At 41.1% G+C, this 72,089-nt stretch overlaps 3 protein-coding genes across 4 annotated transcripts in view; 2 read left to right on the plus strand and 1 right to left on the minus strand.

Annotated features, from left to right (window-relative positions):
- Positions 1-19,282: 19,282 nt before the first annotated feature.
- Positions 19,283-55,647, plus strand: LOC128264512 (chondroadherin). The gene is given in 5 exon segments (XM_053000026.1): positions 19,283-20,327; positions 38,905-39,630; positions 45,569-46,061; positions 46,064-46,751; positions 53,247-55,647. Coding segments are annotated over 3 exon segments (1,275 nt in total). The 5' UTR covers positions 19,283-20,327; positions 38,905-39,507; the 3' UTR covers positions 46,723-46,751; positions 53,247-55,647.
- LOC128264526 (uncharacterized) lies at positions 22,072-23,037 on the minus strand. Of its 2 annotated transcripts, none has more exons than XM_053000046.1 (2): positions 22,819-23,037; positions 22,072-22,764 (listed from the first exon to the last, which is right to left on the minus strand). In XM_053000046.1, exons 1-2 carry the CDS (start codon positions 22,928-22,930, stop codon positions 22,304-22,306), a joined length of 573 nt encoding a protein of 190 aa, XP_052856006.1. In that variant the 5' UTR covers positions 22,931-23,037; the 3' UTR covers positions 22,072-22,303. The 2 variants fall into 2 exon arrangements, with proteins under 2 accessions (XP_052856006.1, XP_052856007.1); XM_053000047.1 differs by having other exon boundaries at positions 22,072-22,757; positions 22,819-22,887.
- Positions 55,648-70,890: 15,243 nt separating the features above from the next.
- The window catches only part of LOC128264514 (ovalbumin-related protein X-like), a 1,555-nt gene continuing 356 nt past the window's right edge, over positions 70,891-72,089 (plus strand). Inside the window, exons 1-2 of the mRNA XM_053000028.1 lie at positions 70,891-71,058; positions 71,119-72,089. The exon at positions 71,119-72,089 is cut by the window's right edge and continues 55 nt beyond it. Of these exons, the coding sequence (XP_052855988.1) occupies positions 71,043-71,058; positions 71,119-72,089 (987 nt within the window). The 5' untranslated portion in view covers positions 70,891-71,042. The remainder of the gene's footprint in view (positions 71,059-71,118) is intronic.

A 72,089-nucleotide genomic window follows, 5' to 3' on the forward strand; every position in this document is an offset into this window, starting at 1 on the left:
TATCCCGGTGAACTTGGAGTGCGCTTAGGTGCCAGAGGTGGTAAGCGAAAGCGTTTAGCCAGTCGCAGTCGCCATCGCCATCGCCTTCGACCCGTTCCACCGACTTTTATCATCCGGCGACCCAATCGCTGGAAGGCGCCAAGGTGACAATCGCCAGCGCCCCAGAGGGTCCAGACGTAGCTGAACTGAACCAAACTGAACTTAACTGAACTGAACTGCTGTGGCTGGCAGCTGGGTGGACCTATTTAACAGAATATGACCATCCACACTTTATTAGTAACGGTTGTATTAATGTAACCAATAATGAATTGAAAGGGAAAACACAAACTTCATAAAACCAAATGAAATCAAGTTATACGATCATATTATAACTTACTTACTTAAAAATTAAATGCCTATATCTAATACTAAGATGATGACATTAATTTTATGAATTCGATACAGACGAATTCATGAAATAATATATGCAGAGATACCAGACGTGTAAAATTTAGCCCCTACTTAGTTTACATGTCTGGCTACTCTGCTAGTGTTATTATTATTTCAGCTGATTATTAGAACTTTAATCATCGCCAAAGCGATCATGAAAACTTATTAGCAATAATGGTAGGTGAACAGAAAACAATAAATGACCCTTTCAATTATTTACTTTTGCGACCTGTGTTGCCACCATGTTTTTAGAGTGGAATCAAATTATATAGATTTCAAAGGACAGAGCATGCTGCATTCTCTTTCTTGCAGAAAATTAATTATTATAGATACCCCCTAGCGATTAAGCAATTTCTTAGTATTTTTAAAATTTTGTATTGTTCCGAATCATAGATAATACAAATTTATGTAAATAAATAAATATGTTTAAGGATTACTCAGTATATATTATTTAAATGTATTAAAAGTGTTATTTGCCTAAGTTTTTAATGATATGAAAGTACAAACCTTTTCCTACCCAATCCGATTTCTGCTTATACATATATAAAAAACGTCCACAACTAAGGTCCACCCTATCGGCCAGACTTGTGAGTTGCGGCCACTCCGCTTTCGCCTTTCACACCTGTTCGTGCGGAGGTGGCAATTTAAAGGCTATCGCCAGCAGCCTTGACGATCTCATGCCCGACTGAGCAGCAGTTCAGAGTTCGCTTCGGTTCGATTCGACTCGACTCGACTCAACTCGATTCGATTCGATTCGGTTGGGCTGGGATGGGCTGGGATGGGCTGGGATGGGTTCATCATTGTCCGCGCCGTCATCGTCATCGTAGGCAGCTAAGTATGGTAGACTGCCGGGTGATGGACGATGTGTCCTGCTGCAAGGGATCTTCGGATTTTGGATTTCGGATTTCGGATTTCGGTTTTTGATCTCGGATCTGATCCAGGTGACCACAGCGCCGGTGACTTTGCTGGCATCAGCAGTTGTCTCAGCTGCGGTCTGCCCTGTTCCGAATCTCGTCCGGCAGTTAAACATTTATGTCTGCCAAACAAACAGAATGGTCTGGTCAGTGCGAGGACGTGGGAGAGGCCGGCGGGCTGGGAAAACAAATGTTTGGACGAGGGGAAAGCCTAAAACGAGCATCCGCAGGCAACACTAAAGTCCACACGTGCAGCAGATGCTCCCTAACTTCCCCTCTCACCAACCAAGCAAAACTTAGAACACTGATAAAACTAAATTTCATTCAAAATATTATAATTATAATTTCGTTATAAAAAGAAGAAATATGTATCAATTTTTCATATTTAAAAAAAATGAAAGGAATGGACACGGTTTGAATATTGTTTAACTCTAAAAAAAAGTGATCAGTTGTGCTTCAAAAGTAATCAAATAAGGCCCATAGAATGTAGCCAAGTCCTTAAGGCGTTTATGCAATTAAAAAACGGTCTCAAAAAAAAAAAAAAAAAAATTAGGTAATACAATAGAATTTTTAGATATAGACTGACCATATTGCATGTATGATGTATGTAAATATAAATTAATATATACATTTATTATGTATATTGTGAAATATATTTTTGTTTTTATTATAAGATTTTTATTTTTTATTGTAAAATGATTTGAATAAAGTACTATGTATTTTTATTATAGTTAATATATAGCTTTTATGTATAAATGGTTTTATATTTTAAAAGAAAACGAACAAATTCATACTAAGAAGTGTTTTTTTTACTTGTGTACAGTCGTCGGGATAAAGAAGAGCTCGGTTCGGAAGGTGAATCTAAAGTTGGAGGAGATGAGAACCTGAACCTGAACGAGAACGACAACGACGACATTTACTGTTTACCTTGATTATTTCATCAAAGTTTGAAAATATTTACATTGGCATTCCGAGCTTGGAACGTGATGTAGATATTTATACATGCCGTAGCCGTTTCGTTTCCGTTGACGTTACCGTTGTCGTTGGCATTGTCATTGCCTTTGGTTTTGCCCTTGCCTTTGCCTTTGCTTTTGCCCCTGCCGTAGTTCCAGCCGAGTAGTCGGTAACTGGGACTGTGGCTAAAGCCATAGCTATAGCCCCAACCAACCAGCAAACCAACTCCAGAGATTCCCCTCAGCTTCTTTGCATTGTTTGTCTCTGGTGCTGGTACTTTTTTGGGCAAAAACGGATGGGAGCGGGCAGAATGCCAGAACAATAAGTTTATTTTGATACACAAAATTAATACGTTGTTGGCATGAACTCATGCATCCACTCCTGCCAGCATCCCACCTTGTCAGTCAGTCAGTCAGTCAGTCAGTCAGTCAGTCAGTCAGTCAGTCTGTGCTCCAGCCAACTTCGACACTTGCCACTTGTAAACGACATTTTATTAGTAAAGTTTATTTAAATTCGTTAAAGATGTGTGTCTGGGTATTTGTGGCATTTGTGTGTGCTACCGTTTTTGAGGACTTGGAGCCCTTGGAGTCGCAACGTGGCTGCCGCATTCGTATTCAAAAGATCAACATATTGCGTTACGTGGTGTATTTTGAATTCAAAATTGACTTTCGAGCACTTACTATACGGGCGCCACAACAGTCAGCATCCAGCCACGGAACTGGGGAGCTGACTCGACGACCTCCTTATCGCAATGCCGAAATCCCCAAGGGTGGCACTGATTTGCCGGGGGACGGTTCGCAGCACTGGGTCGGCAAACTATGACCCACTGAGATCACGGATAGGCACTGAGCAGCCGCTCGATTGAATTGTTTCTGTGTAATCGCTTTCAGTAAGTGAATTTAAGTCCCTTCACCCCCCTTTTCCACCCTCTTAAATAGCTCGAGGGGCATGGACTGTGCGGTGGTGACTTAATTGAAGCTTTAGGATGTAATCACGTCGCTAAGGTGCTTGGTGTTTCTTGTTCGTTGGGGCAAAACCATTTGATTCAGTGCTGCTCTACTGGCAGTCGAGCTTTGAAAATGATTGGCTTCTAAAACGCATTGATTTCGCCTGAAAATTGCAAACATCAACAGCTGAAACTCAGATTTTAGAATAATCGCTTGCACCCCGTTAATGCGTAAGAACAAAATAGTTTTTGTATGTATTCTTATAAGTAGATTTTGATTTAAGCAAGTATTGTAAATATAAGTATGACATTAATTTCTAAAATGTATTTTCCCATGCAGCGTAACTAAAAGGGTGCATAAAAAAAACCTTTCATTTTATTAAGGCAAATTATGTTGATTGAGAAACAACACACCAGTCATACACCTTTTAGTTGCGTGCAAAAATCCAAACGTTCTTAAAATTCTAGATTATTTTTTATACCCTTGCAGAGAGTATTATAATTTAAGTCAGAAGATTGCAACGCAGTGAATAATAATTTGGCAGTTCAGATTTACGTTTTTAATTTTTTTTAAATCGGAAAACGATATTATATAGCTGCCATAGGAACTATCAAATAATTGAGCTGCAAAACATCATAGCTTCAATGTTTTCAAACATGTACGCAAGTCTATCAAAATTTTAATGTTTTCAAGAATATTTAATTTTTGCAATAGCTGCAAGGGTATATGAACTTCGGCTTGCCGAAGTTTGCTTCCTTTCTTGTTTGTTTTTGATTTACTATTATTTACGGTATTATTATTATAATCTGCTTTTGAACTTTCAATATGGTTCGAATATTGTGACTAGTGATTAATAGGAATTTCCTTAAAAATTGTTATTAATCTGAAATTTTCGTAAGAAACACTTGGTTTTTTGCGATCTTAAACTCAAGGCCAAGAACTAAAGGTCAGAAACTCAAGATTAACTACTCGAGATTAAGAATCTAAGATTAAGAACTTTTGAGTTCTGGATCCAGTTATAGACGTCAGCATCCGGATCTTGAGCTATTCAAAAATATATAATATAAATATATATATATATATAATAAATGTTTAAAAGCATTGAAGCTTTGTCGAATATTCGAAGAATTTTTCAATCGTTTCTAATGCAGCTTAATAATACAGAAGATATTTTTTAAAAATTAAAACCCCAATTCTGAATTGGAAAACAACCAAATATTATGTTTTAAGGGGAAAACTACTTAAAAACTACTTTCCGCAAGTAGCATCCTTTCAAAGTTTATCCGATTTAAATGACGCTTGGATTTTCGTTTCAAACCATGCCAGCAACTGCAGCAAGTTTCTTTCCTAGACTAAACCTTAAATTTATATTCAACAAGAAAGAAAAACACCAAAGGTATAATTTTTTGTATTTATTTTTATGATTGTTCCTATGGGAGCTATATGCTATAGTCGTCCGATTTGGATGAAATTTAAATCGTAATTCTGAAATAATTAACCATTACTATGTGTCGAAGAACTAAAAAAAAATTAAAAAACAGAAAAGTTATAATTTTTTTTCATTTATTTTCCGATTGTTCCTATGGGAGCTATATGCTATAGTCGTCCGATCCGGCTCGTTCCGACTTATATGCTACCTGCAATAGACAGACAACTTTTGGGAAAGTTTCATGCAGATAGCTTTAAAACTGATGGACTAGTTTGCGTAGAAACGGACGGACAGACGGACGGACAGACGGACGGACAGACGGACAGACGGACATGGCTAGATCGACTCTCCTAGTGATGCTGATCAAGAATATATATACTTTATAGGGTCGGAGATGTCTCCTTCACTGAGTTGCAAACTTCTGACTGAAATTATAATACCCTCTACAAGGGTATAAAAATTTATATTTAAAGAGCAATCGGTATAAAAAATACTTAAAAAAATAAGATTCCCTTTTTGGATCATTTGTGTTGCTTTCGTATACAAATTAAATACACAATTTGGTTGATTTGGGAAGATTTAGGAAGAGCTTAAGTATAGCGAAACTTTTATTTCCTGTAAGTTCAGAAATGTTTTGTACTGCATATTAAAATTGAAGCCTTTTATTCTGCGCAAATAAGCCAGCTCAGAAATTCAAAAATAACTGATATCAATAAATCGGTATGAATTTAGTAATCAATTTTATAGGCTTGGCTTGCTAGTTTCAACACTTACAGTGGTAATATCAAAAACATTCTACCCTGCAAACGGTTTACCGGAGTACCTACGATGGTAGGTCATCAATATCCATTCTTTTCGGAGGAGCAGCCCCAGTCACTGCGTTGCTGTGATCCAAATTGCTCAGCCTCAACCCGCTTCTGGCCAACAAATAAATGCTGGCAACTGAAAAATCAGAAAAAAAACATTTGATTCGTGCTCAAAGCGTTTTTCTGACAGCTGCCTCTGCTTTTGCCTTTGCCTGTGCCTGTGCCTCAGTCCCCAGTCCTCAGCCTTCAGCCTTCAGGCTTCAGTGCGGCTTCGTGGGCGATCTGTTGGGAATAGTTTTCGAGTCTGGCAAATCTGAAAGTGGAAACTCAAAGCCGGAGCTGGAACTGAAGCTGATGCTGATGCTGATGCTGATGCTGAAGCTGATGCTCGAAAAGAAGCCGCAGCCAAAGGAGGAAAGAAACTGGGCAAGGAATAAATACATAACTGAATGTGACACGTTCGGCGCAAAGTACGGCAGAAGCCAAACAAAAAACAATACGACAAAGTGTCATAAAAGTTGTATACAAAACTTGAGAAGTAGCCGCAACGGCAGCAGCAACAATTACCCCACTGTGAGGGGGCCAAACAGAACAGAATGCGAATCAAGTAGAGATGCGGGGATAAGGGGGGTACTGGTGGACTGGGGGCCACTAAGCACTTAGAAAATGACATAGGCAACTGCAATTGTTGCAACTTGTTGTGCAAAAATAATAAGGAAGTGAACTTAAAATGATTACACGATAAAGTTTTACCCTGCAATTTGCCATCGAGGCGGAACAAAGGCAGCGGCAAGAAGGCACAAAGATTTACATCCTCAATCTGCAGTTGTTGAACTTTGCACATGGACGGCACCACCATCCTCCGCCATACCCCCGACTACCCCCTACATCCTCATTCACCATCAATTTCGACTAGGGACAGCCGACACGCTTTCATTTGTATTCAATATGATTTTGGCAGGCCATAAAAAAACGTTTAACATCGGAGGCGGAGGTTGGTATGGAATTGGATGGGAATGGGGATGGGGATGGGGATGGGGATGGGGATGGGGATGGGGATGGGGATGGGGATGGGGATGGGGATGGGACTAGGTTGCTGTTCACGGAGCAATGAATTGTGCGGCCAAAGTGAGTCAAGTGCTGGTGCCGAGATTTTCATTTCATATATTGCCCACAGCAGCTGCTGGGCCATAATCATCACCATAACGTATACGACCGAGGGCCCTGGGTGTTTCAGTTTCCCAGCCCAGCCCTCACGAATATGGCCGTCCATCTGGTGGGGCCATCTAGCATGGTCAAAGTTTATGGTAAATGCCAACCCTTTAACGCTTATTTCGGCTAACTTCTGCCTCGCTTTGGGTGATCTATGCCCTTCAGTGAGTGCTGAATATTTATACGGATTACGCCTCAATACAATTGGTGCAGATATTCACAGTCATATGAAAACCTGTTAAATTCAAATGGACGTTTTCGTGAGAGTGTCAACCAAACTTAAATTAAATGGGAAGGAAAAAATATTTTTATTGCTTAAAATATTTAAAAAACAAGAAAGGAAGCAAACTTCGGTAAGCCGAAGTTCATATACCCTTGCAGCTATTTCAAAAACTTAATACTCTTGAAAACGTTAAAATTATGATTACTTGCGTGTATGATTAAAAACATTGACGCTATAATGATTTGCAGCTTAATTATTTGAAAGTTCCTATGGCAGCTATACGATTATTCCTATGGGAGCTATATGCTATAGTCGTCCGATTTTGATGAAATTTAAAGCGTAATTCTGAAATAATTAACCATTACTATATGTTGAAGAACTAAACTAATTTATTTTTCCGATTGTTCCTATGGGAGCTATATGCTATAGTCATCCGATCCGGGAAAGACAACTTTTGGGAAAGTTTCATGCAGATAGCCTTAAAACTGAGAGACTAGTTTGCGTAGAAACGGACGGACAGACGGACGGACAAGGCTAGATCGACTCTCCTAGTGAAGCTGATCAAGAATATATATATACTTTATAGGGTCAAAGATGTCTCCTTCACTGCGTTGCAAATTGCTGACTGAAATTATAATACCCTCTGCAAGGGTTACGCCAATGCGCAATGGGCAAATTTCTTTTTGTAATTGCACATAGTAAGGAAAGTTGTGAAGGCCGGCACATTGAGTAAGCGTGCTGGGCACAATTTGCTATAAACCAACAATTTTTCGTCTCTTACTTGAGAACCATTTTGGAAAAAATGCTGCTTACAAAAGATTATTGTAATTGCATTATCTAACGATTGTTTTATAACTACTACTGATTAATGTACACATTAAGTGACGAAACCTAAACTTCAACAAGACTCCATCGAAAAGTAGCCTATTTTGATGAGCCTAGCATTTGCTAGCTATGACATTAAAAGCTATTGTTTGACAAAACCAAAGTTGGATATCTTTTAATATAAAAGGCTTGACTTATTTGCAGCAGTTGATAAGCTCAGAGGTGTAGAGGCATTGAGTTAATTTGGCAAATGGTTTGCCCCAGCAGTCAGCTTGGATTGCTACTAAATTATGGATCTGATCCAGGCTTAATTTCCGCCTTCTAAATTTTGCGCCCCAATCAGTATTATAAAGTCAAGTGCGAGCCTGCCGCATGTTATCCGGCTGCGATTGTACAAACGCAAATGAATGGTGTGGGTGTGGGTGTGGATGCGCAAGGGTAAGAGGGTATGAGGGTATGAGGGTATGGCGAAAGTGCTGGGGAGTGGCCTTGTGTTTGTGCATCATTTGATTAACGTAATCGAATGACACGCCATATGTCAGTCATCCAGAGAGGCAGTCACCCAGAGACAGTCGACTCATCCACGTCCTTGTGCCATTCAGCGGGAGCAGCCTGCCGGCGGCGAGTTAAACGAAGTAAGTCGGTAAAAAGTCACCAAGGCGTACATGTGAAAGTCACTTGGGCTGGGCACTCGCATGTCTCTGTTTGATAAACAATTGACACTTATACGGCAGGGCGGATCTGGGGGCGCACACAACACATGTAGCAAAATCAATTTTCACCTTTTCACTTGATCAATTTCTTAACGGCAATGAAAACTTTTCTGCGAAGTAAGCTGAGCGCACGGCTGCGGAATGTCAAGCAGGCCAGGCATGCCAGGATGCCAGGATGCCAGGATGCCAGGACTTCAGGGCTTGAGGACCACACAACTACGGCAGGGTAAGTGTGAGCCGAACTGGAGGTGGGGAGCCAGGCAGGCACAGATAGCATCATTTGCATTTCCACGCACACCCACCCACCCACACACCCACCCATCCACACGCACGTTAACAGTTAGTTAGGCTGCGGAAGTGTGGCCGTGGGTATGGGTATGCCCAAGCACAGTGGGCGGAATTTGGCAGAAATCGGAGACTGAAATATATTTTCTTGAGTTACCAAACGATAATTCCTTACATTCCTTACATTTCTTACATCCATAACTTTTTCTAATTACATCAAATAATATTGTTTGGTTTAACGATAATAGTTTAGATGCACTTTTATTGAGTATTTTAAACGAATACGCATTGGAAATATTTGAAAACGGTTCAAGTGGTCTCATAATGCCAAGACGCTCATTAGGTGGACATCGAACATAGCTACTAATCGAGACATCTGTATTTTTGATTTTTTGTCTAATGAATACAATCGTCCCTTTTACAATAAATTATTTTGCATAGTTTATTCAAAAAGTTCTCGTTACAAAATTTAAAAACTCCTAATCTGGGTTAAATTTTACCAATAAAAATAATTTTCAATTAAGCGAAGGAAAACAAAAAAAATAATAAAATAAAAGGAGTAACTGTTAAATTTCTTAATTTCAATTTTAAGATTGTAAAGGATATCGGTTTTGAAAAAAAAACTAGTACCAGTCTGGCAGAGTTTTTATTGCGTTTTGCAATCAAACCAGTTCATTGTTAAAGAAAAAGAACCGCTGGTTTTTATAAATGACGGAAAGCCTTTTTAAAAAAAAAATAAACATAAACATAAGCTTAAACCCACGGATCCTGATGTGTAATAAAAATAAAATTTGTATTGAATAATCTCCCCACCATTTGTGAATATGTCAGCGACCACTGTGCATTGCAGCTTTCTCACTTTTCGTTTCGTTGCGTCCCATTAAAAATTATGTTGAAAAGAAAAGCAGACGGAATCGGAGGCGGAGGCGAAGGGTTGAGCAGCAGAAGTAACACACGGACATGGTCACGGATGTGGCTGATTCGGATACATTGCGAGGGAGATGGGTCCCCGTCCTCGGCCTGAAGCAGCAAATTTTCATTTTATTATACCCGCTACGAGCCGAGAAAAGGGGGTTTCCGATTATATACGGTATAGGCTACCGATTCGTCTGGCCGTTGCCAAAGCTGGATCCTGGGTGCGATAATAACGGTGTCGTCGATCTGTCCAGCAATGGTATTTAAGATAAGGTTACTGCTACTACTAGTTAAGTTGACTGACCACTACTATCCGGTTACAAAATATAACAAAAAGAATGCGTAGAGGGTATCCAATAGTCAGTCAAATCGACTACAGCTTTTGTTTTTGTGTATTTTGCAAAGTGCCTTGACAAACGGCTGCTAAGGGTTGACGGCGGGAAGGCGGCAGGAAGCAGCAGGAAGCGGCATGAAGCGGCATGAAGCGACAGGAAGCAGCAGGAAGCGGTACCGACGTGTCACGAACCCGACAGGCGTCGTGTCACGGCAACAGGGCGGATGAAGTTTGCTTCATTGGCTCAGCATAATTGTTTCCTTTCGAGCCATACACCCTCTGAAATTTACATGCCGACTCGGGGGAAGACGAGTGGAAGTGAGTGGACAATATACACTGGACATTGGACAATGGCGAAGTGAGGCCTGGTCTGGTGACTGTGAGTGAGCTGATATCAGGAGCTGGACATGGACCTGCACCTGATTCGTTATGCTGCGTGACATGTCCTGACTGGCGTCGACAGGCGATAATGATGCCAGCCGATGATCGTCGAGTCCTCGACTGGTTCTGCATTGAGTCGGGGTCACTAATTGATTGACCTGCCCAATTTTATGGCCTGTCAATGTCGCTGATTGACCGACCGACCGACCGACCGACTGCCTGATTGACAGATGCACAAGGCGTGATTGCCTCACATCCACAGCCATATCCACCCACAGCACGTCTGCCACCCGGCATTTTGTGCGCTGTTACTTTTAGTGCGACTCGTTGGCGACGGCGATGACCTCGAGATTGGTTGTGCAGCTCTTAAACGGACTCGCTCGCAGCAGCCACAGAAGTCGCATTTAATTGACCAATAAAACGGAGCGGATGACCAAATTGAATGCCCAACAACAGCAGCAGCAGCAGCAGCAACAGCAACAAGCGCAAAGCCTTTTAATGAGTACGTTTCGGTGCTTATTTTTCAGGCGAAAAATGAAAAAAATGGCGCCCAACGTGGGGCCCGCCAAGTAAAGGGCTGGAAGAATGGGCTTAAGCATTTTACCCCAGGGGAGACCCTTTCCCTACTAAACAAACAGCTCCGCTTTCCTTTTCTTATTAGCAATTGATGTGCATACAAAATACAAATTAATTTTGTCATCCGCAGACACATCTATGTAGATCTCAGTGAGCTGGTGTTTGGTTAACGTTTCGTTTGGCCTCTTTGTGTGCCGGCGCTCACAGCAAGAAGAGCCGGCGGTAATCGAAAGAGGAGCGAAAAATTGCCACGCAGACATAATGGCAACGTTCGAGGGGCAAAGTAGAGAATTTGAATGGAATCCTATGTCAAATGTCACACAGACCTACTCGATTGTATGACTCATTCACACACTCACACTCACACTCACACACACACACACTCAATGGCACAGGGATCTCCCATGCATACGATAGGTACTCAGTCGGTTGGTCGGGGCGTCAACCAGTCTGCCAGTCAGCCAGTCAGTCAGTCAGTCAGTAAGTTAGTGAGTTGGTGAGTTAGTCCGTCTATCAATGGGACAGACATTTAGCTAACGTGAATTCGTAAACGAATTGGGAACGGGTGGGAGCGATATTCTCAACGATGTTCCCCATTACAAATTCAATTACATGCTTAGCTACACTTTAGAGAAATTGAATTTTTATGTGCATTTATATTTAGTATATTTTTACATCGCCCATCCCATGAACCAGGTGGAGTACTGGAGCTGGAGCAGGAATAGTAGCAGCAAAAGTAGAAGCAGCAGTGGCAGCAGCGGGAACTGAAGGCTCTGCGGTTTGCTAAGGGATTCCATCAGCCGTTTTCATAGTCGCATCGAGTCGACATCTTAATCGCCGCCCTGTGCATAAGTGGAATCGAAACTGGCCCTATGGCCATGTGGCCACCCAAAGCCCCTCACTGAAGCTTGAGCCATTGAGACGATTGGGAAATAGATCGCTTCGGCTTGTTTAACTGAGGCGACACCTTAATTATGGCATTCGCCAGACACCACGAACACAAAGAGAGACGCGATTGCATTTTGTCTTCGGCTAAACAGCATCCTTGCATCCTTGAATCCTTGCATCCTGGCAGCCATCCAGCCATCCAGTCATTCAGCCATCCAGCCATCCGGTAAGGAGATGCAGAAAGGATGCGTGACAGACAAGAGAAAAAGGCATTGTCTCCTGACGAACTAAATTTGATTTCGGTTTGGCGAATGCCAGGGCCAAGACTTGGACCAGCACAAAACCACGCAGCACAGTTACACACAAAACAAAAAAGCTTAACTACATTGTAATCTATGTAGGAATCGCCATTAATTTAACCATTAAAACTGAGAATTAATTTCGATTCATGAAAATTGTTCGTCTTGCTTGATTTACCTTCCTTTCTATCTAAATATCAAAGGGTGGTTTTATAGGTCTAGATATATAATTGTTGAGAACTTTGATGCACAGTCGGAGAAAATTGTATAATGTTTTCAGGTTCGATAAACTAAAGGGTAAACTTTTTTTAAAAATCAATTTTTCTTTGCCTAATCTATAGTTTACAGTTTCAAAAATATTCTATGAAACAACGTTTTTTCAAACCTTTGCCATTTTGTTGATACTTGATAGTTTTAAAAATCGTAGGTCAATGTGGAGAAAATATATTTAGCTTTCAAAATCTTTTTGAATTTTTCGATTTCTCCACTCATTCGCTCGGAATCATGTCAGCAGTGTAAGTTTTTTTTTCTTGGAGTCTCGGCAGGTAGCCCATTATCCCGTAATTTCTCAATATTTTTGCAAACAAAGAAATCTTAAAATAAAATAAAAAGTTACATTATTATGTGCCTAAAGTTTTAAAAACATTCTATCTAGTTCTTTCTTCCGGAAAAAGTTCTAAAGATTATCTATTATTTTGAAGGCTAAATTGGTAAGGCGCCTTAAAAAAGGTAACAAAATGAAAAATGTCTTTTGCAAAAAGCTTCACCTGGCATTTATGAGAAAAATTTTAATATAGATTTGCTGATCGTCTGCAGTCTTTTTTGACGGTTGGCAGCCTTAACTGTTTGATCCAAAGTTAGTAACTCTAGGAACTGGGTCCTTCGGTCGCAGATCAAACGGAGCTACTTCTTATTGACAAGTATTTGCTGTAACTTTTGAGGAAAAGCCAGTTGGATGGTTTTGAGTGTAGAGGGTTGCTCTGGCGCTGCCATTAATGTCGCCAGCTCCCTCAACTCGGAGCACGATCCGCACATGTTCGTCGCACGCACAGAGCTTCGTCTTTGGAGCCATCCCATCCCATCCCATCCCATCCTCATCCCCATCCTCATCGCCATCCCCATACCCATACCCATACCCACGTGAATGCGCTGCTGAGACTGGAGATGGAAAACCGGAGTGCATTGTAGACTTGTAGCCTGGGTCTCCGGTGGCCCAGCCAGCCAAAGTGGTTTAAGGCTGCTCCTTTCGGCTCTTGTGTGGCCTCTGGGTCGGCCTTTAATTTTAAGAGCGAAACAGCGAAATAACATGAAAGGCCACCCCACGAACGGCATGGAAACAATGCTCGAAATTATTATGCCCCAGCGCGACACCCCTTTAACTGCCATAGAGGCGAGTCCTCGAACTTTTGCCCCCAGTCAGACAATGATTCCTAATTCCAAATGATGGTCACGGGCGATGGAAGTGGTTTGTTGTCTCGTTTCGCCGAAAGATCAAGACGAACACCGAGTCCAAGACCAAGACCAAGTTCCCTGGGCTAATTGAAGCCACTGAGTCACCGCAACTCGGTGAGGGTATGCAGTCTTTGACTTGGTCGTGGAGTTTCGGTGCTGGCCTTCTTTCTTTTTGGCCGCTTGCTTGTCTCCTCTGCTGGCTGGCTGGATGACTGGCTGGCATTCCATTTCAATTTGTTGCAGTTACTTTAAACAATTACCAAGGCACACGAACAGCTGCAACGGAGCTGGAAAACAAAAATATAGCAAGAGAATGGGTTACCCAAGTGCTGCTGCTGTTGGTGTTGCTGCTCTTGGTGACCCAAACAGGTCGAGCTCTGTTCTTTTGAAAATGCCCCAAAATAATTTAATGATGAACAAGGACAAGAGCTGCACCCCCTTTTTGGGTGTAAATCTGTAAATTTTATGCGACAATTGGAGCCAAAATGAAATTTGTACCATCCGAAAATGGGGAATGGGATGCGCTTTGTGGTCGGGATTTGGGACTCGGGACTCGGGCTCGATGATTTGATGAGGCTGCTTTTCACATATCCCAGATATCCTATAACCAATCCTGCCCCCCCCCCCCCCCCCCCCCCCCCCCCCACCTTTCCGCCCGCTTTCGACTCCGTTTCTACGTAAACGTGGAATACAAATTGCACTCATTTTAGTTTCTCACGTTTGTTGCATGTTGTACATGACTGCAACGCGTACGCACACAAATTGACACACACACACACGTGCCACACACAAATACATACATGCCCCAAAAGGAGGTAGGCCTCGACCTCTGCTTAGTTTCGATCTCCCCCCCTCTGCCTTCTTCGTCCTCTATATTCCATTCTCGATGGCAGGACGAGAGGACGCCAGGACGAAAGGACGAAAGGACTCCAGGACGAAAGGACTCCCAGGCACCCCTGCCCGCAGCTTCAGCCCGCTGCTGCTCTGTTTTCCTGTCGCTTCATCGGCATGCGACAAACGGAAATGTTGCTTTTATGCTTTAAATATGGCAACTTTGTGGTGTCGACAGACACACTCTCACACACACACACACACACACACACGGTGACTCATAGATACTCTCAAGCGCACATGGCCACATCCAGCACTCAGAAAAAACCAATACTCAATATTATTGAAAAATCTGCATCTGCATCTGCATCTGATTTGGTAAGAAAAGTTTGAGAGCTGTTCAAAAAAAAATACCTATCTGTTTTCTTCATTATTTGCAATACAATTATTTATATTTGTTAATACACATGCAACTAAAAATTCTTAAGTGCGTATTCTTGGTTTTATAAAGTATAAATATACTTGATCTTGATCACTCCTCTGTTCGTCTGTATGTTTCAACGCAAAATATTCGCTCTGTTTTAAAGTTTTTTGAATGAAACTTTCCAAAAGGGCTTATTTCTTTTGCAAGTAGTATACAATTCGGATTGGACTATTATAACTTACTACTATATCATACTTGCTTTCACAGGCACAATAAAAGAAAAATGAAAAACATTTTCAGTTTTCTATTTTATCATTTATTTGACCATACTTCAAAATTAAGTAATGGTTACAATTTTCGAAAACCGGTTTAAATATTCCTAAAATCGGATGGCTATATCATACAGCTCCCATAGGAACAATTGTAAAAAAATTACATAATTATAACTTCGTAGCTTATAAATTTATCAGAATACTATTACTATTCCTTGTTAAACTCAAATGGGGTACGGTTCAAAAAGAGAGTTGATCTTAAAAACATGTTTTTATACATTTGAAATTGGAGGGATCCAACGGATGTAGCTGGTTAACAAGGCTTATTCCTGTTATACCTCTTATTTCCGTTTTTTTCTTCGGTGCATTGACAGTCGTGTCGATTGCACGTCTTGCCTGGTCCTCATCCAGAGGCTGGCTGGGTTCGCTGCCTATGCATCGGCCGCATCCCCTTCATCCTTCATCCTTCATCCTTCGTCCTTCGTCCTTTATCCATCGTCCTGAGCTCCCCTTGTGTGTGACTATATCGCAACGGGTGTGAGTGTGTGTGTTAGCGAGTGTTTGAGCGATCGACCATGAGGCCTTCATTATTGCATTTCATGATTTTGCGGTTCTTTATGCTCGTTCCTTCACACTAGGCGGGAACACAAACAGGGGAAGGATGTGTGGCTGTGGGGCGGCTGAGCAGGTGGGCGTGGCAGGGTCCGGGACAGGACACTGGACGAGCACCGTCTGCCATGTGCCATGTGCCATGTGCCATGTGCCATTTGCCATGTGTTTGGCCTGGCCGGGACTGTTGTCGACACTTTCACAACATCCACATCCACATCCACATCCACATCCACAACTACAACTACAACTACAGTGACAAAGACATCACAGTCAGGGCCAGGATATGGCTTTGCCCCTCGTCCCGCATTCATTTCCATCTCGAGAATCGACTCACTCCTCGTTTCCGTGTCCATGTGGCTCATTCAAATTTTCAATATCTTCTATGTGTGCTGCCGGTCGTTATCACGCATTTCCTGCCATTTGCATCGCCATTTCCATCTACATCTACATCTCCATTGCCATTGGCATTGGATTGGTAGCGGGAATGGGACTGGGAAAGGGAGTGGGAATGGGAATGGGAGCTGCAGCCACAAGACGCTGGCTACGTGGCCAGCAACCGACTTGACCAATTTGCCGCCCCTGCGGTTCCGGGCTGAGCGCATTAGGCCGCACATTGGGCCAGCATAAATGCAAAACCGATCGTGGACTCCTCAATGGCAAGGGTTAAGGGCTAGGGGGTCACCAGTTCAGTGGGTACAATCGGTACACTTTGCACACATCGCAAACCATTTCAAAACTGGCGGTGTTACTTTAAAGATACCTTAACTGCATTTCAGCATAAATACTATATTAATTCCCTAAGGACAAACAATTTGGCGAGATATGGGACATGGGACATTTGGGGGAGACATGATATATATGAATTCACCTCAGAATCATCGCTGCTAGAACCATAATAAATGTTAAAAATTTATTCTGAAAATGTAATCCCCCAAAAAATATTTGTAACATGCCCTAAAATTTAGTTTTCTTTTTGCTAGATTATTTGTGACTATCACAATAAATAATAAGTTTTATCTTGTAGTCCTAGATGTTAAATGAATAAATAACATAATAAATAATGTCGCTTAAAATAGTAAAAACTTAGTAAAATGGCCTTGCAAAGTGTGGCTCTGTGCAGAAAGAAAAAAAATATATTTTCAGCAAACGTGCGGTTTAGAAAAGATAAAAAGTATTATTTAATTGATGTTAAAGAAGGAACAGTAATTAATAATTATTTATTTGGTTGAAACAAAACAAAATAATAGTTTAATGATTATTCTTTGAGTCTTATTTAAACGCTCAAAAAATAGTTATTATTGTTTTAAAATTGTATTTTGTTGGATCATCTTTGAAAAACTGTACCGGAAAATCAAGGTATAAGCTCTAGAGTATTTTGTCAATTTAAATTCGTAAGCCAGTGTTATGATTTAATTGTATATGGCACATTAACGATAAAAATAAACACAAAACTAAAATCCTGGATCTAAGGAATTATGGAAATGCAGTTTTAAGACCATCGTGGACTTAAAAATTAATTACGTGGCACTCAAGGCAACAAAATTAAGGGGACTTTCTGAAATATATTCCAATTACATACAAATTACAGTGTAAGATACAGAATCTTGGAACTTTCCAAATCGTATTTTTGATTTGTGCACGGATAAATTGATAAGGTTTGTGTACCTTACATAATGGATTTGTGTCGATTCGTATCCATCCCTTGACTGCAAAGATATTAAAACTGGCTTGCCTAAGTAAGTCTCCGTTTTTGTTTTTCAATAACGTACGTTGTGTGATTCTTGTGTTTCATTCCCTAATCTAGTTTAATTATCATTTTCAGCTTTCTATTGTTCTAATTAGATCAAAATCAGGGGGAGCATGTCCAAACACGGTTGGATTGATTGATTTGATGCAAGGCAATTGTGACTAAAATTTGAATATTAGTGGGGTGACTTTAAATTGAAACTATGGTGGCATTATTTGAAATCCATTCCTTGTAAGTCAATATTATCTATAATTTAAGTATTGTTTTTGTATATTTTTTAGCCTTTAACTATTATCGACTTAATTAAGTCTTCCTATTCCTTAAGTCAAATACTTGCCCATTACATTATTTTACGTACATTTTTTTGCGTTTTAAGTTCATATATTTTTCTTGAAGTATTTAATTATCTCCTTAATGAGTTCGCTTGCTTGTCATTTGTGACATTTTGAACAATTTAATCTAGGGGCCAGAATGTTGTAAAAGAAATCATAGACGCAGAAAAAAGAAGAAAATTTCTCGAAAGTGTTGCAGTCGACAACAAATTTTGTTTATGCGAAAGTTATGGCCGAAGAAGCACCTTTTCTAAAGACACTATTTTTCCATTTCTTTTTTTTTTTTAATTAGCTGCTTTATCTCAACTTTGTCCTTGCCCGGTTCTCAGGTGCATTAGCCCATAATATTTATTATATTATGTAGATTATATTACCGAAAAGTATTGTTAGTTGCACACTCATACCGCAAGTGCTTGTAAAATATAAACTATTTAATGGGTCCTCATTAATTAAGAGCAACGGTTTAGCCCATAATTCCTTGAGTGAACCCCATCCCATTGGTTGAATTATCTTGGCATTTGTGCAGCAGCAGACCACATGCTATATTCTCGCACACTCATGTCCCATACCTTCTGCCCCACTTCGGGCCGCTTTATCGGCCCGGCCAATGATCAGTGACAACTGGCTTCCTATCTGACTGGCCCGGCCATAATCCGAGTGGCCGTATCCGCTGGGGAGCAACAGCATCGCATTCAGCTGTTAATGCCACTGATTGCTAATAAATTGAAAACCATTTCAGCACGGCCCCTGCCGAAGGCAATAGGTGGCAGAGGATTTGCAGTCGATGCCGGACACATTCGCATCGCACATGGGGATCAGGCGGTGGAAGGGTGTTGCAATCGGGGAATCGGAATCACACTGAGAATCAGAATCAGAATCAGAATCACAGAATCAGAGACGAAGCCCCTTCAATGAATATGCAAAAACAAGGCAAACCAGTGAATAAAATCAAAATAAAACTCATTTATCAACACGCATGGCACACACACTATCCATCTCCATCCCCATCGATAAAGGTGGACAAATGTGAGGCTGCTGATGCTGTTGGCCACGTGTTGGCCAAAAGGGAAAAGGTCACAAAAGCAGGTTAAGCTGTTTTTTATTTATTTTTTTTAAATAAAGCGCACATCACGTTAATACCCGCTGGTGGCAAGTAAAAAGTGGACGAAAGAAAGAGAGCTGCTTTTCGGCCGTGCCACGTGCGAACCACACCACGGGCGACCATCGACTGAGGACTAACGGGACCTCCGACCGACACCGATGACGAGCGATGACACGACACGACACGCCGGCCGAAGTCTAACGAACGCCGTCGAGCGCCGCCGAGCGCCGCCCGAAGCACTCGTTGGAGGCTTCGGGTTCGTCATCGGGCCGCGCCGAGACCCACGATTGGCGACGCCTTCGGCTTCGGCTGGCAATGCGGACCGCGGCCGTAATCCGTTCGCTGGATTTTTGAATTAGTTGCGTGTGGTAGCTTGTTGACATCAGTACCGGGTACCGGATGCGGATGCGGACACGTGCGTGGCCCGCAAATCTCTCGCAAATCTCGACAAGTCCTGACTTGACGCGACCCCCAAAACACTGTTCATAGTTTGCCGCTTGGTGTTCCCCCATCTGGCATTTTTGTCTCACTCTCTGGGCGGGAAGGATCCATCCTTCCTTTTTTTTTTGTTGCACTCCATACTTCGGTCCCACGTGTGTGTTGTTTTGAGTGCGAGGTGAGTGATTTTGATGCGCTGTTTTTTGTCTGCCCCCGCAACAGTTGCAGTCGCCTTAAACTGTACCCGAAACAGAGACCAACTAGCGAAAGCAAACCAAACTAAAGCCAACCAAACCGAACCCAAAACCAAACTAAGCCCGGCTGATAGCTGGCTAAAACCTGGCCTGCGGTCCTCGATGGTCGATGGTACATACATATGTATGTACATAGATGGTAGGTGGTCGCCGGTTGTCCGTTCGTTCAGCTAGTTTTGTGGTCGCTTTGACGCGGTCGCGGGCAATTTGAAAGCCAACACCAAAACGCCGATTACGATAAGTGCAGTCAAAAAGGAGGCAAAGTGGGAATCAGAATCATCATCATCACCATCATCATCATCGGCAGTAGCAGACTGCATTGCATTGCTCGCATAACGAAAACATTTCGCTTTCCGCCCGATGTTGTATTTTATTTTCGCATCGCTCTTTCTCATCCTTTGTCGTCGTTTTATGTTTTAGTTGCCAGCAGTTGCAGCTGCCAGTTTGCAATTAAAGACTAAAGACCAGTCCCATGCAAATGCTAAATGCTAAATGCCCAATGGTAAATGGCAAACAGTGAGGCTACCGACGGGCGGCACAACCGAATGGCGAAATATTAAATACTAAATGCCACCTGCCAAGGTGGCCTGTTGCCTTCGTCCGTCAGCATTTCGTTGAAGTCACAGTCGTCATCACCAGCACCATTACCATCGTCGTCAGCATCGCAGTCACCAATCTCCCTCAGGTGTCCTGATGTCCGGAGCCACCATCCAGCCACTTTGAGTGTGAACAGGTGAGTGACACAGGGGAAAAGATATCCGAAACAGGAAGTTGGCGTGATCGCAACGGTAAGAGCACAAGCTCTGAAGTTATGGATACAAATAAATCAAAGTGCTTTTGCCAAACAATTGGTAGTTTTAAGACAGACTCAATCGATCGCTTATTCCTTTTAGTAGCTATTTGTCTAGAGACGTTCATCACATAATAGCAAACAGGGTTCTGAGTATAGTAGGGTATCTCCATTAAAAGGCAGCTCAGAGTATTTGTTTAAAAGTGTGAAACAGGAAGATTAAAAGCGACTGAGTACATACAGCTGCGTTCATGAAAATAGTAGTTTTTAAATAATAACACTCAAAACTAGCTTTAAAGCAACTATTACATTTTTTTTTATATTCATGAAGCGAATACTGTAAATTAAATGGGGCGCATATGTATGAAAACCCATATTTATCCATGTGGATTTTAATATTAAAATATTACAAAAAAATCGTTGATACATTTTTTTTTAAGTTTTAGATTTAAATACAAAGTACCGATTTGTTATGGGTTTTTTCTTAATTTTGATTTACTACAGTATTTTGAATAGAATTATCGAAAAACTAAAACATTAACTACCTAAATCTATGTTTTTAAGCACTTTACTCTTTATAAAAATCTTAAATTTGATAGACTTGGATGTTCCCAACATTTTTCTTTTTATACACTTTGGTTTGAACCCAAATCTACTGGGCATGGAATTCCGCTAATTCAGTCAAAATCAAGAAAGGAAGCAAACTTCGGCAAGCCGAAGTTTATATACCCTTGCAGCTATTGCAAGAATTAAATATTTTTGAAAACATTAAAATTATGATTTACTTGCGTATATGTCTAAAAACATTGAAGCAATGATGATTTGCAGCTCAATTATTAGATAGTTATTTTATATAATTTTATTATTTCTATGGGAGCAATATGATATAGTCGTCTGATTTTGATGAAATTTAAACCGTAGTTCTAAAATATTTAACCATTACTATATGTCGAAGAACTTATAGAAAAATTTAAAAACACCAAAGTTATAATTTTTTTTTATTTATATTTATGATTGTTCCTATGGGAGCTATATGCTATAGTCGTCCGACTTTAATGAAATTTAAACCGTAATTCTGAAATATTTAACCATTACTATATCTTGAAGAACTAAACAAAAAATTAAAAAAAAGAAAAGTTATAATTTTTTTTCATTTATTTTATGATTGTTCTTATGGGAGCTATACGCTATAGTCGTCCGATTTTAATGAAATTTAAACCGTAATTCTGAAATATCTCGAAGAACTAAAAAAAAATTAAAAAACAGAAAAGTTATAATTTTTTTTCATTTATTTTCCGATTGTTTCTATGGGAGCTATATGCTATAGTCGTCCGATCCGGCTCGTTCCGACTTATATACTACCTGCAATAGAAAGACAACTTTTGGAAAAGTTTCATGCAGATAGCTTTAAAACTGAGAGACTAGTTTGCGTAGAAACGGACGGACAGACGGACGGACAGACGGACGGACAGACGGACATGGCTAGATCGACTCGCCTAGTGATGCTGATCAAGAATATATATACTTTATAGGGTCGGAGATGTCTCCTTCACTGCGTTGCAAACTTCTGACTGAAATTATAATACCCTCTGCAAGGGTATAAAAAGGAGAATACGTTGATAGAGATACACTTTATATTTATTTTTACGTACAGACTTGACTGATTTAATTTAGTTTAGTATAGTTTGTACATAAAACAATTTTTGCTAATTTGCTTAATGCATAAATGTTAATGGTCTATGATCGGTTTGATCAATAACTTAGTTGTTAAGGAATTGCTTAAATGCTGAGTGTCGATCAATTTTGGCCATTTGAAAGGGTCTTCACGAATAAGATTGCTATGCCAGCAAATTTTATTTGAAGCTCGTTTTTAGTAAAAATGTAAAAATCTTCTGCAGATGCTAAAGTGGAGTTAGTTTTCAGAGTGCCCCCTTTGATTCGGGCTTCTCCTCGCTCTGTTCATCCCCGTCCAGCAGGATCGGCCAGCTCTCCTCCCCCTTTTCCTCCTTAATCTCATTGGGATGGTCGTAGTCCTCCTCGCTGAACATGAGCTGGTAGGGATTGTGCAACCCGCACTCAAGGATGCCGCTTGGCATCAGCTTGCCCTTGTTGTCCTTGGTGTCATCCTTCTCCTCCTCGCCTTCTGTCCCCGTCTCCTCCGACTCCGACTCCGAATCAGACTCACTATCGCACTCGCAGCAAAGGATCTCGTGGGCCAGCAGGGATATGGCCTCCTCGCAGAAGATATCCACCTCATCCATGTCGTTGTCCGAGTCTCCAGCCAGCAGACTGTAGGTTCTTGTCTGCAGATCGGTTTGATCGGATGGACATGTAGCAGTTGCCACTTTGGCATTGACATCTGGATCGGATGTGCTGCTATCTGGAGTATGAAATGGTTTGGCTTGGGACTGAGAAGAGGCATCGACTTCTTTACCTTCGCTATCCGTTTCGCCGGAGCTGCTTGCCTCACTGCTGCTACTTGTGAACTCCAACTCATCCTTCATTCCCACTTCCACTTCCACTTCTACTTCCACTCCCACTTCCATTGCCTCGACTTTGATTGTGCCTGATCCCGTCGATATGCTCCTATGTCTATATGCTATATGCCTGGACGCCACCCGTTGAGATTCCTACTCCTACTCCTACTCCGATTCCGAACTTTTTTCTTTGCGTGCCGAAGTGCTTTGCCAGGCAACTGCGATTCCGATTGCGATTGCGATGGCGATTGCTTGAGATGGAAGCGGGAAACGACACTGCCAGCCAGCACGTAATGTCCTGGGCGCTTCCTCCTTGGACGGAGAATTAAATTTTATGCCAACTGCATTGCCCTTAAGGGCGAGGCGAAGGTCTTTCTTCGAAACGTAGGGGGCCAAGATGGAGCCAGAGTCGGCCAACTGCGGAATCGTCGCAGGCCGCACTCTGTGCCCCACACACATATGCACATCATGCACATCAACTGCAGAAAGGACACACAGGACTCTCAGCAACTGGCTACCGCAGCAAAGTTACGTTTGAAATTTTATTTCCATGGTCGGGCCAGAAATGCAACAAATAAAAAAACGAGCCCTGATCCGGAGTCCTTGTCATTGTATCACTCTCATCTGGACAGAGGCGACACACCTTAAATGCCGCTACATCCGGTTGGCCAACGGCAAACCAAGCGAGAAACTTAATAGGGCAGGCACAAATTAGCAGACAACAGACTTGCCGTAATGCAATTTATAAATTTATAGAAATTATTATACGTGTAATTATCATATCGACGGTGGCGAGAACACATTTCATTTAATTACTTGTTTTTCAGTTCAAAACATGTTTCTGGGGTGCAGCCTGGACGCTTGTGGGCTAAATAATTTTGCTCATCTATTACAATTATTTATGTCTTTAAAGCATTTATTGAATTCAAAAAAATAAAAATTAATTAATTTGAGCTCAAATTAGAAGTAAGATAGTTTTGATGGTGTGATGTCCTTTCTTGGCCCTATGTATAAACGAGAAAGAAAGCAAACTTCGGGAAGCCGAAGTTCATATACCCTTGCAGCTATTGCAAGAATTAAACAGTTTTAAAAACATTAAAATTATGATTTACTTGCGTATATGTTTAAAAACATTGAAGCTATGATTTGCAGCTCAATTATTAGATAGTTACTTTATATATTTTTAATATTTCTATGAGAGCAATATGATATAGTCGTCCGATTTTGATGAAATTTAAACTGTAATTCTGAAATATTTAACCAATACTATTTGTGGAACAACTAAAAAAAATTTAAAAAACAGCAAAGTTATAATTTTTTTTTATTTATTTTTCCGATTGTTCCTATAGGAGCTATATGCTATAGTCGTCCGATTTGGCTCGATCCGAATTATATACTACCTGCAATAGAAAGACAACTTTTGGGAATGTTTCATGCAGATAGCTTTAAAACTGAGAGACTAGTTTGCGTAGGAACGGACGGACAGACGGACATGGCTAGATCGACTCTCCTAGTGATGCTGATCAAGAATATATATACTTTATAATTATAATTTATAATTTTATATGCATTGTGTTTAATATGATGGTTTTACATTTTATTTTAATATGAAATAAAATATGATGACTTCAATACAATAATATTCCTTTTTTTTAACAGAGCTAAACAATTGTCTATGGCTGTCAGTATTTTAAACGTATTTTTAACTTAAAAAGCCACAGACTCATTTTTATGACAACTTTTTTGTTTATTTCAATTTTAAGTCACTAAGTCTTGGGAAACAGTAACCCCTAACACGTTAGCCCATACGACCAGTATACCCCTAAGCTAAACTGCACTTGCTCAGAACTTTCTCCCGTTCCCATTTCCATTTCCATTTCCACTTCCATTTCCATTTTTACTGGCATTCCCTTGACCCAGGACCCAGGAACCAAGACTCAGGACCCAGGACCCCCGGCCTGGACCACTTTGGCGAGCCACAATTTAATTTCTGTTTTGGTTTCGGTGCAGTTTTTTGCAGCAGTTCAGTAGTTCAGCCGTTTCGCCTTGTCCGTTCGTTTTAGTGCTTTACTGCCTTACTGCCCGCTTACGGCCCGCTCTACTGCCCGCTCTACTGCCCGCTCTACTGCCCGCTCACTGCTGTTGTTTCCAAGGCCTTCCGGTCGTCAGAGGCAGTCGTTTTGTGGTGCGTCTTTGGTCGGCATTGTGTCGCCTGAAATGCTGGTCCTTCCTTCGGGTCCCGCTTCCTGTTAGCAATATTCAGCTTAAAGCCTTGGCGCCAAGCGAAGGGGAATGTGAATGTGAATGGGAATGGGAATGGGAATGGCGCTGGGCTGAGCTCACTGCGTTAACGAACATAATAACCCTTTTCTCTCTAATTACACACCAAATTTACTACAAACGAGCAATAAAAATCATCCATGCAAAATCTCTGCTCCGGCCACAGAGCAACCCAGCATCCAATCCACCAGAGTAACCCCATCCACTTGCCGCGTTCGCGGCGCTTAAATGCAAATGCTTTTTTCCCATGCACAGCACAAAAAACATTAACAACAATGACAATAAATGAAAGACATTAATGCTAAGCGATCCGCATCTCGTCCCCACATCCACTTCCACGTCCACAAAAGAAATGGGCATGGGCATGGGCATGGGTATGGGTATGGGAATGGGAGCCCGACGTTGACGACGATTGGCGACGGTGACGGTGACGGTGACGGTGACAGGCTGCCTCGACAGTCAATGAAATAAAATTAAACAATTATGAAAAAAAAGGGCTTCAGCAGGGATGCTCGCTTCGTGGTTTTCACCTAAGCACATCACAATTTGGAGCGTTCCCCTAGTTTCTAGAAAGGGTATTCCGAGCACGCCCTTGCCCCCGGTCACTGCACATGTATACATGTATACTTATTTGATGCCGTAGCTCTCCATATCTGTCTGGCCCCATCTCAGTGGCACCGGTAGTAGCTTCCACTTAAACCTCACTCACTCACTCACTCACTCACTCACTCACCCGACAGTGGGGCAAATTTTACGCGACGTAATCGTAATATGATTATCGTGCCACATAATCCCCATCTTCCGCACTTCCTATGTGTGTGTGTGTGTGTGTGTGTGTGTGTGTGGGTGTGTTTCTGTGTGTATGTGCGTTAAATAACTTCCTTCCGGTGGCGACAACATCAACCGACTCCGTGTCGTGGCATACTCGTGTATCCGCTTCCGTTGAATGATGCCGCAGAAATGCCCCAAATCTCATATCATCATTTACGCAGTAATTTTTGAGGCCAACTGGATGATGAGAATTATCCAGTTCAGCCAAAGGACAGGGGACAAAGGACAGGGGACAGGGGACAGGGGACAGGGGACAGGGGACAGAGGACACTTTGGCCTCAGTCAAAAGGCAACTGCATCACCCATTTACCATTTACCATTCAACATTTCCCAGAGCCAGACTCAGATTCAGATTCAGATTCAGATCCAGATTCAGAAGCGTAATAAACAAAGCTTCAGCTCGCAACTCATGCGAGGCGCAGGCTACTGTGGCTGTGGCTGTGGCTGTGACTTTGGCTGCTGCGTGCTGAGGGCACGTCCATCCTGGTCTGGGGCTTTTTCCGCTCTCCGAGTGTCCTTATTTTAATCTCGACACAAGTTAACAGCATTGTTGGCAGCCGCGTGCCATCCGTGAGCATCCACTTCCACTGTCCTGCTCTAACTCAACATAATGCGCACAGCTCGACGGCACTCATCCTAACCGCATCGCATCGCATCGCATCGCATTCGTCCCTAGTTTCAGTTTCAGTTTCAGTTTCAGTTTGTGCCACCGGATTCCCCTCGTCGGCGTCCTTGTCGTCCACATCCTTGTCATTAGCAGTTAGCATTCAGACGACGTCGTCGTCGCCTCCTCGTTGCCTTCGTTGCCTGTCGCCTGCCGTTCATAATGTTATGATGGCTAAAAGCTAATTGCGTTTGTCTGTGTTAGTCGCTGACATTTGGCCTCCTCATCGTCCCTGTTCCACCATCGCCATCTCCATCGCCATCGCCATCGCCATCTCCGGCGTCGACGTGGCGGCATTAAGTGTCACTGGAGTGCGTGATCCTTGTAAGTCGTCTAGTTACACATGTTTTTATAACCTGCTCTGCAGGAGTACCCTGTTGTCCCGACTGCCGCCACTCGGGTGGATTAGTTGGGGGGCCAGGAAAGAAAGCCCGACTTAAAGAGTGATTGCCTTTGGCTCAGGGCTTAAAGAGAAAGGGTTGCCATTTCCGGGAGCACACAGGGATATTTGGGTTTTCATAAGGTGAAAGCGTGGAGGTTCAGCAAGTAAATTCCAATTAATCATGTTCACCGCCTTAAAACATGAAAACTCTCAGAAATGTAGTGCTTTTGCAATCAGTAGCTTTATAATTTCCCAAAAAATACTACAATTATTTTAATGTTTCTTTTACCTGTGAATAAACGTATATTTAATGTGCACTGGTACACAGCTATTTTGTTCTCAATTTAAAATATTGTTCGCTTTGAACTTCGTAATTTGTAATTGATTTAAATATTTGAAAATTTAATTTTAAATTAAAACCTGCCACGCTGGCATAATTATTACAATATAATTAAAATTAAATTAAATTAAGTTAAAAAAAATGCATTTAAATAAAATGTAAACTACCAAAAATTTTGCACAATAAAATATTTCAATATTAAATCATGAAATTAATTATTGTATTTATTGTATTGGATTGCATTTAATATTATGATTTGATATTTTAATTAAATATTATAAATCAGACATTTATTTTAACTAATCCATTTTAGTATCAGTGTACAAGAAAAAAGTCAATTATTTCGGTGTAATTTAATTATAAATATCTTCGTTGCAATAACTGGATATTAATCTGTCGAATTGTGCTCGATAATCGCAGTAGCTGCGAAATTGCCTTGTCTTTTCGCCAACGTCATCGTCTTTCGACTACGGTTTTTCCTACTTTTACCACCTTTCCCACCTTTCCCCGTTTTCCCTGTCTACCCAGCAAGTCCTTGTCGTCGGCGTGTCCTTGATGGCCCCGATCAACTTAGTGCGGTGTCACTCCGAAGGGCGACCTTCAGCCACCGGCTCGAATCGCTTAATCAGCCGGACCCAATGACCGACTAAAGCCCCTATGACTTTACCTGCCAAGATGCCGGCGAGCAAGGCACTGGACAGGACTCGCCCGCTTATAGCTGACAAATCACCAAGTGAGTCCGAGTTCGAGTCCAGAGTCCAGAGTCCACGTCCACGACGAGTTGACAATAAGAAGTGTCATCATTAACGAACATCGGCCCGGCAAACATTTATCAATGGCAAACAGGCAGTGGGGCGGACAAACAAACGATTCGGCAGGGCAGGCAAACAAATGATGGGGCCGAAACGAAGGCGTCAGGAACTTGGGCAAATTAAATCGGTGCTTAAAATATCCTGGCTCAGAAGGGGGCGGGTCAGGATGTGGTGCGGATAACCGCAGTTGGGACTGAATCCTCTTGGGGATGCCTCAACAGTTTTGTTTCCCATCATCCGACGAAATCAAGCAAATCGTATTAAATAACAGTTAATTACAAATACACACGACCCGGCCAAGAACCCAGAATGCCGCCACCCACTTACCACTTACCACTTACCACCACCCACCATCCACCACCCACCACCCTCCACCCACTAACCACTAACCACCACCCACAACCCAATCTCACCCTTCGTTTTCCACCGCTGCTGTGACCAAGTGTTTTCCTTGGGAGCTAGATTTGGGGTCAAAGCCAAATGGTTGATGCTGAATTAATTAATGATTCACTTGAATGATTGATTGTTTGACTAAATGATTGAATTATACGATCGGCCCAGCCCTCAGCAGGGGAAGCAAAATTTTGCTGTAACCTTTGACCGTTGCCCAATTATATAGCCAAAAACACCAATGAACACGCCCACACATCTTTTCACTTTCGATACGCACGGCCCAAAGTAAACGCCAGCAAATATGCCAATAAGTCGAAAGTAAGCTCTGCCTTTTTAGCTTTTTTGTTGTCCTTCCTCATTTTACATAGCCCAAAATGCTAATTAAGTTACATAATAGTTGCATTAGTCTTTTCCCAATCAAAAATGTTTTGACTCACCTTTTTTATAACAATAAAAAAGCTTTGCTGCTTATTCCAAAGGACTACTTTTGATAATTATCTACCTTTTCTAAAAGTTTCAGGCCGAGAAAAGTTTGGTTTTATTGAAGCTTTATTAAGTCCTTAAAAATGCAAAATTGTTTTGCAGCTATGCAGATTCCTTGGGGTGTGTAAGAGCATGTAAATTGAATTATATAAGTTTAACATGATTTCAAAATGGAATACTTTGCATACACCAAAAAAAAAAGTTGTCATAGAAACTAAACTATTGTTAGATAAATTTGTAAATCATTGGGTATGAAAAATGTTTCAATAAGATGAGTATTGAGTTTAAACCCGTAAAGTATCAATATAAAACTTGTGTGGTTTAAAAATAGGGAATTAGACTACAGTTTTAGACTCTTCGGGTATAGAAATGAATACTTATACCTTAATACTGTCTGTAGTTTATACACCCTTTTTTTTTTTGGGTGTACTCATTTAAATTGGACTAATACTAAATGCTACAAATGTGTCGAAATAGACACTCCTTCATTTTTGCATCTAAGGATTAAATGCTAGAAAGCTAGGTTTGGTGAATTTTGAAATTTCTCCTGTTTTTATACCCTTGCAGAGAGTATTATAATTTCAGTCAGAAGTTTGCAACGCAGTGAAGGAGACGTTTCCGACCCTATAAAGTATATATATTCTTGATCAGCATCACTAGTAGAGTCGATCTAGCCATGTCCGTCTGTCCGTCCGTCTGTCCGTCCGTTTATATGCAAACTAGTCTCTCAGTTTTTAAGCTATCTTCATGATTGTTCCTATGGGAGCTATATGCTATAGTCGTCCGATCCGGCTCGTTCCGACTTATATACTACCTGCAATAGAAAGACAACTTTTGGGAAAGTTTCATGCAGATAGCTTTAAAACTGAGAGACTAGTTTGCATATAAACGGACGGACAGACGGACAGACGGACGGACAGACGGACATGGATAGATCGACTCTACTAGTGATGCTGATCAAGAATATATATACTTTATAGGGTCGGAAACGTCTCCTTCACTGCGTTGCAAACTTCTGACTGAAATTATAATACCCTCTGCAAGGGTATAAAAATTATAACTTTGGTGTTTTTAAATTTTTCTATAAGTTCTTCGACATATAGTAATGGATAAATATTTCAGAATTACGGTTAAAATTTCATCAAAATAGGACGACTATATCATAAAGCTCCCATAGAAATAATAAAATTATATAAAATAACTACCTAATAATTGAGCTGCAAATCATCATTGCTTCAATGTTTTTAGACATATACGCAAGTAAATCATAATTTTAATGTTTTTAAAAATATTTAATTCTTGCAATAGCTGCAAGGGTATATAAACTTTGGCTTGCCGAAGTTTGGTTCCTTTTTTGTTGATGATAAATTAAACCTATTCTGCCGTCTTTAAGATATCTTAAATTGTTTTTAATGTCCTATTAGGAGAATAGGAGGCGGAAGCCCCTTAGCTAACTTAAAACCTAACCAACCTGTGAGAGCATTCGGTGATCCGTCAACGAGAAGCTATCACCGTAGCCAAGCAAAACATCTTCGGGCTGATTTTGGCTGTCTCAGTGGGCGTGGGTGTGGTAGTGGTAGTGGGAGGATACGCACTTGGCCTCCAGCAGAATATGGCCAGATAAGATGCTTAGACAAAGGTCTCAGACCAGTTTTAGCCTTGTTGCACGCCATTCGAGCCAAGCACTTTGGGGCACGGAAAGGAGGGAGTGGGCCCGAAAATGGGCTTGGCAGTGTCGTTGACAGCCACAAATTTTGGCCTGCCAAAGCCGTCGGAGGAGAAGAAGAATGAGATGGAGGAGGTCTTCTCCCCCAGACAAGTCTGAGCCACTTTTGGGCCAACGCTTGACTGTCTGGGGCTTCTGAAGCTTCTTTTGCATCTGTGTGGGAAATCCCAGACGCTCGATGGCCAAATGTATTCATACATTTATGCGAATTTCTCGATGCAATTTGAGGAGGGGTCGGGGCCTTTGTGGTTCTCTAATCGGCCTGGAGTCCGGTCAGTTAGTAGTGGCCAGGTGGACGGCCATCCAGATCCAGTCCAACTGCCCATGCCTGTGCCTTATCAATCTGCGCATCATCATTGCTCGCTCATTGTCCTCGCTCGAGTCACCGTTTTTAACTGCCGGGTCTTGGTTAACAAACATACCATAATTTGATTAGTGACATTCTGCACAGGCATTTGGGTGAAAAGATAAGGAATGCACACACCAGCACACACACATGGCGGTAAATGGACACTGGACGTTGGACATTGGACATTGGACACTGGTCACAGGACACTGGACACCGGACACCGGAGACTGTGTGCCTGTGTGCCTGGCAAATGGCCAAAGTTGCAATTAAATTAAAGGATGCGTCGGACTCGTTTAGCCACCTTGCCAGGGATGTAGCAGATTGCCAGTTGCACGTGGCAGGTACCAATGCCGTACAGTACCGGTACCAGTGCACTGGCAGTCGATCATTAATGAAGTCTCCTTTGGCCAGGACATTGCAGTTTAAAGAGCTGCAACCGCAGGGCAGAACAGAACCGAACAGAACAGAACCAAACCGAACAGAACAGAGCATCCGGCCCCTAATGCATTGACCTCCCAAGTGCTCCGCATGCGTGTGTTTCTCTCCCTGCGCTCCATGGAACTATCCTTATGGGTCCGGGTTCGAGCCCCACTGCCCTCTGATGGCCCGTGATGGCCACCCACCTAAGTCCCAGATGCCGGGCAATTGACTGGCCACAAGCTGCCAGCATCCACCCCCGGCGAATAATTCCATTTACTGGCTTCTTTTTATCACTTATCCAGCTAAAGATGTTTGTTTTATTCGCCTGCTTTTTTATTTATTTCCTATTTATTTACTCCTCCATCTTGTTGCAGCTGCCACAGCTAGCCAGCCGGTGAGTTATGACCCCGACAGTGGCCCTATCGCTCTGCTCTGCTCTGCTCTGCTGTAGTTAACATTGCAGGAATTGGAGGAATTAGCAACGCATTGCCCAGACACACACAACTTGGCCAACTTGAATAAACTTCTCCGTTGCACCCATTCCCACACCCACACCCACACCCACACCCACGCCATCAGCCTCACCCTTACCCAAACACAAACACAAAACATTCGCAAAGCAATTGAAGCACTTGGGCAAACGATTTGCCCGGCCAAATGAAGGGTTTTATGAATCAGTACACTGAACAAAATTTTCGCCTGAAATCGGTTTCAATTTAAGGAAATTTCCCCAAAGCTAGAGCCAATTTTTCCTAAACGATTTTCTTATACTAAGAGCGAGATATCTTAAAATAATTCCTGAATTTTAATTTTTTCTCAAAATTATGGTACATTTTTCTAGAAAAAAAAGGATTTTTTTTCATAAAATTTTGGCGACTTTTCTGTTTTTAGTAAAAATTGCTTCGGACTTTCTAAAGGGTTGAACCCACGCCTCTAACATCCCCAACATCAGTAAGTGCAGGGCATTAGACCACTGAGCTTCTAATTTTGTAAATTTTAGGACGATTTTTCTTGAAACCAGAACAAATTTATAAAATATTTTTAGGCATTCGCTCAGATGAAATCGACCTAGATTTAAGAAAAATGTCCTTTTTTTTGATAAATTTGTTGCCTTTAACTAAAGGGCGAACTAATTTTTAGGACGATTTTCCAGTATTATGAAAAATATTTTTATGAGTGTAGCATTAGTAACTGCGCACTCCTCCCAAACGTTGGGCAACATTGGGCATACGAACTGGCAACAACAAAGATACGCTTAATTTCAGAACAAGAAATAAGCCTTTGCATTCCTGCATTCGCATGAAATGTTCAACCATTGCAAGTGCTTCAAAGGACGCGGCTTTAAAAATATACATTGTGGGTATTTTCGATTGGGTTTCATTAAAGTTTTTGTCATTGCCCAAAGGACTACTAATGCAGCCATCTGTAGCTATATGTATTAGAATTTGCGGCAAGATCAAATTTCGAATATAAAATACAAACAAAATAACGGCGGTGGCGAAAGTTTATATCCGTTTTGACCAGTTCCTAGTCAAACGAATAATTAAGGTTTTTATATAAATTGACCACTTGCTCCTATGGCTGCTCTTTACTATTGTGGTACAATTTTTTTAAGGTAATATTGTAATACTGAAGTCATACAAATATACTATTTCTTGAGTTTAAAAGCACCGGAGTTATGACGATTTTACTTATAATTTTTGGATCTATCCTGTGTTTGCTAAATTAAATACTCGTCCGATTTTTACAAACTTGAAACGGTATTTTTTATCCATAAAAAATGACTTTATCCCAGAGTATGGGCGTGTTAAAAAAAAGTACGTTTTATGCTAAGTCTAAGTAGAAACGGACAAACAGAATATATACTATAACTCCTTCACTGCGTTGCAAACGTTTGATTTAAAAAAAAAATTAGACTCAGGGTATAAAGCCTATAATAAAAAACGCATATGAAATCAATTTAAAAATTTAGTTTTAAAATAAATTTATTGCATATTTCGGCATAAACACAAGAAATGAAGATAACTAGCTGTATTTTACTGTCAAAATTACCCTAAGCATTGTATGCCAATGAGATAGCGCCCACACAGCACAACCAACATGGCGCATGAGCAATATTTTTGTATTGCTTTTGATATTGAACTGTTCTTTAATTTCCTTAAACTTTTCAATAAAAATTGTTGTGAAGACTTATTCAATTAAAAAGAGTCAAATGCTAAGCTCAACAAACGAGAACTTTAATGTTAATAAAAAAGTGCAAACAACATGTTTAAATTATCCTTGGGATAATGGGTTCCCAAAGAACTAGGCTTAAACTTTGTTAGAACTCAATCGTTGTTTTAAATATTCTTATTGATGTACGGTAAATTATATGCCGTTATTAAATCTGTATGCTTGCTAGTTTTCTAAACCATAGTTTTAAATAAATTTTTTTATGTTGTAAGCAATAGTAAAATGCAAGCAATATCAGAATGCACTTAGAATTTTAGGCCTATGCATTTTTTAAGACTATGGTCTACGATACCCCGAGTAAGTTTCCCCCAAAGGATGTGTTTGGTGTAGGTATCTAAGCATTTAGCAGTTTGACAGTGCAATGGTTTACCCAGAAATAATCCGTTCCTGGTTGGCTTAAAGAAAACGGTTGAGTCTCTGGGGCAAATTAAGAGTCAGTAGAGAAGTGAACCAACGAGTGTTCGAAATGAATTGGGACGGGAAATTTAAGGAGAGTGTAAATTGAAAATTTATTTATTTATTTTCAAATTTTGATTTTGATTTTAATCTTTGGTTTATTTATTGGCATATGTTTGCATTCATTCTGGGCCAGCTGCACTGATTGCTTTTGTTTTGATTTCAATTTGCGGGTTTTGTTTTTGATTTTAAATAACCTGCAGTCGAATGACCCCTCCACTAATCGCACTTTTCGTCCAAATTGATTCACTCTTCTGTCTACGATTTTTTTTTTAAATCGTTGAACACTTTTAGAAAAATTTTATTTAACAAACATATCTCATATTGCTCATTTCACACTCTTAAATAAACATTATCCTTTTATCACCCTCAAACATATTCGAAAGGGTTGGTAATTCTTAAATATCAACTCTAGAAAATATTTATTAAATTACTTTTTTAATATGTCTGCACTGCACTGTGCTATAAATAACATATCCAAAGTATTCTGATATGTGAAAAGTTTGGATGAAAATTAAATCACTGTGGTCAGTTTACGTAGTGACGATGCGCACATTGAAAATGTGGAGTGAGAGACCCATTGAAGCGAGTCATTTTATCCTTACAAAATTTGTTTATTTATTTGTTTATTTATACTTAAAATTGAAGTTTAAACAAAAAAATGTTGCTACCACACCTCTGATCGAGGTTAGTCATGATAATCAAACCTTCAAACAATTACCACAATTTCTTAAATTTCATCTGTATAGGTAAAAGGCTTAGAGCAACGGTGGAAAGTTTAAGAACATGTTGTACATCTTTACTACAAGACATAGTAGACGCCAAGAATTACCAAATGGAATTCTGTCAAAATGTAAGAAAACAGCAAGTAGCTATGATTATCCTCAACTTTCCCAAAAGGAATTGATTCCAACCCAATCATTGTGAATTGCGAACAGCAGACGGCTGCTAAATTAGTAATAGTAGAAACCAAGACCACTGTGCCATGGTCCGAGTTTTGTCTTCTGTATTCTGTCTTCTGTCTGGACCTCGGTCTCCGCTCGACTCTTCCTGTGTAAATTCAATAAAATGCTTAATAAAATTGATTGATTAGCTGCAAATGGCAGACGATGTCCGCAGCGTTGGGAAGGGGCAAGGGAAAGGGAAAGGGAAAGGGAAAGGCAATGGAACATGGTGTGTTGGTCCTGGTGGCCGCATATTCCACATGCTTATTTAAAGGCATTGATGCCTGGCTCGATTCCTGTTTCAAGTGGATGCTGAGCCATATCGCAGACTGCCAATGCTGAGCTCGTCGGCTCCCTTTGCCACATTTGCGATTCCCTTTGCCGTTTGCCATTGTCCTGATTCCACACACACTCACACAAACACACACACGTGAGTACCAGGACTAGGAGTAGGATCAGGACCAGGAACAGGACCAGGACCAGGACCAGGACCAGGACCAGAGCTCACTTACGAGGCCGATGTAGTCTTGGCTGGAGTTGGCATACCCTGTCGTCCGTTGTTGCTCTTGCTCTTGCTTACACAACTGTCTGTTGTCTGTACATTATTTGAGCTTGTGCCGGCATTTGTTATTTTTCTTTATCCTTTTAGATGAGGACAACGCAAAGTAATGCGATTGCCTAGACGGGAACGGGAATAGATTCAGACGAAGTCGCGCATTCTTATCCAACTGACAACTGCACTCTGCCATCTTCCTGCACTTGTCAAAAAAAAAAAAAAAAAAAAACGAAGTCTGGCAAAGAATGTATGCTTTTATCGCCTGGAATTAGCACACTAGTCCCCACCAATTCTGTGCGATTGTGAAAATGGGTGCAAGACAGTTCGTAGCTTGATACAGTCAAATATTTTCTTAAGTCGCCAGCGCAAAAAACTATTTTTGCTGATGGCAAGGGGGTTCCCTGACCAAACTTAAGTCGTTCAATCGGAAATGTGATTTGCTCTGCTACAAGAAAAAATAAGCAAACAAAATATTAATAGCCTAAAAGCAACCGCTTGTTGGTTTTTTTTTTTTATGTTTCCGATTTAAGAAAAGTTAATATCGAGGTATTTGTCAGTGAAAATATAGCAATAACTGCAAACTTCCTATATAGTTTCAGAAATCTTAAAATAACTATCAGGAGAGGATATGACTATAATTATTGATTACTAACTAGCAATGTATCAGATGTTTGATAAAATGAAATTAAATTGAATACCTAAATTGAGGCCCATTTTAAAAAATTAATAAAAGAAATTTGACTTTTTTGGAATTTATTTCATGAATTTAAAGTAAAGCCATAAATAACTAAATTATAATGCATTCTTAATGTTTATTAAATACAATATTTTAAATACAATATTTTTCACATTTTAAGTATTAATTTCAGTATTTTATATTAAATTGGTAATCAAGAAACGGGGCTTAAATTTGTATATTTTTGAACTCAAATTTTGCAAAAATAAGGAGATGCAAAAATATAAAAAATAGGGCTTTGTAATTATCGAGGAAATTCAAAATGCTTTGCAGCGCATCATAATTAAAATTTTTTAAATTACCCTAAGATAATGATTTTTAAGAATGGGCGCCAGAGTCTGGCTGCCACACCTCTACTTATACTTAAATAAAAATTAAACTTACATAATCAAGAATGAAGACAGTTATTGGCATTGAAAGCCCCAAACGCCATAAGTAAAGCTATTTTCAATATATTTAGATATGAAAATGTGACTCAAATGGGATGTTTTATATTGAATACTTAATTTCTATCAGCTAAGAATACTATAATTCCTGGTACTTTGTATCTCTTTCCCTGAGCCTTATTGAGCCCTATTTAATTGTTTCTTACCAGAAAGTTGACTGCTTTTCCGCTTATCCTCTGCCACTTAGGCCATTTTAAGCAAATGCATCTGTGAATTACATCTGTGAACTCCGAGAGACAGACACCTCCTTTCCTTTGGTTGGGGCTGCTTTGTTGGTTTTCAATTATAATGTCACGCATTTATGCCTGCGCTTATTTATTATTGTGCTGATGCAACCCGCTGCTTCGGTACTTTGGTCCTCCGCTCGTATCCAGGCTCAACTCCTCAGATGTCCTGCTGCCTTTGCCATCCTCAGTGTCCAATTAAAAGCCGATGCTGCTGCAAGGATTTGGACGGGGTCGTTCGAGGAGCGGCGGAGGCATTAAGAGGGGTTAACTCCTCTAACATCAGGTGCTCGGCTGGCCGTTCGGATTTTGGACTGCTGCATATTTGATTTGTGCATTTAAACATTTCAAACAAGCTGTGCCCCCACTCATCTCCAAGTGGCAGTGGCAGTGGCAGTAGTTGCAGTGGCAGTGGCAGTGGCAGTGGCAGTGGCAGTGGCAGTGGCAAGTGCAGGCGACATTGCCTCATTCGAAATTCTCTTTAGAGTAATTTCAGTTATTATATTGCTTTGGCTTTGTTCATCCCGGCTTTTGCTGCTGATGCAGCATCAACTTACCTCCTACCTGGGCATTATTTATTATGAATGATTAACAGACTGCCATTTGGAGAGCGGACTCGCCAGTCGGAGGCATCGAACTGGCATCTGCATCTGCATCTACATCAGCAACAGCATCATCATCTCCTATTTCCATCTGCATCTGCATATCCATCTGAGATCCTGAGGCTGAACCTCCACTTCCATCTCAGCTGTCACATCTGGCATTTGTCCTGCCGCTTGGCCTGTCACCTCTTTCCGGCTGTCCCCTAATCCGGGCATAAATGTTGGATGTGTCGAAGGCTTTCTGAGCGGACAAGGCCGGAAAGGCTGGCCAACCAGCCGAGAGGTTAGAGAGAAATTAAATGCCACCTGCGGTCTGCCCCACAGTAAAGCCTTGGACGGGAGGACGACCACAGACATTTGAGATTATTCAAATTATTGTACGCCCGATCACATTAGGCCTCTTAGGCGCAAACCTTTCCAATTAACTTAATTAAACGAATCAGAACTATTATGCAAAAAATGTTACTAGCTTACATAAATCAATACATTTCCAGTCAGCTAAATGACTGTATCGTTGAACTTAATCAGACTTTTTAAATTAAAGTTTCGAGCGTTTTTTGGAAGGATATATCAGGTTCGATTATGATTTCCACATTTCCAATAGTAAGACTGTGAAATATATATGTATGTATACACTTTTCTTATTCGAGCTTAATGGCTGTATCGTTCAGCTGAATCATATTTTAAAACTTCGCGGCGTTTTTAAAAATGATCTATCAGGTTTAATTACTGTACAAATTTTTTTATCCCGTAGGAAGGAATAATTGGTGCATTTCACTTTGGTTCCATATAAATTAACGGAGCTTTTGTTTTAACATTTTTGAGGTTTCATTCTATGCTCGTATATATGTACATATGTACATATGTATACCATATATGTACATATGCCATTGCTCGGCCATGTACTACATGTGGTGCAACGTCCAAGTGTATTGTATTTATATTTCGTTCGAGTAAGTCATAACTTTTAAGTGTCGCATTGCTTCACTCTCGGCCTCTGGACTTTGGACTTTGAAACTGCAAAACTCGAACTCCGCCAGTCCCCCAATCTCGCAATCTCGCAATTTCGCAATCTCCCAGTCTAGCAATCCCCCAATCTCCCCAATCCCCAGTATTCGCTACCAGCTCTATCTGTGCCTCACTCTTTACTATCTCTTTCTCTTGCAGTTATTGGCATGCCACGCCCCCGCAAAGCGTAGCAAAGGAGAAGGAGAAGGCGAAGGAGAGGGAGCAGGAGCAGGAGCCGGAAGAAGTAGCGTAAATAAATATGATAAAGCTTAAGAATATATAATAAAGGAGAAAAGACGCAGCGACAACAGCAGCAGCAGCAGCAGCAGCAGCAGCGGCAGAGGCAGAGGCAGCGGCAGCAGAGGATGGAAAGTTTAAATGAAATAACGCAATATAAAAACATAAATAACTAAGAAAAGTGCGGAGGAAGGGGCCAGCGAAGAGGAGGCCAAAAAAAAGTAGGCAACGACAAAAAAGAAAGGAGGAGCAACAAGAAGAGCTGGCAAGTTGGCAGGCCGTACAATAAGGTGAGGCATACACTTGGCCCCCCAGAAAACAAGAATAGAAGAATAATAATAATAAGAAGAAGAAAAAGCAAAAGCAAAAGCAAAATAAGGAGGAAGAGAAAGAGAAAGAGCAAGAGCTGGAGAATCTGGCTAAGGACATACACCCCAAACCCAAAGTTAGAGGAGCTGTGCAGCCGGACAAGAGAGAATAGAGCTCAATTACGCCGCCAAACTGTCGTGTCAGCAACAACGTGAAATGTGCAATTCCTGGCTGGTGCTCATAATTGCGCTCTCCGTTGTCGTCTGCCTGTGGAACTCGCAACAAACCGAAACATCCAAATCATGCCCAGCCGAGTGCATCTGCTTGTCCCAGACTCAAGTAAGCTTAACAATCTACTTGTACTGTATCTAGGGCCAAGTGCTGGCGGGGATCTTGGTGGTCTGTGGAAGGCTCTGCACAGTGGTCGGGATTGTGCAACAAAAGATTAGGCCATCCATATATACATATACATATGTATGTATATATATATGTACATAAAATTTGATTCCAAAATCCAATGCAAACAGAAAAGATTATCTGCCCTAAGACGCTGAAATTAGCAACCAAGTGACCTCCCTTAGAATTTATTTTCTACCAGTTCAGATAATGCCAAATACCGAAAAAAATCGTTATTGAATAACAAAAATTGACCATGGAAGAATTCAGCTACATTTATGTTGTATAGTTAAAATAATTTTTTTTTTTTAAACACTTAAATAAAAGGAAAAAAAAGAGGTCCTTTAGAAAAAAAAAAAAAAAAAATAATAATCATTATTGGTTACATTTATTTATATGAATCTGAAATAATCCATTTTTGAGGTTTTCATTTTGATAATACAAATAAACCAGAGGGCCGTAAAATATAACTCAGTACTGTGTGGTTTAAGATGCCAACACTCAAATTAGTAGTTTGTCCTGCCAAGACCTTCACCTATAACATATATTTATTCAAGTCTAAAATACTTCCAATATTTCTTGTAAATATTCAAATCATTTCAAACGTCGCTTAATGTAAATGATTAGGGAAATCAAGTCAAAAGTTAAGACATTGCTTTGGCTCCTAGGTTAGGTTTATTTACAATCTATGGCTTGCAAATGTTAATCTTTGGCTCAAAAATGTTGGAAGTGTATAGAGTATTAATAGAGTATTAATAAGTGACCACTAGCAGCTCCACAGTTTTCCTATTCAAAGATAGCCCTATTAAACTCAGTTTTTAAGAGTTTCTGTGGGATTGGTAACAGGATAGCCTTCTCAATATTTACTTATGTGAATAACAAGCGTCGACAGCATCATCGCCTTGTCATAAAAATTGGTATACTCAACTAATAAAAACAAAGTGGCCGATGAACAATATTGGGATCACATCGTCTAAATGTAGAGCTCATTGGAGCACCGACTACCTCGAATCTAAAAGAATTAAATCACATCTTTGTCAGAGCTAGGAAATAAGCACAAAGTTAGATTTAAAGTGCAAACCAATTTGGCTTCTGAAATTTTATTACATTTTGAAACCTATTAATTGCACTACCATTTTCTTAAATCGGCATTATTCAATTTGTCCTTATAACAAGGCCAAAGATGCTCGGCATAGTTGAAGTTAACAACCATTCTCGTCGTGTTTTGAAGTAGTGTAGCATGGCTAATTAGGTTTTTGGCTAGCACAAACCAAGGGCAACAGAGCTTGATACAAAATATTTAAGCAGGCTTAAACTCAAGTGCAGCTTGTCCCATCTCAAAGGTTTCAGATTAACTATTTAAGTTGGACCTGGTATTGGTTGAGGCAGTCGGCCCACAGTGCGGTGGAGTTGTATGCAGAACCATCATCGGCAGCAACAGAAGTGGCAGTGGCCAAAGGAGGAGACCCGAGACAGGAGAAAGGAGAAAGGACTCTGGAGAATGGAGAAAGAGCTTGAACAGATGCAGGAGCAGGAGAATCGGGAGGATCTCTCTGGAGAAATGGTGGTCAGGCAATGGCCACAGATGCTCCGGCCTCGTCGGCACAGTGATGACTACGAAAAATTAATCGAAAATGCAGGCAAATGGTTATTTTCCTTTTGTTTCTCCCTCTGTCTGAGTTTCTTGTGTGCCACGCCTACCGCCTACCGTCTCCACGCCCACCGCCTATCGCCCCCACACTTTTGTGTGTGGCCGTATTCAATGGTGTCCCGCGAGAGTTTTGGAGCACGCTTAATGCGCATCCTTATTACCAGAGGGAACTTGGCATCGTCATTTCTACCAAATTGAGAACTTAAGTGATTTCATTATTCCGGATTATAGACAATGCAATGATTTACTCAGCTCTCGTTCTCCACTTATCTTTTTCTGCCCTTTTTTTTTTTGTTTTTTTTTTTTTTTTTTTTTGGTGCGGTACGGTTTGCTGTATTGAAGAGGCGAAATTAGTTCAGGCTCCAAAAAAAGGTAACAAAAGTGTAGCACACTTTTTGGGGTCAGGCCCCGTTCGCCTTTCTCCGTGCACCGTTCACCGTTCACCGTGCACCGTTCTCCACTCTACATTTTCCTTCTCTTTAACCGACAGTGCCAGTTAAAGTTCAGCGAACAAGGGACTTTTTAACCGTGTCGCTTGAATTCGCGACTGTGAATGCATAGAAACGAAATTTCATTAAACGGAACAGCACAGCAGAGAACAGCACAGAACAAGACTGAACTGAACTGAACTGAACTAACCGGAGCCGAATCAGAACGTAACGGAACTGAGGCAAAAATAACAATTCTGGGGGGTTTTTTTGGTGCGAAAGGGAAAGGGGAAAGGAAAGGGGAAGGGGAAGGGGAAGGCACAGGCAAGACCCTTGCCCAAAAGGAAAGAAAACTTTTAATTCGTTCATTTAAAAAGGTGAAGCGTATGAAAATTGTGCAAATGTTACGCAAGAAGTGCAGCCAAGGTTGGGCAAAATCAGGTGAGATGGGACTGGAGACCGGTGGGCGGGGTCAAGAGGAACGTGACAGGCGATGGACAGTTATGCACAGTTAACTTGGCGACCGGAAAGGAGCCTGTGCAGTGTACACTGCAAAACATACACTCGCAAATTGTTTCGCTGTAGCCAGGAACAACACAATGCTCAGCACAGCTATCGCAGATTGTGGCCATTGTCAAAAACTTAATTTCGTGGACCCAAAAAAAAAAACAAAATTATTTCCTTAAAAGCACTTACCCTCTGCTTTATTCAAAAATGTCATTATTTCCATGTCTTGCACTTAATTTTTATTTTACATACATAAATGAACGTTTAGCGAAATGTTTTTTTTTTCAAAATTTGCAAACAAGTTAAAGTCTTATAGGGTGATAGGTCAAAGTTCATAAACAAATCAAAATATGGTCGTAAAGATGTTGTTAATATCAACTAATTAATTTTCCTTTTAAAGCACATAAATCGAATATTAAAGATCTAAATTATTATTATTTTATTTTTTATTTGATAGTATGCATATATAACTCATTAGATCACTGGTACATTTGCCTCATTTTCTCCAAGTGCAAACCAAGAAATTCTTGGCAGAAAACGCACACATCAGCACATAAACGTTATAAAAAAAAATGCAAAGGCGCAAAGGACGAAGACCGAGAGCGAAGGATGTGCGAAAAACAATGCTAGACAAGGGTCTTTCGCCAGTAACCACGGACTCGCTTCGCAGCGCCGCCAAAAACAAGAATTCGATTTAATTTTATTTTCAGCAATAAAGCCACAAATTCAATTTTCGCGCCACGCATCAAACAAAGTCCCATACCGTCGTCCTGAAAGCATCGCCATCGCCATCGCCATCGTCATTGCCCTCGTCCTTGGTCCTTCGTGCCGTGGCCGATGTGGCGTCTGATCTGATTGCCCAACGGCTGTCAGTTGCCATGGCGTGGAGGTATCAATGGCGCCCACGGGAAAAGCGGGCGGGGAACTGTCATAAAGCAGGGACACACAAACTGATTAAGAGCGAAAACCTTTGATGAGTCCGATGAGTCCGCCGCTGACAAAGCCAACCTATGGGGGTTCCCACATTGCAGGACAGGGGTCCTCGTCCCCGGCGTTTGAATAAATGTAACATCAAAAGGTGACCCAAAGAAGACAGCAGGAAGTAGCCAAAAGCAAACAACCAAATTTTGCCGGCCAAAAAGTAATCTAATTAAAGAAAAACTCATTTTAATGACGTAGTTCAACTTCGAAAATGTCTTGTATAATGAATAATAATTGACCTGCACATTAAGTCAATTTGCTCTTCTCAGAAAAAATATACTAAATGTAACCAATTCGCAAATTTCTGCCAACTAATGCCTTGCTTCAAAAAACAATGTTTATACCCTTGCAGAGGGTATTATAATTTCAGTCAGAAGTTTGCAACGCAGTGAAGGAGACGTTTCCGACCCTATAAAGTATATATATATATATACTATATACTATATATTCTTGATCAGCATTACTAGTAGAGTCGATCTAGCCATGTCCGTCTGTCCGTCCGTCTGTCCGTCCGTCTGTCCGTCTGTCCGTCCGTTTATATGCAAACTAGTCTCTCAGTTTTTAAGCTATCTGCATGAAACTTTCCCAAAAGTTGTCTTTCTATTGCACGTAGTATATAAGTCGGAACGAGCCGGATCGGACGACTATAGCATATAGCTCCCATAGGAACAATCGGAAAAATAAATGAAAAAAAATTATAACTTTTCTGTTTTTTAATTTTTTTTTAGTTCTTCGAGATATAGTAATGGTTAAATATTTCAGAATTACGGTTTAAATTTCATCAAAATCGGACGACTATAGCATATAGCTCATAATCATAATCATAAAAATAAATGAAAAAAAATTATAACTTTTCTGTTTTTTAATTTTTTTTTTTAGTTCTTCGAGATATAGTAATGGATAAATATTTTAGAATTACGGTTTAAATTTCATCAAAATCGGACGACTATTGCATATAGCTCCCATAGGAACAATCATAAAAGTAAATAAAAAAAATTATAACTTTGGTGTTTTTAAATTTTTCTATAAGTTCTTCGACATATAGTAATGAATAAATATTTCAGAATTACGGTTTAAATTTCATCAAAATCGGACGACTATAGCATATAGCTCCCATAGGAACAATCATAAAAGTAAATAAAAAAAATTATAACTTTGGTGTTTTTAAATTTTTCTATAAGTTCTTCGACATATAGTAATGGATAAATATTTCAGAATTACGGTTAAAATTTCATCAAAATAGGACGACTATATCATATAGCTCCCATAGAAATAATAAAATTATATAAAATAACTACCTAATAATTGAGCTGCAAATCATCATTGCTTCAATGTTTTTAGACATATACGCAAGTAAATCATAATTTTAATGTTTTCAAAAATATTTAATTCTTGCAATAGCTGCAAGGGTATATAAACTTCGGCTTGCCGAAGTTTGCTTCCTTTCTTGTTTTAATCTTATATATTACAAAAAAATAAAAAAAACAGCTTTCAACTTTCTGAGATTGATTTTTTGTAGGATGCGGAAAGGGAGTTTTAACAAGTTGGATATACCCTTGCAGCTTTTACCAAAAACACTAAAATAGTAAACCGCAACTTAGTCTTGGTGTATTTCGTATAAAATAATATTCAACGAAGTTTTGATTTTTATTTATTTATATTAGCCTTCATATGCAAACTATGTATATTATATAGTCAGTCGGTTAGGCCCGTTCCAACATATATATAGATTGCAATAGAAAACTGAGAGACGGACATGCCTGCATCAACTCACCTTGTGAGGCTGAGCGATAATATATATAATTTACTGAGTCAGAAAGGTCAGAAATGTAATTAAAGTTCCCTCTGCAAAGATATGCAAATAGGTCGATCCCTGATGGGCGGATCTTGCAAAGGCCCTATTCTCTCAAGTTTGCCCGAACCGAAAAAAAGCATAGTAAATCCATGTATTTCATACTCCATTTCGAAAGCAATGGATCAGCTACTTTAACAATAGCAATATTACATATTGTTTGTAAAAGTGTATTATACCTATATACTGTATACTTTTTTCAAAAATATTTCGATATTTGGAAGAAATAAAATAAAATTGAGTCCGTACTAAACTGAAATGAATTGAATTTAAAACAAATGGGACCCATATTAAGACTTATAACTTCCACAGTTTAAAAAATGCAAATTAAAATGCATTGTATTCAATACTATGATTTTGTGTTGCATTTAAATAAGAGATATAAATTCAATTCAATAGCCAGATATTTAAGTATTCTATTTGTATCGGTGCAATAACCCAATGCAAACCGCTTGTCCTCAGGTGCTGTGTAACACGGGCGGCCTAGACCAGATCCCACTGCGCCAGCTGCCGGCAACGGTGGAGAACCTGGCGCTGACCAAAAACAACTTCCCGATCATCAAGCCGGACTCGTTCGCCGGCCTGCGGGCGCTGAAGAAGCTCTCGCTGGACGGCAACAACATCACGCGGATCAGGCAGTTCGCCTTCCGCGGACTGCCGCGCCTCAAGGAGCTGTCCATCCAGTACACGCCGCTGCAGCTGGTGGCCCAGTTCGCGTTCGCCGGCCTGCAGAACCTGTCCACGATCCTGCTAAGCCACAACCAGATCCAGCGGATCGAGGGCAACGCCTTCGCGGGCACGTCCAACATCAAGCTGATCCTGCTGACCAACAACCCGCTAATCCGCATCGACAGCTCGGCCTTCTCCAGCCTGACGAACGTGGGCCACCTGATCCTGCCGTCCGGCATCCGCAGCATAGAGCAGGACGCCTTCTTCGGCATGGACACGGTGGGTTTGCTAAGCTGGCCTACATGGACCTCAAGGAGGTGGCGCCATTCACGTTCCGCGGTCTGTCCAACGTGCTGCTGCTCACGCTGCAGGAGTCCGATCTGGGGGTGATCTGCGCGGACGCCTTCACCGGACTCACCCAGGTGGAGACGCTGCAGGTCCTCAACAACAAGATCGACTCGATCGAGGAGCTCAACTTCACCAGCACGGCGGCCATCAAGCACCTCAAGTTCTTCGGCAATCACGTGCTGGAAACGCCCGACCCCAACGCCATCATCGTGGACGGTGTGGAGCACCTGCAGCTGGTCAGCAACCACTTCCCCTGTGGCTGCCACATCCACACCCTGCTCGACGGACCGCTGGCCGAGGGGGCCCACAACCTGAGCGACTTCCTGCAGAAGAACTACTGCATCTCGCCACTGGAGGTCAACGGGCGCGTGATGAGCGAGCTGGACATCGACTCGATTGGCCGCTGCTCCGACCAGCTGACCAAGGGCAACCTGGGCAGCTCGGCGGCCTCGCTGGCCCTCGGGATCAACTCGATGCTGCTCATCGCGGTGGCCAGCTGCGCGGAGTGGCGCCACTTCCGCCTCCTGGCCCACCGGCTGGGCCAGCTCCTTGGCCACGTGGCCTGGCGACGGCGCCGGAAACGGCGGAAGAACCATTAGGCGGAGGTCTCCTGCACCAACTACCGGAGGTAGGTAACCCGACATTCTTCACACAAATAACAGACATTTGTTTTAGATCCATAGCATATTTATCCGAGCCAATTCAAAATAGGTACATATATGAACTTAGCATACAATTATTACTTAGCTGCCGGTATTGAAACTACCAAAATAGCTTCTAAAACGAAAAACTCCATACATTTTTGTTTTGTTCTTAACATTGAAGGGTTATTGAATCAGTATTAAGATTACCGGAGAAAACAAGATTTTTAGCTGTTCCAAAAAGATTAAATAGCAGTTGAATATACCTACCAACTGCACTGGTCCTTCAAGCCGAATGTGAAGTTTGAACCCTTTCATTGAGCGCTCAAAAAATTAATTCGAAAGCTTTTATGAACTTGTTAATCATAATAAGTTATTATAGTATACGATATCAGCAATAGTTCTTTTGTAAAATGTTTAGATGCCCTATTACATGATACATCTAAAACCTCTTCTCGTTTTCCGAGACTTTTCGAAACGTACAGAAATCTAATTAGGATGTGACTTACGAACATACATTCAATATCGAACTGATTTTTTTTGAGTAGTTCTTTCCAAAGTCTGGCGACACCTGCTCTGTTTCAGTTTTTGCCCCAGAATTCACGATACCCACGAAATTTGGCTTTCGGCCACTTCGCCCGTTTCCTTTGGCCAGCCGGCAAATGGGGAAATGGTTTCAATAGCCTCTCATCTTTAAATGCAATCGCAAACATGGCCAACAGAGTGTTTAGTCATCGTCATAAGTATTCCACGCAGCCCAAGCCAGTCCAATCCAATCCAATCCAATCCAATCCGCTGGACCCCGAAACCAATTGAACTGCAGGCAACATCAGTTCCCGGATACAGTTTCATTGTGGAGCGCTTTAAGAGCTGTGCTGCAGGGTGGGTTGTCGGGTTAGCATACAAAACGAAAACGGAAATTACAAATTCTATTCACTCGCCCGACTGTGGCACTCTAATTCGTAGCCGAAGCCCCACTCCAGAGTCCACAGTCCACAGTCCGCAGTCGGCAGTCGGCAGTCCAGAGATGCCCAGCCCCCGGGCCACCCAATGGGCCAACCCACTTGGCCTTGCAGCCGGAGCAGACGGAGCAGACGGAGCAACTTTGATGGAGACGTTGAATCCTTGGGAGCGGGACCAGGCTATTCTTCAGCCGCTTATCGCAAAGGATTTAGATTTATCTAACTTGATTATGAGGCCGGGACAGAGCGCCCTTCGCCTTTCGCCTTTCGCCTGTCGTCTTTCGTCTTTCGTCTTTCCCTCGCAGGAAAAAAGGGAAAGGCGTTCGAATCCTGGCCGGCCTAAAACAAATGCCCAGAGAAATCATTGAAGGAAATTAAAACTTTGTTTACTTTTCAGTCCTTCCTCAGTTAAATAATGGGGCAGGAATCGGAAGGAATTTCAAAGCGGGGCTAACAAGTTCAGGAGAAAAAAGGACATTTTTTGTGTGCACTTCTGTTTGCATTTGCATGGTCCTATTTGCTCCTGGCTCCTGGCTCCTTTCTCCTTGCTCCTTGCTGGCCGCATTAGATGTGGCCTATTCACTTAATCAGTTTTTTGGCTAATTGAAGGACAAGCAGCCGGCAGGCAGGATGCGACCAGACCGCTTAAAGACTTAAATTCACTCTTTCGCTTGGCAGGGCGACATGGACGTGCGATGGTCGCCAATGTGGCTGGCTAAACACGTTTTCCCTTCGTCCTGCCACGCCCACTTGGGACACCATGTGACCGACCCCTCCCGCCCCGCCCCGAGGACATGGACGCCCATGTTGTAGGCGCACTTTGCTCTTTGGCGCTTTGGCACTCGTCCGCAGATCGTTAACTTAATTGTTCCGCTTGAAATCCGAAAACTGCCAACGCTATTGTTGCGACTGATAGTCGTGAATGGCCTCGACCACGCCCCCGTACAGCAGCCGCCCCCCTTTGGCAAACGCCTATGGCAGACAGAGAAACCGAAACAGAAACAGAAAACAGGAAGAACTGGAATGCAATAAAATTGGCGTGACTAACTCAGCTCTGGGAGCGATGCGAGCATTTCAGATGAGCTGAGCTCGAGGATTGGGTGAGGATGGGCCATGCCATGCCACGCCCCATGTGGCAGCCACAGAAGGGCGTAAGTCGTGCGTGCCTCGGCCAACGTTGCCGCTGTCATGCAATCAGCAAATAGGCGACCGCAGCAAAAGTCGCGTAATTAACGCGAGGCCAACATCAGGACTAGGTGGCTACCGTCACTACCGGATTTCCCATTTCCCATTTCCCATTTCCCCCTTTGCCATTCAGAAGCTTAAATTGGAGTCCCGAATCAAGGCTCCGCTCATCCGTCTGAGTCCACCACTATCCATCTAACCATCGATCTGTCCGTCTATATGTCTATATATCTGGCTATCTGGATGTGATGAATGTTAAGCCAAGGTCCGGAGCAGAGCAAACATGGGAAAGTGAAGGGCGATAAATAAAATCATCGACGGCGAGCTGTAAAAACGTGTAGCGAAAAGTGAAATGCAATTGAGAGTTGCAAATTGAAAGCACTGGGTTAGAGAGAGGGTGTGCTGCGGTGCGGTGTGGTGCGGTATGGTATTTTTGGATGTAGCCCGAGGAGTCTTTAGAAGATTGCTTACAGTAAGTGTGCCCGTTATCCGATTGCCATGTAGCCGTGGGCTGTGGTTAACTTGTGGTTAACTTGTGTCATTAAGGAGCGAATGTGTGTATTTTAGCCAACTTGGGGTAAGCTTCCCCTATTACTTTCCGATATTTTCCTTACGAGAACCCATCCGGAATAATCCTCTCCAAAAAGGCAATGAATGCTCCATCATCTTTATCTAAGCTACCCATTAACGTGTATCTCTTGGCCCGCCCAAGCATTTGGTCGAATCACTGCTTACTCATCATATGCAAACGGATCCCAACCACTTGCCCACTTGCCCACTTTCCCACTTGCCCACTTGCCCGTCGCAACCCTTTACCCCGCCGCAGTGCAGAAATCTGTGGCAAATTACCAGCGACATAAATTAGAGCCCGGCCACAATGGATACAAGAGTCTAGTCGAGTGCGCCTGAAATATGACAACGGCCAGTGGCGCGTTAAGCGACGTCCATTTGCGTGTCATAGGGCATTTTTATACACATTTGCCTGGCTGAGAATTTATTGAGCTAATACAAAATTTAATCAGCCAGTCCTTCTGCTGCCGCCATCCCACGCCCTCCGTTTTCTGCACTTTTCTGTGTATTATCAGGCTCGAGGCCACCATAAATAACTGAAAGTAAGGTCCATAGCCGAAGTCTAGGTCCAAGGTCGGGGTCGGTTTAGCAGTTGGTATAGAGTCGGGAGTCGGGAGTCGGCAAGCGAGGCGGCCAACAGCTGGCGGCGGAAAAGGATTGGCATTGGTCCTTACACTTCATTTAAAGTCAAGGAGTCGCACATAAATTTCCATGCACATAATTAAACGACCAAATGACAAAGCAAAATCGTTAGGTCGAGGTCGAAAAGAGGCGCCAATGGACGAGAATGAAGTTGGTTGGACGGTGTTGGGTTGGGTGAACTTGTCCGGGCAAAAAATAGGGAGGTGGTGAGACGACCTCGGGTTAAACACAAATCTAATAAAGTATGCAGCCAGATGACCGACCACCCCTCACTAAGCACCCCAAACCTCACCAGCAGCTGCTAATTTGGTGTGCGTGTGTCTGTGTTTATCTAATAACGAAAATTATGAAAATCTATGTGGGTGTCCTGTCAATTAAGGTCCCCCGTAATGAGTCGAACGGCACATAGTCAAGCACAGGCACACCGGGCGTATGAGCAATGCGGGCCATGGCTTTTTGTTTGCAGGGGGTCGGGAAAAAGGGCTGGGTCATTGACATGACCAGATGTGGATTCTAAAATATAGAAAAATAACCACCGAGGCTCCCAGAAAGTAAAGCAGCTTATCAATTAGGGATGTCTTTATGGTTAAACCTATTTTTTATCGACTATAACATTATAATATTACTTCGTAAGGCAGATCAAGAAAATACTCATTTGATCTAATTCCATATCGTTTATTTTGAATAGATGTGTAAAGAATAGAAAAAAAAAGGAAAATTTTGTTTCTTTCTAATATTGTAAATAAACCTTCATTTAAATCGGTGTTCATGCCACATAAAGTGTTAGGTATTCAAAAAATTGAATACGCTTACTGTCTACCAAGAAAATTATTTTCCTGAAATCTATGAATTATTATATTAGCATTATTTTGTTATTAACTTTTAGTTAAGTTCAAGCTTTACACTTAAAAAGAAATGAGACTAATTTGATTTACATAGGAGAGTGTAAATGATAGCTTATTGTTAATTAATCTAAGTTAAACTGTTCAAAATGTATCCATTTTGCTAGTTTCTGCCCAGCCAAGGTGGTGAAGCATTAGAAGAGGGACCCGAAGCAGAATGCTCTCACCTTCAAACCCATTGCCGCCTGTCAGACTCGATAACTCACAGTTCACGCGAAAATGGTAGTGGAATGGCAGTGGGAGTGGCAGTGGGAGTGGGAGTTAAAAGCAGAAGGTCGAGTTGGGAGCAACGGAACAACTTTATCAGCGCGATTTTGGCCGCTAACTGAGACTGAGATTGCGACTGACACAGTCGAGGCCGGGGCAAAAATGCTTAAGTAAGCTTAGTGAGTTCAGTCCCCACACCCACACCCACACCCACACACCCACTCGGCCCCGCTTAACCCCCGAAAGCCCCCCCTCCCCCCTTTTAACCCATAAAGCATTTCTACACATGTGCGCCCTTTTGTATGCTACAATGAAACTCAATAAGAGCAGGAAAAAAGGGGAAGAGGGTTGGGAAGGTAACATCAGGGGCCAGGCTCAACAATTTAAAAGTTAAAAACTTTACTGCTGCCTTTAAAGCCTTTAAGTATTTTAATTATGTAGGATTTGAGCTCCTGTTGCCTGTTGCCCCGCTCCCCGCTCCCCGCTCCTTGCTCCTTGCTCCAACTTTCCTATTGAGCTCACGGCCCAAAGCCCGGTAAAATTTGTAGATGTCAGTGTGGAGTGGATTGGAATGAGGTGCTGGGGGGGCCTGACTGCCAACTAATTGAAAAATCGCCTATGCCCGAGGCTCGACTTGTCTCAGTTGGCAAACTTTTCCTTTTCTGCTGGCCGGGCTTCGGTATTCGAGGTTCAAGGTTCGAGATTCGAGATGTGACCTGATGTGACACATGCAAATCACATGAGCCGGGGTCTAAGTGCTTTGGCTGTCAGCCATGTCGGTGCGACTGTGGCTCAAATTTCTAAATCCGCCCCGATCATCTCACTCACAAGCCGACACCAGACAGAGATCATCATCATCCCCGCAAACTCCATTCACATTCACATTCACATTCCCATCCACATGCACATCCACATCCACCATCCACATCAACAACATCTTCATGCTCTTGAGTCGGCAATATAAATCAAATCAAAAGCACAAACAAGCCGCGAGTGTGTACACAATTGAAGTAAACTCCATAGAGAGATTGCCATGCCCGAAAATCCAAAGGAGAAAGGAGGAGGGATTCGGTCCAGAGACCATAGACCATCGACCCACAGACAAACGTTCAACTGGGACATAAATCAAGGCGCCGCCAACTTTGCACTGCACTTGCTCGACCAGGCCAGGCCTTCCAGGACAACCAGGACAACCAGGACAACCAGAACAACCAGAACAACCAGGACATTCAGGACATCCAGGACGTACCAATGTCAGGGGGATGGCCGCACACAGATATATCTGCTCATATAGATATACGATATATACGATAGATAGGCATGTAAGTGCACTCGAATGTTGCTTGTTGCGATGATGACATCGTCATCATCCTGCAGGATGTGGCACCCCCCTCCGCATTCCGCATTCGTCCTTGCTGCGAGTCGCAAAATGCTGTGTTGAACATCAATCTGCTTGAGCTATGACAACGAAGCGTTTTATTGTTGTAAGCACACACACACACACACACAAACAAAGAGAGAAAAACTGAAAGGAATCCACATATATAGTAGTAGTTGTAGTAGTAGTAGTAGTATAAAAATGGCGAATGTCCCTTCAAGAGCTAAACTTGTTGGGACCCTGTGAACTGCCAATGCCAATTCAACGAGCTAAACGGGCTCGCTTCTCAAGTTTTTCGACTGAACAGTTTGTTTATTACTTGACAAGTTGCGTTTCGAATCAGTTTAAACTATAAACTTTAAAGGCTCCCAAAAGTCAGAGCGCCGGGCTACTGAAACTTCATTCAGACTTGGCATTTCACTTAAGGGGTAACTCTGTTGGTAAACTTTTCGTATACTTTTTAAGATCTCTTAGTGCTCTGTTTCATGTGCGGTTTGCTGCGAAAATAAAGGCTTGTACTGTAAGACATCTTCTTAGGTGCAAAATAACAAGTAGATGCATGCAAATATATGTATGTATACTTTTATCCCTACAGATGCTGATCATTGTTAAGAAACTATTTTGCTTTCATTCCAGAGAACTGCAGACTTCAGCTCAAGATCATTGAGGCGGAAACCGAATTCATGCTTCATCTCCCCTTCCATTAAAGTCCCTCGGATTATTGACTGCCTGGGCATCTGTCGTCTACTATATATACACGTGGTGTTTATGTACTTGCACCGTAGAGTAAAAAGCTGCAGATTGCCAAATGTAAAACGCTGCAGTTTTGCTATCATCATGCGAAATCTGAGAGTCTGATGCTGATGCCGATGCTGTTGATGTCGCTCGAACTTCCCTTCTTGCCATCCTGGCCCGAAAAATGCTGAACCCTCGGCTAATCCTGCAACCAGGATACTGCATCCTGCATATCCTGGGCCCGAGGGCCCAACAACATTTGTTTGTTAGTTGTTTACGTTAACGTTTCTGTTGCCATTTCGTTTTGTTTGCGCTAAATGTGAAATACGAAATGCGAAATGCGCGGGTAGCAATCTGCAAAATGCGAAATACGAAATGCGAATGCAAAATGCGGACTGCGGATTGAACAGTAAATTATTATATCAAATTTCGAGTCGAATGTGTGTAAATCATAAAGTGAACACATATGGCCGACGGCATGGACAAAATCCAATGTAAGCGTATTTAAGCATATGTATTTGTATTTGTATATGTGACAAGTTAAATATATAAACATATTTATATGTACGGAAAAAATTTTTTTTTCATAGTTGATAGTTCATAAATAACTGGGATATTTATTGGCCAATTAATAAAGATGCTATTTATACAACCATCTATATATGTGAAAATAAACAACCAGCAGAGACATAATCTGCATTACCTAGCCAGATGGATAACGTATGTATCATATATGCATGGGTTTATATATGCATAGCAAGTCTAGTCAATTAATGCCACTGTATCTTGTATCTTTGTATCTACAATAGCTATTCTAAAGCTAGCAGTAACCAAACAAACAAACAAACAAAGAAAGAAACAAACAAACAAACAAACAAACAAACAAACAAACAAACAAACAAACAAACAAACAAACAAACACACAAACAAACAAACAAACAAACAAACAAACAAACAAACAAACAAACAAACAAACAAACAAACAAACAAACAAACAAACAAACAAACAAACAAACAAACAAACAAACAAACAAACAAACAAACAAACAAACAAAAAAACAAACAAACAAACAAACAAACAAACAAACCAAACACGCATTTGTACTTATTTTATAAATCGAGTGAAACTATACGAGCCCGCTATATACGGAGCACACACTATAATTATATGGATAAATATGTGATAAAATGTTTGCAATGCCACAAACTCACAGATCTAGGGATTGGGCGATGGCCTTTTCCCGCACTGCAGGCTGTACATATCAACAGGTTACAGGTGGACAACTCTTATCAATTACTAACATGCTTATCTAATTTGTGAAGACGACTACCATGTACATTTATAGCGAAGCCCAACTAGCCCAACTAGCCCAACTAGCCCAACTAGCCCAACTATATCTATAAGTTGGCCTCAGAAATGCAATTCGGCTTGAAGAAAAATTAAATGTAAATTGACAACAATTTTTCCAACAATTTCAGGCAAATCGAATGAAACAACATAAATCAAACGATTTTTGCCAGCAAATGAAAAATGTTTCCAAGCAAATTGTTTTCTAGGCGTATGAGTGGTATCTGTGAGTGTGTGTGTGTGTGTGTGTGTGCGCGCATATCCTTTCTAAAGGCCCAGGAGAATTGATATTTCAATTAGACTTCGCATTGCGAGAAAAAGCACACTCGTCACGTGCAATAGTTCAACACTTAGGCATACAAATATACATATAACTAACGAATAGATATCGAATTTTTTTTTTTTCACCCAAAATATAAGAAGCATTTCCTTGTCAACCCTAAAGCTGCTATAAGAATCCAACTCTAATACCAAAGTAATCCATTATTTCTAATGAAAAGTACATATAAAAACTATCGATTGTTAATACTGCGATAATGTCTTCGATTAAATGTAAAATAGCATAATTGTGTGACCTAAGTACGTTTCCATCATCATTAGTTTATGTCTTAACAAGAGAACGAGCTGGGGGAAAATAAGAGAGTCATCATAAACGCATTGCATTATTATACTATAAATATATAATGTTAACTGTAGGCTAAATATGAGATATACAGGTGCATAACGATAATTAATAACGATAACGATAACGGTAACGATAATGAGATAGCAAGCTACAAAGAAAACTAAACGAAATGAAAGCCAATTCGAAAACATGAACGAATACCAAACTAAAATCTATGAAAAATTGATAATCCATAATAGTAATAATAATACTACTAATCAAACCTACTATCGAAGAGGAAGCCAAATAAAAAGAATGAGCAAAACAAAAACAAATATAATAAATTCAAAAGCCAAGCCAAAGGATTATTTATTTCTGGTGGAGGTGGGACGACAATAAACGGGGGGCTCAGTCCGCAGAAAGTAGGCGTGGCCGAATGGGGCGGCGGATAAGGGCTGCCAGGGCTGCCAGGGTTGCCAGGCTCCAATAAATCAAGCATTGGCGCATCACAGATGCTCTGCCTTGCCACGCTGGCCGAAGCTTAAAGTCCCCACTGCCGGTCCTTTTATCACCACCCAGCCTTTGTCTTTACCAGCATCTTCCTCTGCCGCCTCGGCTCCTTCGTTTTATGTTTCTTGTTACTCTTTGCTAGTTTTTTATTTATATGATGCAAAAGCTTTAAATGCGTCACCAGCAGCAGCAGAAGCAGAAGCAGCAGCAGCACAAATACCAGGACAACCCAGGAGGGGCCAGGCAGAAAGGACTGCTGGCGCGGGGATACACAGCAATTTCAGCAACAATAATAAATATCTCGAGTCAACCGCAGCCACAGCAAAATGCAAAAAAAAGAAAAAGCCAAACACGACAACAAAAATGAATAAAAAAAAAATAAAAAAAACAGGAGCCCCACAAAACACAAACCCTGTCTCTTTTTTCGCCGACCGACTTTTGCCCCACCTCACGTCCCCAAAAAAAAAGACAAATGTATGCATAAGTCGCCAGCGCAGTGTCTGTAGAAATGATTTCACCCAGTGCTTGCCGCAGTTGAAGGCTCGGCACAGTGCCCCAATTCGGGGAATCCGGAAATCTCAGCACGGAGCAGAGGATCACCGAAATCAGTCTTCATCTTCCGTCAGTAAAAGCTAAGCGGGCGATTTACAACATCGTAAACCGTGAATTTTTTAGTTCTATATTCTGATGATGATACAACTTGGGAGAGTTTTTTTTTTTGGCAACAAATTATTTGTCCTGAATCAGTAACATACCAATTGCATAATTAAACCCTTATAAGTAATAATATGCCGAAATAATAAGACAAAAACAACAAACCATTTATCTATTCAGTGAAAAGTAAATTTAAATTTTAACAAAGAATTTTTTGTATTCCAGTTCCAGTTTTGTTAACACAGCATTAATATATATTTTATTTTTAAGTTTTTTCTGCTTTTTTGATGCCAGCTGAGTTTTAGGTATCTTCTTCTAGAATCATCCCACTTAAAAGTTTACTCCTGTTCCATTCGAGAAAGTTAAAAAACTATCGCCGGCTGACGAATGAGCGGATGGAGGAACTATCGCTTGGCCCCGCTTGATGGTACTCCTTAGGCCAATTACTTTTGCCAGCACCTGTATCACGCTGACACTCACACTCACACTCATACTCACAGTGCCAGTGACATGCAGATGCATAGTTGGTCCTTCGGTTTTACCTGCTCCTGTGCGCGAAATATGAGCGGCATTAAAAATTAGTCCAAAGTACTGCTAAGTGCGGAAGCAGCCGCGGCAAACTATCAACGACAACTACTGTACAGCGATGGCAGCCGGCAGTTAAGAAGACCGAACAGCGGTGGGTCACCAGTTGATACCCTGGCTGACAGGATATCCATATACCCATTGTTGGAAGTGGGAGAACGGTAGGGCCTAAGATACGTTCTGCAATAAGTCGCTGAGAAAACATAGGTGTTTAACATAAGAGGATAGATTCAGAAAACTTAATTTATAGATTAATTGACTATACATGGCCTTAAAATAAGCCAAGCAAATTACCTAATGTTCATATGAAACAATTTACCAAATGCAAATGAATGTTGAGCCCATTATTTCTAAAACTAAGAAATTTGTAATAAAATCGGTTTGAAAAATTAATTTTGAGACCCGCATTTTCAGTGTATTATATTTAACACTATACGCTGCTAACAATTCCTTGAATATGCTTAGCAAAAACGATTTCTAGCTTCTTAGCTTTTGTAGTTTTCAAATAAAAAGTGGTAATTAAGGGCAGCTTCCTGCTGAAGGAAATGTAATTTTCAAGCCTGAAATAAATTTGAAATTTGTATTTTGTTTTATAATTGCAAACTGATAAACGAGAGCACGATTTCCAAGTGCCCGAGACTTTCAACCCAGATACCCTGGCCACCCTTTTTACTTGCGACTGTCTGTGTAAGTATATGAACTACAACAATGCGCCCCACACACACACACACACACACACACACACAAACACAGACACAAACACATTCTAGGAGCGAAAAGCGCAGAGAAGCTAGCGTGCCATATTTTAGTGTACAGTTAGCAATTGTGTATGTCCTTCCGCCCAAGCCACCATTTTGTGCGTGCACAACAGAGCTGGCAATGGACCGCGACTCGTGTCACATCTTATTTGGTTCCCATACCATTTTTTGTGCAACAAGCATATTTTTATATTTAAGCGAAAATAAAAAATTTATATTAAATTTCAGTAGGGTGAATACATAAGTTGGTGCTCGATAAAAAGGATACAAATGATGTATATGTTAAGTCTACACAATGTTTAAGCAACTACTGTAATAGTAGCACAACCTTTTGAATAATTTTGTATCTTTTTTAAAAATGATAAGTTGCCCAATATCAATCATTGCTTTTGAATGTATGGCTCCTATTTTGAAAATTAAAAATGATCAAATTATTGTTTTTATTATCTTTATTTGAAATTAATCCAAACGAAGAACTTTATGTAATGAAAAACAAATAATCTAATAATAATAATCTTCTTACAATTAGCATTTATAAATAAATTTCATTTCCAAAATTGATTTTAATTAACGAATAGCGGACTGAAGAACGAAATTGAAATTGACATATTTTATATGGCATGAGGTAGAAAAAAGTGTGACTTTTTTCCCATGCTTTCGGTTGTGGCGAAAAAATGCCAGCCCATGGCCATCTCCAGTGGGCAGCTACTACTCTGCTCCTCCATCGGCGCTTCTAGTTTTGTTGGTTGAAAATTTTAATGCCACATTTAGCGCTGGCGACAATGCTGACGTTGGCCCCTCTTTCGAACCCCCTTCCAGAAAATTCCCACGAAATGAGCGGGGCTTAAAGCGTCCCGAAAGTATTCAGTGGTTTTTTTTTATTTTGCTTTTTTGTTTTTTGTATTTTTTTTTTTTTTTGCGGATGGTGTAGGATGCCCAGTGGCCAACAACAGGCAACAATCGACATTGGCATATGCCACACGAATATGAGCAGTTGCCAGTTTTATTCGCGTGGGGGGAGGGGGGTGGAGGGGAAGGGAGGTTTGGGGAGTGTCCACTCCATTGGCCAGAGAAACGAGCATAATTGGCAAGTTGTATCCATTGGTAATGGCTACCGAGGACGAACAAGTTGGGGTGCGGAATGGGGAGACTGCAAATGGAAAATACAAAACGAAAATCGCTTAAACTGTGCAAACCAATAAATTTAAAGCAGCTTAAGCGATGAACACGAAACAAAACAGAGCAAAACAAAACAGTCTGGCAAAAGTCCGAGTGGGCGGCACGTCAATGGGTATCCTGGTTATCCTGGGTGTCCAGGGTGTCCTGCACAAAAGGCTACTTTGGAGGCGTGTGTGTCCTGGTTGGAGTCCTCAAAAAATCATTGAAATTAAATGCAAATCAGCTGACAAAAAGGATAAACACATATGTCCAGGTGAAGGGGTTTCGGTTCTCGGCGGGAACAGCAATGTGTGTGTGTGTGGACAGCAATGTGGATCGGTGGTGTGTTGGGATTGTTGCGTGTCACTTCAGCTAGCTGTTATTTCTATAGCCAGCTGGTTGTTTAGTTTGGTCGGTCATGCATCATCGTCATCAGCAGCATCACCATCATCATCATCATCATCGTCATTGTTATCGTTATCGTCATCGTCATCGTCATCGTCATCGTCATCGTCATCATCATCATCATTGTCATCGTCATCAGCAGCACCACAATCATCATCATCATCATCATTCGTCATCCGCAAATGCACATAGGTAAGCAAAGCCCAACCAGCACTCACCGTATGTACTGATGCACCCAGAAAAAAAAGAGTACCTTTCTAACTGAGATTTGCAAGCATATTCCCTTATAATCACACTCTAAAAGACTATGAAAAAATGTATTTTTTTACTCCAAATTAGTTTTTCACAAGGCATATCAGTGCTGTTGGCATCCAAAAATAAATTAACAATTGGGAAAGTTGGATTTCACACTGAATGTATAAAGAGCGTAAAAATCCTTTTTAAATGCTAGACAATAATAATTCCTTATATAAACGATGATAATTGGAGACCAACAATTCTTAATTGATCGCATTTCCCTTTGTGTACGCTCATGATCAATAAGGCTACTCTGAATGTATGCGTGTGTGTGTGTGTGCTGCACAAACACAACAAACACCAATTGAACTGCAATTGCATGCAATGCATTTTGCATTTTGCATTTTGGATGCCCTAGACAAACACTCAACGAAGTGGTGGATGGGGCTTTTCGCTCGACAGAGGCATCTGCTGGCCATGAAATGATCCTTAAAAGACCACAAAACGATTTTATTCAATTAAAATGTCAAAAACGGTGTTTGTTTTCGTTATTTAATGCTATAAATATTTACACTTCTATCTATGCCGCTCTGCCACTCCTCAACCCACATTGTTGAGTGCATGAAGAGTCCATGATGGAACGGAAAAGGAAAAGTAATTCACTGAACGTTCATCGATAAAATTATTAACATATGTATATTTGAACGGCTTGAAATGATTGGGAATCATAAATACTTTGGAAATGCGGCACAGGGAGCAATCGGAAAAGTGGTGGAAACATAAGTGTTTCTATACGAAAAAGTTTGATGACAAAATATCAAATTTAAACTTAAAATTCATAAATCACAGCTAGTTTTAATCAGCCTTTGAATAAAAAAAAAGTCCTGTTTTAAGAAGTAACATATTAATAGCAAGCAAACAAAAGTGACACTAAGACCTTTTCTCTGTATGTAGTCAGTTATTAACCGTTCATTAGTTATTTACTTAAAATCCAACTTTGCCATTCTTAACAAGGATACCATAAGCAGTACCTTCATGCAAATCACCATTGTGTAGTGAAAGCAATCGGATTGAAGTGGAATTTATTTACACAGAGGTCAAGTTGATCTTTGAATAACATTTACGTATTCGTTTCAAATTACCCGCAAATCGAAAAAGGCAAATGACGCCTAAAATTGAATGGTAAGCAATTCGGCAGAAGTAAATGCTTTCACTTTGGATGTGTGCTGAAATTTGTCACTTTTAAACAATATAAGCCGATAAAACGTTCAAACAATGGGTAGCTAATGTGGTCCCGGGTTCTATCCCTAGGCTGGTAACCAATTTAGTTTTTTGCTAGGTCATTGCTTAGGAAAATTCGACCTAACTTTGTTGTATTTGTAACATATACGCATAACATATATGTAACCAGAGACAAAGACGATTTATCGCGGTGTTAGTTTATTAAAATCGGACGGCTATATCATATAGTCGTAAAATATATATAAAAAAATGTTGCTTCGCTGTTTTTCCTTTCGTTTCTATATTTTCGATCATATCAAATTGATACAGCACGTATATAAGTACTAAATTGATGCGCAATTTTCAGTGCAGTTTAAATAACTTAAAATGAAATCACTCTTTTAAGGGAGAAACTAACCATTCCCTAATGCAAAAACTTGCTGAGAAATCCAAGCTACGCTATTTGTTTTGCAATGCAATCTAACCGGTCAACAAGTTTCTAATTCGTCAGATTGTTTCTAGTTACAGGGCTATAAACATTGCTGACATAATAATTATTTTGATTATCATATTGAAAGGGGCGACGGGGACGAGTCCTTAAGGGAAGAAGTGAAAACGAACGGAGATGTAGGCATAGCCGATAATTTGTTGTTGCTGTTAGTCGAATATTTTTGGCTTATTGCAAATTTTGAGCACGTACAACTCGTAAAGACTATTTACGATTCTAATAAAAAGTGTGTCCCAGCCCGCCTTCGACTGGCCCACTGTCATCCTTTTGAAGGAGTAACGAAGGTGGAAGTCCTGCCGGGGGTCCTTACAATAACGACCCGTTTCTTCTTGTGTCTGTTTCGGTGTGTGTGTGTGTGTGTATGTGTGTGTGTGCATGGAAATTGTTGAATTTGCTGCTAATTAAATTGCCAGCGCTGCTTGAAATTTGCATTCGCTTTTAATAAACTTCCCAAAAAGAGAGTGAGGGAAATGAAATGACCGTGGTTGGGACATTGAGACGCCCATATTAGGGGGCACATATCCCTGACAAGGCACTAACAAAGACATTTTAGCTGCTACGTCAGGCAGCCGGGGAAAATCTGATCGAATTCCTTGCCCTCTAGACAAAACCCCTCCCCACCGCCACACAATCACACACATTTAACGATGCGGGGAATCCATGTAGATGACTCCGACGATTCCTGGATTCCAACTCACCACCGATGGTATCCCACAATTCGTTTTATATTTGCCATTCAATTGTTTTTTATTTGCTGCTATTGCTTTCTTGCACTGCTCTCTTTTTGGCCCTGTTACCTCGTCGCTTTCTGCACTGGTTGCATTTTTAAAACTCACTCTCGTCATCGCGCGTATTTGTGGGGTGATGGCAGGCATTCTGGCACTGGCCAATTGGGGGAACCAACTATGAACGTTCAAGTGGAAACGGCACCTCAAAACACAAGTCTATGTTCACTGAAACAAAATAAAATATATTGTCATAGAACCGATTTTCTAGGTCATGTAACCGCCAGAGAAAGATAACTTAAAGTTAAACTGTTGGGCAACTCAAATTCGCTTACAATCCTTACAGTCTGTTGTCATACGAATCGTTAAGAGAGTTGTACTTTTAAGGCCAAAAATATAACTGTGTGCGCCCTTATTCTTTCTTTTCAACTAGAAAATTGCCTCTAATTAAAAGTTTTCAATTATGTTTGTTTAAATTCAAAAAGACATTTCAAAATCATAATTTTGGTCGTTAACTTAAATTTATTTTATAGTAAGCCAACTACAATTATCCCGCCATGCCTTTTAAGCATGTGTGATGTATGCATGATGTAAATATTTGCATAAATCTAAATTTTACAGAACATAGCCGAGAAATACATATTCGAAAAAGTCTGCCTATTTCTAATTTGCGTACTGTGTGATTAAAAATGTGTTAAATTAAAAAATAAACAATTTGCAAATAACGAGTCACGCATTTTATAGAATGTATGATGTATGTATGATGTATGTATTTGCATAAATACCATTTTTTGAGAACATTATCGATAAATATGTATGTTCTGCCTATACCTAACTTGCATACTGCGTAAACTTTAGTTAAATTTAAAATAAATAAATTTGTGATGTATGCTTGTTGTATGTATTTGCATAAATCTGAATTTTTAAGAACATAACCGATAAATTAATATATATTCGGAAAGGTCTGCCTATATATAAAATGCATTCTGTGTGAACTTAAGTTAAATTTAAAATAAACAAACTGCAAATGGAAAATCGTGCATTTTATCTAAATGTGTGATGTATGTATTACATAAATTTAAATTTTTGACAACATAACCGATTACTATATATGTATACATATTCACATTGTCGAAACAATTGTAAAATTGTTGTTGTTTTTCTACAATTCCAGGGTATGCCCGTAGTCATCAGTGAGCGGGCTGTTAGTCGCATCGCTGCTTACGTGCCCCGTTCAGTTGCATTGATTGCCACCTGTCAGCCACCTGCAACCGTGCTCCTGGCTGCTGCCTCATGGCTTCTGCATCCTGGCCGCTGATGGTGGTGTCTCTCGTTTTAAATCAATACAACAAATTTCGCGGGTCGCCATGGACTGTTGGTGGCACCTTCCTCATTCCCGTTCCCGTTCCCATTCCCATTCCCGTACCCGTTCCCGCTCTCTTTCCATTCCCATTTCCTGCCAGATCCTTTTGCCATCTTCCTTTGCCGCCCCCGGCCATCTGATCCTTGTGCCGTTTAAAATGTTCTGAGTAATTAACACGCGGCGTGTGTAACCCCAAATGGTCATACCATGGCGTGGGCTTAAGGGGGCGTGGCAGGGGTTTTTGCCACTGCGAAAATGTGCAACGTAAGCGCAGCAATACGGAGCACTGGGACCCACGCACATGGCCAAAAAGTTGCACGTCCCCATCGATGGCTGTGTGAGCAACTTTTATTTATTGATTTAATACTTTTTCAATTTACTGAAAATGGCCAAAGAGTTTCCGCTGTGCGACTGTGTGGGTTTGTGTTTGTGTGTGTCTGTGTGTGTTTGTGTATGTTTGTGTATGTTTGTGTGTTTGTGTGTGTAAGCATATGTGTGTGCAAGCCATAACTACCTTACAGTGGCAAGCAACTAATTCGGGACCGATGGATCCCCCGTTTCCCGCAGCTGACAGCTGTTCCCATGGACGAACGGAGAATCATCGATGTCCTGGCCATAGCCATTACAGACTTTGTTCACCGATTACCACGGGATGGTCACCTGGGGGTGGCAAAAACTAGTTAGCACAAAAACGGTTTAAAACAACTTAAATTCTAAAGAGCGCGTGTTTCAAACGACAATTCCTTTATTCAATGCGGTTCAATATCGCTGCCACATAGTACAGGCACACAGATAACTCACGTAATCTTTACATATTGTTTGCTTACACATTGTCTTGCAGCTTTCCATATAATAACACTTTTAAAGGTTTTCTCTTAAACTTGAAAGACTAGTCATTTTCTTAATGTTCAACTCCTTAAAAGGGAAACTTGTAAGCGGAACATTTAAGTTAACATTGAATTACAGTTTTAGGAAATCTTGGAAAACAATCCTTGATTTAAGGCATAATGGACTGTTCAAGGAATAACGGACAACTATATCCGGTAGCTGCCACAGGAATGATGGGAACAAATTTGATTAATTTTTTTGTTTTTCTTTTTTTTGCCAAGCATAATAATGGTTTTTAATCGACTGCAAGAGCATTAAATGTTGTATTTGCCGAAGTTAGTTTTCGTTCTCGTTTTTCAATTATGGGCTTTAGTATTCTTTTGGACTAGTTTTAATTATTAACTTCGTAACTTAACTATGATGGACTTAATTTAAGTCGTTCATTCATAAAGTCAGAAATTAAGAAAACTTGTTGATGTAAGGTTCACTTTTATTTCTAGGTGAAGGTAAATTAAAAAGTTTTTAAAAACTGTTTATGTATATTTAATGATGGTATGGTAGACCCCTTGCCAAAACTTTTTTTTTACTTGTTCTCTAAACTCTTCATTACAAGTCCTTTGAAATGGCTACTCAAAATCGTGGATGCTTAAATTAAGTTATTAGCAAACATTAGTTGCGGGCAACAACATTCCTCCAGAAGGCAAGCCTAACTTGCATCAAAGAAATGTTAGACCAGTCCCCGAGCGCAGCGATGCCAGCGAATTAACAGCAGGGTCCCCAGCTCCCAGGTCCTGCATCCTGCATCCTACATCCTCCATCCTGCATCCTAGTCGGCTTTCGTTGAATCGCTGTCAGCTGCTTTAAACTTGTCCTCCCAGGGGCTGGCGAATGGGACACCATTCGGCTGGCTTTTAATTTAGAATTAAATATCACAGGCCAAGCATGGAAACTACAACTGCAGTCCCTAGATCGCGAATCTGGATTCTTTATAATTAGCACTGACAGGGACTGCAGCTCGGTCAGGTGGACAAACAAGAAACGCCTTCATGGCCCAGTGGGCCCACTGACCATGACCCTGCCCCTGCCCCTGCCCCTGCCCCCAAAACATTTGGGGGAAGAAGTGCCGATAACCGATGCTCAACCGTGACGCCAGCACGTCCTTGCCCTTGTCCTTGTGTTTGTCCTTGCGCTGAAGTCGGAGTCGAAGTCCGGAAAATTCACGTAAAAGGCGGCAACAAAAGCAGCAGGAAAAGTAACTGCAAATGGTAAACATTCAATGAAGCGAAATTGATTTGATTCAATTCGAAAGTTGAAAGCGCGCAAAGAATAACAATAAAAAAATAAGGACATACCCGAGAGGGGTGGGGTTGGAAAGGAAGCCGCCAAGCTGAAATTTGATTAATTCACTAAAAAAAAAATATATATATATAGGGACAACTGGACTCGCGGTCGTGCAATTGCTTGCCCTGTGATTGCCCCGCATTGTCCTGCGAATTGAAGATGCATCTTGCAGATGCGCTTCCACCACAGACATGCACATAAATACACACGCGAACCCATTGACATGCAGTCATTTGTGGCCCATGTTCGGTGAAAGTAAAAGTGAAAGTGAAAGGGGACTACGGCCCATGCCACACAACGGACACTTGTCGTGGAAAGCTCCCAATCATGTTTCTCCATCAACAAAATTCTTTCATTTCAAAATTTAATATAAGCAGTGTCATTGTTTCCCAATCCTATAAATATCTGTATAGGATTGGGAAACAATGTCTCCAAAAACTCGAACCAAATCATTTACTGCATCTAAACTGAATTGCTAGTTAGCTTAATTTCCGACTTAATGATTTCCTGGAAGAGCTTGGCGCTGAAGCGGGTCATGTAGGTGGGCGTCAGTCATTCTCCGGGCTCTGGCTTCGCAAGGCTTTGGGTAACCTCAAGATGTCCCAGTGCCAAAGAAAACTATTTATAGCGGCGGTGGTTTCCCGTCTACCCACCGACTTTGCTCGCCATTTGTTTTTATCTCTATCTTCTTGCTCAAGAGTGAATTAAACTTGAACTAATAGAACTTCGCAAAGCTTATCATCAGAAGCGGAATAGCCGGAATGGAAAAAAACAAAAAAACCAAATATTTAATTGTTAAGGCTACACTTAAAATTGTTTCTATTAAATAGTTTTGTACACAGAAAAACAAAATCAATTAAAACCCATAGCGATGGAGAGTGTTATTTTCACTCTTCTTGCCCCTGGCATATTTATTTACTTGTATTATTAACAAGAATGGAACCAAACTTTGGCAAGCTGAAGTTTATTTACCCTTGCAGTCATTGCAAAAATTAAATATTCTTTAAAATCTCTAAATTTCGATTAAAATGCGTAAATGTGTAAAATCTTTGAAGTTATGATGATTTTCAGCTCAATATATTCCTATGGCAACTATTTAATATCTTTCTCCTATTTCAATCACTAGAGACGGCAGTACATGTAGAGACGATGGGCACAAGGAACGTGTGCATAGAAGACAGCTATATTTAAAAAGAATTGCATTCCAACACTTAAAGAAAATTATTTGGTTCAGGAGAAAGGGCGGTGAAAGTGATATATCTAATTTTTTTTTTAACTGGAGCTCTTGGACCCGGTTAAATACAATACAAATGTTTATCAAAGTGACGCGTCGAATGACCCCTTACTTGCTTGGATCCGATGCTCCGTTCAAAAGTTATTCAAAAATATCTTTTTTTTTGGTAACTCTCAAAATAACAATTTTTGGGTGTTTGTTTGTCAGTTTCAAAAAATGTTAAGGTATAAATACAATTGTTTAAAAGTTATTTTGCTTGTTATTTTTGCATAGATTTTTTGTTAAATTTTTTGCGTACATAGTTTTTGCGATTCCTCAAATTTTGGTATATAACACGTAATTTTAAAAGAACATTTTCGAAAGTTATTTCGCAACAAAAACGGCAACTTATCTGACATATTAGAGCAGTTAAATGCAAGAATTTCCTCCTTAAAGTATGCATCACCAATTTGACATTGGCTGTATGTATCTTAAGGATACAAGAATACGCGAATTCTTCAGAAAGAACAGTTTGTTGGCCGTATTCCACTTGACCATTATGCCGTGTTCTCACCAGATGCAGACAATTTCGACTGGGTGCGGTACAATGGCGTTGTGGGAAGCGTGAGCGGTGGATTGCTGGCACCGGTTGGTGGTAGCGGTAACATAAATCAAAGCTCGGAGCTCAAAAGCGAGCGACAGGCGCAGAGACAGGACCAGAAGCACACAAACAGCCAAAAAGCGACAGGAAAAAGGACATCCACGCACACACAAATGGCTGCAAAAGCGAAGCTGCATCATTGTGACATGGGGACCGCAGGAGGTGGGAGACGGGAGCGGAACAGAAGTGCCACCTGACAGACATCCACCTGCATTTCGGCACGTGCAACTGAAAAGCTAAGACGACGAGCGGGCCCAAGAACTCCGGAGCTTTGAGCGAAATTAGACAGAGCATAACCAGAAGCATCATAGCCAGGACACCGGGACACGAGGACACAGGGACATCGGGATGCCAGGCAAAGGGCGGATGCAAAAAGGGGTCCCCCCAGAGGCAGTTTTGGTTTGGGGATGCCTCCTCGCGTCATTGCCAGTCATATCCTGCGGGGATAAGCGCACTTTATGCAAAACGCAAAACTTTTTTACTTCTCGCCATCGCGCACCGTTTTCCCTCACACTCTAAACACTTAGAGAACATTTTTCAGTATTGATACGTTTATGACACGTGGCCCAAAAGTAACACAGTGCAACGGGGAAAATGTAACTGCTGTTTTGACTTCGGTTTCTAAGTGCCATCCGAACTGATTAACTTGTTTAATTTTGAGTCAAATTTAATTCTCAACAAAACCATTTCAAATTTCATCTTTATGCCTTTAACATTATTGTATAATATATATGTTATGAATATTAAAATTCTGATTGCACAAAAAAAATTGTTTTGAAACAGTCAAGATGAAAATGTACACTCAAATATTTAAAACAAAAAACTTTTGATTTAATTGAATCAAAACGTTTTCAATAAGCCTCGGTTTTCCACTCCTTTTGTTTCGTCAACTCCAATCGGGTATCGGTTCTGGCAATTTTGTTCATTCTTTGCTCATTGGAATTTTCATAGGTTGTCTTGCTCGCACTTACGTAAAACCGTATAGTTAAAACAAATAATGAGCAATGAATGAGGCCAACAATGTAGTGTCATAACGCCATAAGGAAAAATAATATTAGATTTATATTAGATTAGAACTATTAGCTAACTGAAAAATCACAAATTAGCTTATAGTTCTGAGGACGGTGTAATACCGAAGGGGTTATGATAAAGAGGCATTGAAGGTTTTTGAAAATCAAAATATAATAAGTGTTGGTATATATACTTATTTTTCTGAGTGCATGTTGTTGTCGCGTTTTGGCGGGCGAGAAAAGCGCAAACAGCTTGTGATTTCAGCTCGAACTCCAGCTTAGGTTTGGGTTTGGGCTTGGGTTTCGGTTTGGGTAGGGGCTTGCTTTTGAGTTTGAGTTTGAGCTTGGGGTTGTCCTTGTTATGTCGCCGACACTGCCTCGAAGATGATGGCGCTCTGCAGAGATTTGCCACCGGAACGACAATTGTGAAGGGGCGACAAGTGAAAGCTGGGTTTAAGTAGGTGTGGAAGGCACAAAGGCGATGCCAGGAACAACGGTGAAGGCGCTGGGAATTGATTGAATAGTGGAGATGCGGCAGATGAAAGCCAGAGGACATGGGACACAGAACACAGGACACGGGACACAGGACACGAGACACAGAACAGGGGCTCAAGCGCTCAAGTACCTTACCTAAGAATTAAGGCATCCGATGGGCATAACATGCTCTGCACTCCATCCATCCTTCCGCCCCTTAACGAGCTCCTTGGCATCCTTGCCCCCGGCGATTTGATTATGCTAATGAAATAACAAGCCTATAAAACTGAAAAGCAGTCGAGAGCAGCGGGAAACGGAAGTGCAAAAGAAATAAAACTATGCCAATGTCAATGCCATTGCCAATTCCAATACCAATTCCAATTCCCATTCACACGCACGCACATCTACGGAATGCGGAGGTATAAAATGAAAAGGTTCCGCATATTTGGGCAGTTAAAAGGAAGCTGCGTTAAATGGAAATGAAAATTCGAAATTGAGCAGAAGAAGAATGAAATAAAATCAGAAAACATTAGTGTGTTACGGAATATACTTTATTTAGATGCATTTATTAAGTGCCTGTCTAGGGACACAACAGCTTGTAATCGCTAGGTGAAGTGTGACTTCAAAAAGCAAGCCTTTTGAAGTGCAACAAAAATGAATACAAAGGCTTCCGCCTTATGGGACACTCAAAATGCTCCGCAGGATGCTGTTCTCTTTCTTTTACTGCTCACTCTTTACTCCTTTTTCTCGACTTTACCCTACCTTGCGCTGCTTCTCACACGGGTTTTTTCACCTTTTTTGCATATTTATTGTATAGTTTTGTAGTTTTATCAAGTTAGCTAGTTAAAAGTCAAGATGCCACCAAGTGGTGGGTGGCGTAGAAGCAGCACCTGCTGCAGGTGGATGAGCACGTGCAACGTCCTTCCACCCCATCCCGTCTCCATCTCCATCTCCTTTTATTAGCTACGTGAGGCGGTCTCAAAGGGCGGAAAAGAGTGGGCGGGGGCAGGGGTCGGAGGTCATCTGGCAGTGGGGTCTTTAAAACTTGCTAGGCGCTGGCGATAAGATGAGCGTGCTAAAGTTTTATTGGCGCATATTTAAGCTATTAAAAAATGCATGCATAAAACGACACACACACTAACAGCCAGGCACACCCATACCCACACACACTCGCCGCCCAAGGAGAAACCAAATTAAACAAGAAAAGAAGCAAACTTCGACTAGCCGAAGTTCATATACCCTTGCAGCTATTGCAAAAATTATTAATTAATTAATTAATTAATCTGAAATATTTTACCATTACTATATGTCGAAGAATGCTATGGTTGTCCGATCCGATTTGTTCCGAATCATATACTACCTGCAATAGAAAGACAACTTTTGGGAAAGTTTCATGCAGATAGCTTTAAAACTGAGGGACTAGTTTGCGTAGAAACGGACGGACAGACGGACATGGTTAGATCGACTCTCATAGTGATGCTGATTAAGAGTATATATACTTTATAGGGTCGGAAACGTCTTCTGCGTTGCAAACTTCTGACTGAAATTATAATACCCTCTGCAAGGGTATAAAAAACAAAGGAAAATATATACATTTCAGTATTTTACATGGGTGTAGATGCGATTGTTTTTTTATAGTTTATGTTATTAACAACCATTTTGACTACCATTTTGGGATTAAAATTTTTTTTTTATTTTGTTCCTTCTCACAATTTATAAATAAACGACCTTTTCACATTCATAATTGATGCTTTGCTTTTCTTACAAACAAAATTCTATAAATTACAAAATTAAACTTAAAGTTTCGAAAAAAGATGTCATACATATTGTTGCCACAGGAAAACATTTCTGTGATCTTTGGAATTAACCATTTTGCAAATTTAAATGTAGCCTTAATAATTAAATAGTTGTTTTTTTTCATTCCGTGTAGCCGTGTAGCTGTGAGGCGTGGCTCTGTTGCGCTTCTGATGATAAGTTTTGCGACGTTCAGTTTCGAAGCGCAACTGATAGCGAGCTGGTCGGCCAGCGGAAGAATAATATATTAGTAGTTCAAGTTCAATTCACTCTTGAGCAAGTAGCCATAGAAAAGAACAAATGGCGAGCAAAGTCGGTGGGTAGATGGGAAACCACCGCATCAATAAATAGTTCTTACTAATATGGTTTCTTCCAGCGATCCTTCTTTTGGCACTGGGACATCTTGAGGTTGCCCAAGGCCTTGCGAAGCCGGAGCCCGGAGAATGTCTGGCGTCCACCTACATGACCCGCTTCAGCGCCAAGCTCTTCCAGGAAATGATAAAGTTGGAAATTAATCGCAAAGACGTTGTCATTTCACCCATCGCCGTGCACGCCATGCTGGCACTGATCTACAGGGCATCGGAGGGTGAAACACTCAGCGAAGTGCAGCGGGTCGGCGAGTTCAACCAGCACCCTGTTTTCGTGGCCCTGGACTTCGAGCGACTGATCAAGTTCAAGGAGCATCTCCAGAGTGCCAAGTTAAATTCTTACTCCAGAGTATTCTACAACCAGAAGCTGGGTAAAGTAAATTCCCGCTACGACGAGTTCTCCAAATTCTATTTTCACATCGACACAAAGCCTGTGCACATGGATGGCGGCGAGGACACGGCAAGATGGTTACCCTTCTGGATACAGAGCTCCGGCATTAGCTCCCAGATGCAGTCGATACTCATGAGCTACGTGAATTTCAAGGGTCTCTGGAAGCACAAGTTCGACAACATCAACACGCGGAAATCCGAATTCCACCTCGCCAGCGGTGAAACTAAAAATGTTGCAATGATGCACAACCACGAAGTCTATGGGCTGGCCGATCTGCCCGAACTGGACGCCACCGCCTTGGAACTGCCCTTCAATGACAGTGCCACCAGCATGCTGATCCTGCTGCCCAATCAGCTCGACGGACTGGCCAACCTCGAGCAGCAGTTGGCCCAGCCTGAGTTCGATCTCAACCGGATCGCCAACCGCCTGCACCGCCAGTCGGTCACAGTGAGCCTGCCCAAGTTCAGTGCCTTTTCCGATATTGACATGACCGATGCATTGAAGATGCTGGGACTCCGGCAGATGTTCACGGACAGCTCGAAGGTGACCAAATTGCTCGAACAGACGGTGCGCGTGGACAAGATCCTG

This window comes from Drosophila gunungcola, unplaced genomic scaffold (assembly GCF_025200985.1).
Source record: "Drosophila gunungcola strain Sukarami unplaced genomic scaffold, Dgunungcola_SK_2 000072F, whole genome shotgun sequence".
NCBI classification, from domain to species: Eukaryota; Metazoa; Arthropoda; class Insecta; order Diptera; family Drosophilidae; genus Drosophila; species Drosophila gunungcola.

What these genes read in the sequence shown, in the direction of transcription:
- LOC128264526 (XM_053000046.1), bottom strand. Translation starts at nt 22,930, where the DNA reads ATGGAAGTGGGAGTGGAAGTAGAAGTGGAAGTGGAAGTGGGAATGAAG. An exon ending in CGGCGAAACGGATAGCGAAG is followed by an intron (nt 22,765 to 22,818) that starts GTAAAGAAGTCG and finishes TTCATACTCCAG; the next exon opens with ATAGCAGCACATCCGATCCA.